This window comes from Impatiens glandulifera, chromosome 5 (assembly GCF_907164915.1).
Source record: "Impatiens glandulifera chromosome 5, dImpGla2.1, whole genome shotgun sequence".
In the NCBI taxonomy this organism is placed as follows: Eukaryota; Viridiplantae; Streptophyta; class Magnoliopsida; order Ericales; family Balsaminaceae; genus Impatiens; species Impatiens glandulifera.
Window position 1 is genome coordinate 35671001 of NC_061866.1, and position 61563 is coordinate 35732563.

At 30.9% G+C, this 61563-nt stretch overlaps 3 protein-coding genes across 7 annotated transcripts; 1 reads left to right on the top strand and 2 right to left on the bottom strand.

Annotated features, from left to right (window-relative positions):
• The first annotated feature begins 14811 nt into the window (after window positions 1–14811).
• Window positions 14812–22696, top strand: LOC124938053 (auxin response factor 1-like). Of its 4 annotated transcripts, none has more exons than XM_047478421.1 (17): window positions 14812–15014; window positions 15603–15719; window positions 16505–16620; window positions 17270–17365; window positions 17457–17513; window positions 17687–17839; window positions 17937–18021; window positions 18806–18896; window positions 18984–19148; window positions 19656–19775; window positions 19845–19920; window positions 20121–20289; window positions 20377–20777; window positions 20859–21052; window positions 21241–21398; window positions 21515–21578; window positions 22557–22696. In XM_047478421.1, exons 2-16 carry the CDS (start codon window positions 15674–15676, stop codon window positions 21529–21531), a joined length of 1944 nt encoding a protein of 647 aa, XP_047334377.1. In that variant the 5' UTR covers window positions 14812–15014; window positions 15603–15673; the 3' UTR covers window positions 21532–21578; window positions 22557–22696. The 4 variants fall into 4 exon arrangements, with proteins under 4 accessions (XP_047334377.1, XP_047334380.1, XP_047334376.1 ...); XM_047478424.1 differs by having other exon boundaries at window positions 21518–21578; XM_047478420.1 differs by lacking the exon at window positions 22557–22696 and having other exon boundaries at window positions 21515–21766.
• Window positions 22697–33904: 11208 nt separating this feature from the next.
• On the bottom strand, window positions 33905–43914 carry LOC124938284 (zinc finger CCCH domain-containing protein 5). Its single transcript, XM_047478702.1, has 10 exons — window positions 43519–43914; window positions 43243–43392; window positions 43017–43154; window positions 42734–42892; window positions 40926–41018; window positions 40388–40504; window positions 36888–36962; window positions 36578–36768; window positions 35148–35718; window positions 33905–34416 (listed from the first exon to the last, which is right to left on the bottom strand). The coding sequence occupies exons 1-10, from the start codon at window positions 43867–43869 to the stop codon at window positions 34279–34281; spliced, it is 1983 nt and encodes a 660-aa protein (XP_047334658.1). The 5' UTR covers window positions 43870–43914; the 3' UTR covers window positions 33905–34278.
• Window positions 43915–49302: 5388 nt separating this feature from the next.
• On the bottom strand, window positions 49303–56633 carry LOC124937454 (DNA (cytosine-5)-methyltransferase 1-like). Of its 2 annotated transcripts, none has more exons than XM_047477720.1 (12): window positions 56280–56633; window positions 53694–55161; window positions 52039–53542; window positions 51757–51921; window positions 51491–51689; window positions 51298–51409; window positions 51022–51169; window positions 50741–50938; window positions 50360–50638; window positions 50110–50271; window positions 49802–50020; window positions 49303–49661 (listed from the first exon to the last, which is right to left on the bottom strand). In XM_047477720.1, exons 1-12 carry the CDS (start codon window positions 56338–56340, stop codon window positions 49533–49535), a joined length of 4644 nt encoding a protein of 1547 aa, XP_047333676.1. In that variant the 5' UTR covers window positions 56341–56633; the 3' UTR covers window positions 49303–49532. The 2 variants fall into 2 exon arrangements, with proteins under 2 accessions (XP_047333676.1, XP_047333677.1); XM_047477721.1 differs by lacking the exon at window positions 56280–56633 and adding an exon at window positions 56057–56186.
• Between the last annotated feature and the right edge of the window lie 4930 nt (window positions 56634–61563).

Consider the following 61563-nt stretch of genomic DNA (forward strand, 5'->3'; position numbering starts at 1 on the left):
GACAGTTACAACAGGAAACTCTTCGTGGAGATCGATACTATCTAAATGTAAATTGCCGAAGTAACGAATTTTCTTAAGCAAACAGGAGATAATCAATCAGGAGCTGTTGATGTTCAAAAAGAGTAAAATAGTTGAGGGGGAAGAGTAGTGAAGGGGAAAACTGGAAGAGGAATGGGATATTAAAAAGGAGGAAGATAGTAAGAAATGTAGCAATGCAATGAAGCCAGCTGAAGACTCAAGCAAGCTACAATGGGAGAATACTTATATTTATCATTATTCCACTTAATTATATTTATATAAAGTTATCTTTAACTCCCTACTCTTATAACATAGTTTTAACATAATCAAAAAGGGAGAAATTGTTAGACGAAGTTAAAGAAAGAAAGAAAAAAGGGAAATTATTAAACCAAGATTAAAGGGGAAATCGTTAATTAAGTTGAAAAACTCTTTAATTAATTAAAATGAACTTAGAATAATTAAAATCAATATGACATAGTTTTGATGATTCTTTAATAAATGAATAAAACTAAGTTCAACAAATGTTTTAATGCACAGATAAATTCAAAGACTCGTTGACAGCAGTCTCACTCAATGTGCTGAAGAAGCGCTGACAGCAAAGTTGACATCAGTAGAGCTGAAGATGCGATATCAGCAAAGTTGCGCTAACAACTAAGTAGCCCAACAGTAGTGTTGCACCAATAGTTGTGTTGCCCAAATAGTAGTGTTGCGTCAATAGTTGTGTTGCGCTAACAGCTGAGTAGTCCAAAAGCAGTGTTATGCCAAAACAGTATTGCGCCAACAACTGTGTTACACCAACATCAGTGTTGCGCCAACAGCTGTGTTGTGCCAACAGTAGTGTTGTTCCAAGAACAGTATTGCGCCAACAACTGTGTTGCACCAATAGATGAGTTGTTAACAGCAATGTTGTGACAATAGATTTATTGCGCCAACAGCTGAGTACATTATCATCATGGTAGCTCATCAGAAGAGTTGATCATCTGCAAAGCTCGATATCATCCAAGTTCCACGTCAGCTAAAAATGACAAAAATATACTATATTCCATTCGCATGCGCACTACCCCGTACGCCATGCATACGACGTATGTATCGTTTCCATGTGTCAACAAATTAGATTCGACCATTGCCATGCAAAATAAATAAAAAGTCATAAAGGACAACGGGAAATTCTCTTGTTTTTCTTTGGTTCTTCTCTGGCTTTTTACTGGTTCTTTGTTGGCTTTACGCTAAGCCTTTTGAAGATTACTACATTAAACATACACGAGAAGATATATGTTGAGAGATAATTTGTTGTATTATTCGATAGCAATTTCATTGTTGTAAGTTGAACATAACGTTGTCTGTTCAATAAGAGTAGGGATGGAAATGGGGCGGTTCGAGGCGGGGAATTCATTTACCATCCCCGCCCCATTTTAATTTCGCGGGTTTTTTTAATACAATCCCCGCCCCGTTTAGTTTTTTTCGGTTTCGGGGAATCCTGTGGGACACTTTTAATAATTATTTTTTAAAAGAAATAAAAAATTATACAATAAAATTATATAAACGATTTTTTTAATATAATATATATTGTAGTATATTACAATTTTATATTATTATAAAGAAATAACCTTACTATTCTTATAAAATATAATGAATAAATAAATATATTGGTGATTTAATATATTTAATTATGTTTATGGTGATCGGCGCAGAATCGGGGTGAAATCGGGGTAGGGCAGGGCAGGGGACACAAATACCATTCCCACCCATCCCCGTTCGGTTTTAGGAGAAAACCGTCCCAAACGGGGCAATTCGGTTCGGTTTTCGTGGGGCGGTTTCAAATTGCCATCCTTAAATAAGAGAGTGTGATAGCTAGGAGTTCAGATAGGTATTTGTTAAGACTTGTGATCTGAGTAAGTTTGTGTAGAGGCTATACAAATCAAAGTCTTCTAGTAGAATCTTTCTGGAAATAGAAGAAGGGGTGACGTAGGAGTTTTATCTCTGAACATTCATAAAATCTTGTGTTGTCTCTTTACTGCTTCATTCAGTCTTATAACTGCCACTTTAAATCTCGCAAGTATTTTCCGCACTTGAAACCGTTCAAGAGCTTTCTATGATTTGTTAAAGAATAAAAATAGATTTTCAGTCCTTAACAGGATTAAAATCACATTTAAAGTGAAAAATAGAACAATAGTATTCAATCCCCCTTCTATTGTTGTATTCGATCCTAACAGATATGCACACCATGCACTTTCAAATTTCCCAAGGAACTCTTTACCCTCTATGGGAGTTAAGGGTTTGATTAGATTCCTTTGTTGGAGGATTGAAAGGCTTAACTTAGGGTAATACCTAAATCATCAAAAGTTTTGGGAGGCCTCGGGGCATTTGTTTTAGCCAACACAGGTTTGCTCGGACTTGGCTTAGGAGAGGCCAGAGCTTTCTAGGCATCTGTGACTTGATGAACTTTGGCTTTGTCCTTTCTCTAAGGTCGTGCAAGAGCAATGTATGTATTCATGGTTTTACCCTCATTTCTTTCCTTTTCAAAGGCTTCATCAAGGTTATTGTCCATCTTGAGGACTTTCTTCATGTTTTGGAAGGTCTTAACGACAAATCCGACAGAATATCGATCGTTAACATTATCCAAAATTATATCGATATGTCTTTGTTTGCTAGGTAAAGAATTGATTTCTTCAGCAACAGTCTTCCATCTTTCGATAAAAACCGCAAATTTCTCATTCTCCCCTTGTTTCACGTTCTTGAGTTTTTTCTTAGGTCGTTCTAAGCTAAAATACATGCGAAACGTTTTATAAAGGCTAATTCGAGTTCATTGATAGTTTGAAGATACGATATCTTCTTTTGGTGATACCAACGTAAAGTTGTACCATCTAAGTATTGTGAAAATAAATGGAGGTTTTTCGGTTCTCCTATATATAAAGGTTTCATAGCCATTATATATATCTAGAAAAAAGCGGTAGGGTCACTCTTGCCTACGTATTTTTGATAAAGATGGAAGTTTTATTCCAAAAGGGATGATTTCTCATTTGGTAGTTTTCTTAGCATTATTTCAATCATGATGCTCATCAATGTTACCTTTGGTTAACTAATTTAGCTGATCTTGGAATTTGGCTTGGTTGGCATTCAACTGAGCCATTTGGACCACGTATTTCGTAAGAGGAATAATCGTAGGGTTTACGCCTTCTTGGGCATTGGGGTCATTAGTGACTTCTAGTTTGGTTCTCGTTGACCTATTATCATTATCTTCAGCCTCCTCATAGAGAGAGGCTTCTTCCACGTTACGACAAGTTTGAAGGTTAATCCTGATCGATGTGGCGATAGGCGGAATAGTTTGATGTGGTTGTCGTGATGAGGATGGTTGATCCGGAACAGAAATAACAGGCTTAGACATTAAATTCGTTAATTTTTCTAATTGTTATGTTACTTATTGAAGAGTAGCCTTTACTTCAGCAAACTCAGTCGGAGATACCGTATCCTTATGAATTTTTGGAGTTCTTTCGGCCATTTCTTAGCACACAAAACATCCAGTTTTGTGGTCTCTTTTTCGTGGGTATGTATCGGCTTGATGTAGTGGACTACGATTGCGAAGAGAAAGAAGTGAAAGTTTATAGATGTAACGAAAGTACAAATGTAAATGCATATAAGATATGAATCCTAGTGATTTGATCAAAACAAATATAGAGTCGTATATAAACATACTCGCAAAGATTTTTATAGACAAAACTCTTTTGTTGATATTTTACATAGAGTTTAAAAGGGAAAAAGTGTTTGATGAAAATTAAAAACTTTAAGTCCAGATGTAGTTTGTTGCGATACTAACATCTTCTTCCACTTCAATTTCCTGAACTTTATCATACTAATTGAGAATGTTCTCCAAGTATTTCATTCATTTTGACATGATATTCAAATTATAGGAATCATGCCATTTTTCGAGATATCCTACATGGGCCCTACAATCGATGGGTTTATTGATAGCAAATGTAGCTTTGATAAAGCTGTAGCCAAAATGCTTGAACATGCTATGAGTCTAGTAGTAAGTAACTCATTCCAAACTCATCAGCATGATTAGCGACTTGTCATCCATCATGAAAGTCATTTTCTTGATGGGATGCCATGGGAGAATATCCTAGATTTTATCGTTGCTCTGTACCAGGAGTTTCGGCAAAGCTTGCTTCATTCTCCAATATTGGATGAAAGGGTACATGATATCATCTGGCATAACTAGCGGTAGGCGCTTAAGCTTGTCAAGCTGTCAAATATAGAGGATTAAAGGGAACCCCTTTTACTCATAGTAGAAGACTTACATGAGTTGTTCAGACCCATCAGTGTTTTGGTTAGGATAACACTATAGGGATCTTTATTGCCTATTTGTATTTTGTGTGCTACCTTAATGATTCTCAAGGAGGGCTTACCATTTGTTGGTGTTAGAAATAAGCCAGTAAGACTAACATCGTTATCATAGATGATCCCAGATTTAGAGGGATTTCTCCATCTATTATTTCCATCTCGGTCTAAGTCTAGAAATCGACGCATGTCTTTGCGATGATAGTATCAAATGTAGCTTTGGAGTATTCGTACACTTCTTGCAAGAGTTTTCTGATGTGCATTGAGTCTATAAATGGTCTTTAATGTAAAACTTTTTTGGTGTCCGTCATCAGAATAGCCCGAAATTCTTCTACACTTAGGCATATAGACCTTTCACCGAGAAAGTAAGCTCGTTTGACAGGATTCCACCTTTGTTGCATCTCCATCATGAAGTTTGAATTTACTTTGAAGTTTATGAACCTTATGATGGGGGTGAGGCCATAAGATTGATAATTCCATTTTTTAGCGTGAAAGTTATCGATTTAGGGGACCAGCTTGACATCCGTCAGTATGGACATTATTGATGACTACAATAGTATAAGAGGGGAGTATTGTAATTGTAAAAACAAGAGAAAATGCGTGTGCAAATAACAAGACTTAAAGTAAACATATCATAAGCGTTTTATGTACTTGCTTTATTGAACCCGATTTTATACATTTCAAAATTTCAGGGTTCATAGTTTGCTAGTTAATTATACTACCACTTTCTAACTTTTTTACGTTTATATAACAGTGGTAAAACTAGATCACCTCTTCAGGGGGGGCGAGTTCTACTACAGCATGTAGAGGTGACGAAATCTACACTCTCTTCTTCGTCTTGCTAACGTCGGTACTCATCCATGATCTAGTCGATATAATCCTTCTTGTCTTTAGGATTGCCCATCTTAACTACATCGTTCCACAACTCAAGGTAGTTTGTGAAATCATTGTGCTCAATAGGCCTGTCTATGGCAACTGCACAATCACGATAGGGAGGCATGTAGTCTCGCCTAAATTTCTTAAACAATTTGTTGGTGTAGTAAGAAGTGATCTATTAAAGACCCATAAGAATAATTATGGGTTGATTATCCATTAGATATATAATTTTCTTAATACCATACCATGGTAGAAGTTAGCATACAGAATCGTTATCATGGATGGGTATTTCTGGCTTGGCACTCCTAATGCGTCAACATTGGAGGGCGGCATTTATTTCATTACTAGGAAGTGGGGGAGGTATGCGCTCCATCTTTTCTAAGAGCCATATGTAGAGATAATAAGTGAAATATGATTTATTTAAACCTAGAAATGTTTCTACTAGGATGATTCTAATGAGATTCTTATTTCATCTCCTGAGGTGGTAAGCCACTTCCAGTATCTTGGAGGATGGCGAACGGTTGCCTGACGAGGCGAGGAGAAAGTGAGTCATCATGATTGTCATGGTGAGTTTTAGTGGAATTTCTCTAATCTGAGTGGCCAACTTTACCCAGCGTGGAAGGTCTAAATATGTCCTTGTTAGGATCTTGTCTACCGTGGTTTTAGTGTACCCAAATTCTTCATGGATTAAGCGCCTAAGAGACATGGATTCTGTGTAGGGCTTGAGCCTTATGATGTTTTTGTTATCGATCATCATGATGGCTTTGAATTCTTCGATAGTTGGACAAATTTGGCGATCACGTAAGATGAAAGCCCTATGAACCGGATCCCACTTTCGCTGCATTTCCATCATAAAATTATAATGGATTCAGAAGTGAGTATATTTGAGAGCAACACTTAGACCGTAGCCTTTATAGTATCAGGTCTTCATTTTCTAAGAGGAACATTTTGCGAACGTATAATCAATTTGACAAACATGTCGTTTAATTTTGATAAAGCAATATGTTTAGAGATGTTTTATTATTTCTATTACAGATGTATGCATGTATAATAAATAAGCACATACAGGTTGACTTGTTGAGGTTCTGTTGTTTGGGCACGTCAATCAATTGTTGGGTAGAGTAACCAGGTTTTGTGTGCTAAGGTTTAGTCGAGGTTTAGTTTGAAATTTCTCTCCATCGTCGTTAAGGTCACATCCTGATGGATTTATCAAAGCCGAAAAGGGGGATCCATTCCAGGTTTCTAGTTTTTCCTCACGCAATATCTCTCGGTCACAGACCGGTATAATCGGTCTTCACGTAATTCATAGAAGTACAGAACTCCGATTTAATACTTCTTCACATAGATTTGGGTGATATACCCGTTTGGGTTTCTAGCAATTATTAGGATAGAACCTAGGTACTTTTGGGGTAATAGATCCTATAATTGTGTATTATTGTGAAGGTTTGAAATGTTATAAAAATTTATATAGCGAGAATTTTATTGTTTTTATAAATTAAAATGTCCCCAGCAGAGTCGCCAAGAAAGTTAACCCTTGGGAAATACTTCTCGCAGCTTAGCACGTGTTTGGATGACACGTGACAATATGGGGAATCGTGGGGTGACTCGAGGCTCAATGCGTTTCAACATTGTTTTGCGTGCCGGACATCTTTTTTTAAATAAACATTATTTTAAAAGATTTTGAAGAATACTTGGGAGCTTTCGACATCAATCCTATACAAATAATTAATATTATTCAAATTTTAATAGATCAAATAACAATTTGATTAAAGTCTAGTTTAAATTAATTTAACATAAATAATTTAAAATATTATTTATTTGAAAACAGAGTCGCCAAATAATTTTAGAAAAATCAATAAATGTACGTGTATAAATGTACTTTATACTAGAGTTTCCATAAGGAGTTCGTTATTTGGTTACGCTTAGGAAAGGGTTTTTGCACTATGTCATATGCACCCGTAAAAGGACGATTTTATTTTTAAAATAAAATTTTGGCTATTAAAATTTTTATTTGTAACATTTATTTCCTTTAAATAGTAGTTTGGAGGTCCTAAACTAGGATATGTTTAGATTACGTAAATAGTTGTACAAAATTATTTAAAAGGACATACATGCGATTGTGTTGATATAAGATTGAGTAAAACCCTAAAAAATATCAAAAACGTATTATAATTTAAAAATAACTTTCAAACGGGGCCTTAGTCTAAATATTTGTTTGAGAAATATCTCGAAAATATTTAAAATTCATTTTTTGAGCTTTCGTGATTATTTGAAAATGGATTGGGGTCCTAGGGTTTGGGTATATTTTTACCGATCTGGGCTCGGACAAGCTCTGTCTAGACCGGGGTGGTCTAGATCAGGGCTCGGAACACTCGGTCAAGGGACCGAAAGGTTCGGTCTTGGGGTTCAGGAGGCTTGATCATGAACTCAGGTTGTTCGGTCCTATGTTTGAGAGTCTCGGTCCCAAGTCTAGCTTCCTTGGTCCCGGGACTTGGGAGTCTCAGTCCATGCTCAAGAACACCAGTCTTAGGTCTCGGTCCTAACTCAAGAACAATGGTCCTTGGTCTAGGTCCTAGGTCAATTTCTTGGTCCTTAGTCTCGGTATGGACTGAGGGCTCTCGGTCCTACTTCTTGGTCCTAGTCCTATAGGACCCGGTCGTCGGGGACTACTTCTTGGTCTTAGTCCTACTTCTTGGTCCTAGTTGTACTTCTTGGTAATTCGACTTTAATTTGGCCAATGAATTTCTTCTTTCCCATTTCTCTTTTGTCCTTAGCAGCCTAGGTTAGTATAGGATTTGACTTCTAGACCTAGGTTAGTATAGGATTTGACTTCGAGTATTATAAGAGATAACTCTTTCGGAAGGTCGCCGACGTTCGTCGCGACATCTGGAGTTCGCGAAGGAGACGAACAAAATGACGTCGTTTTTTTTGTTTAAACAAAATGTGTCGTTGCGTTTTGTTGGCGTTCTAAAGCGTTTAGACTAACGGGGTTAGCATCCCCGTTAGTTGTTTTGGTGTGGATTGGGCACATGCGTTCTTGGCTACAATCGGTTGGCATGGCGTCTTTCTAAGCGCTGGATTTTTCTCCAGCACTAATCCAATGGATAAGAATCTTGCTACAACTGATTTCTTTATTTTCGACTGTGTTAGATTATCAGTTTTTATTTTTATTAAAAGGGTTATTTGAAATTGAATTTTTAACCCTTTCTTGAATTTTTCTTCACCAATTTAATACACAAAAATAATGTTGATAACATAATCAAAATTATGATCATTTATTTTATTTTTGGATATTTTTGTGTATTTGGGGTATTTATTTTAAGAGTAATAATAGAGAGAGCGAAAGTGTAACGAATGATGTGTGACTAAGCTAATTCAAAATATTTATTTATCTTGTCCTTATTAATAATTTCTCTCATTTCTTTTTATTTTTTTATCTATTATTTTGTAATTATATATTTGAAATAATTAATTTATTTATATATTTTTAAGAATAATAATCGGAAAAATTAATAAATTAATAAATATATATCACATTCAATAAATAAATATATATATAAGAAAATAAGAAGTTAATTATAAAAAAAAATTAATTTAATTAATTATTTTATATTTTTAAAATAAGTAATAAGAAGAATGAATAAATCAAATAAATAAATATATATATATATATTTATATAAATATATATATATATATATATATATATATTAATGTTATTAATTTCTCTCTTTTATTTCTCTTTACAAGTCTCTTATTTTTTTTTTTTTTTAATACAAGTTGAATTAAAAATTCAATTCTAATATTTTTTATATTCTATTTATTTTAAATATTAGTATTTTATATTCTATTTATTTTGAATATTAGTAATTTATAATTTGAGTAGAATTTATCTTATAATGATTCAATTGTAAATAATTATAATAATTTTATAATAAAAAAAATTAAAGAGAGATTAATTATTAAATATTTTTTTTTGAATAATAAAAAGTTGAAGATTGAGAAATTATTAAATACTTTTAAAATTTAAAATTAAAGAGAAAAATTGATTTGTGTCCTTTTTTTACATGTGTAACATTGTTACTTTTTATTTAATTGTTTTAAGTCATAAATTATGTTTAAAATTATAATTAAATAATGTTAATCTTTTTTTGGGTTTAATTTGGGTAAAATAAGTATAATATAATAATCTCTAATTATTTTTGAGTTTTTAATTAATTTTCTATTTAAGGTTTAATTATCACAATAATTAATCCTAATTTAATTTTTAATATATTTTTTAAGTTATTTTGAAAATTTTAAAATATTACTTTAATATTTTTATAAATTAATAATATTATTCTAAAATTAGAAAATTAAGGTATGTCATATTTCATGCATGTATTAAGTTTTATTAATATAATTATAAATTTATTTGTATGCTTGTTTATGATTTATCAAAGTGATTCATCAATTATTCATCTCTCTAATGACAACTTTTGTAACAAATAATATAGTCAATACGAGAAAAATATCCACAACTGTGGTGTCTATTATAACTGAATGTATATAAAAAAAAATGTTGTATCATAATAGTTAGTACAAAAGTTTAACTACTTCTATATCGATGCTCTCGAATTATTGGTTACAAATATATTTTTTATATTAATTTTTTTTCTATAATTTATGCACACAAGTCCAATCTTCATACTTCGGTTAGTGAATAATCATTTAAATATTTACACATTTCATGAATTCAAGACGATTTACCCTAAAAAGTAATGGTAAACGATTTACCCTAAAAAGTAATGGTAAAGATGAATTATCCAAACTAGAAGTTGAATAATATAATATAATGATGTCAATTTAATTTGTTTATTAAATATTTCTTTATTATTTTAAAATTTATTTGACAAATACACTTATTTATTTTTAATATGTCAAATTATAATATCCTTTAGGTTAACAAATAAAGTTTTTTTTATTTAAAATTGATCTTAATAATTATTATTTCATAATTCTTTCTTAACTGTAATTATTATTTGTTTATTTTATTTATGAGAAAATTGTTGTAAATTTATTTTTTGATTTTTTGATTATTTATTAATGATTAATTTCAATTTAATTTATTTTAAATATTAGTAATTTATAATTTGAGTAGAATTTATCTTATAATGATTTAATTGTAAATATTTATAATAATTTTATAATAAAAAAAATTAAAGAGAGATTAATTATTAAATAATTTTTTTGAATAATAAAAAGTTGAAGATTGAGAAATTATTAAATGCTTTTAAAATTTAAAATTAAAGAGAGAAATTGATATGTGTCATCTTTCTTACATGTGCAACATTATTATTTTTTATTTAATTATTTTAAGTCATAAATTATGTTTAAAATTATAATTAAATAATTTTAATCCTTTTTTAGGTTTAATTTGGATAAAATAAGTATAATATAATAACCTCTAATTATTTTTGGGTTTTTAATTAATTTTCTATTTAAGGTTTAATTATCACAATAATTAACCCTAATTTAATTTTTAATATCTTTTTTAAGTTATTTTAAAAATTTTAAAATATTACTTTAATATTTTTATAAATTAATAATATTATTCTAAAATTAGAAAATTAGGTATGTCATATTTTTATGCATGTATTAAGCTTTATTAATATAATTATATGCTTGTTTATGATTTATCAAGGTGATTCATCAATTATTCACCTCTCTAATGACAACTTTTGTAACGATAATATAGTCAATACGAGAAAAATATCCACAACTGTGGTGTCTATTATAACTGTATGCATATAAAAAAAATGTTGTATCACAATAGTTAGTACAAAAGTTTAACTACTTCTATATCGATGCTCTCGAATTATTGGTTACAAATACATTTTTTATATTAATTTTTTTTCTATAATTTATGCACATATGTCTAATCTTCATACTTCGGATAGTGAAGAATCATTCAAATATTTACACATTTCATGAATTAAGATGATTTACCCTAAAAAGTAATGGTAAAGATGAATTATCCAAACTAGAAGTTGAATAATATAATATAATGATGTCAATTTAATTTGTTTATTAAATTTTTCTTTATTATTTTAAAATTTGTTTGATAAATACACTTATTTATTTTTAATACTTATTTATTTTTAATATGTCAAATTATAATATCCTTTAGGTTAACCAATAAAGTTTTTGTTATTTAAAATTGATCTTAATAATTATTATTTCATAATTCTTTCTTAATTGTAGTTATTATTTGTTTATTTTATTTATGAGAAAATTGTTTTAAATTTATTTTTTAATTTTTTGATTATTTATTAATGATTAATTTCAATTTAATTTTGTGTTGAACATTATTTTATTTGTTATTGTATACATATAATCTACACAAGTCTTCTACTAAAAGTTTAAAATTTTACTTTTATTTTATATAAGATTAATTTATCTTTTATATTCTTTTAAATTTGATATTTGGGTTAATTTATTGATACGAAAATATATTTCATTTCTTTCACACTCTTAATCGTGATTTTGTATGAATTCATACAATATTATCATTTTAACTTGTATATTAATTTATACTTATCTTTTATCTTAATTTATAATGTAACAAAAACATATTTACTCTTCAAAATATATATATATATAATAATGTTTAACTTTTAAAGTGTTCGGATTGTCGGGTCGAGAGTTGTGGTTAATTTAGATATATATATGTGAGAGTAAATGGATATTTGGGTCGAATTGTGGGTTGACCCGCCCATAAATTTAAAATAGCTAAAAATATAATTAAAAATGCTAATAGGTATGGTTCAAACTTTCAACTTAATAAAACAAGTAAAATAACCAACTAGGTTAATAACACTTTATATTTTAAATTCAACACCAAATTTGATGAACGCATGACATTTTAATAATATAAGTTCAACGTTTTAACTAATTAATCTATATATATAATGATGCTTAATTTTAAAGTGTCTGGATTGCCGGGTCGAGAGCTGTGGTTAATTTGAATATATATATATAAGAGTAAATGGATACTTGGGTCGGATTGTGGGTTGACCCGCCCATAAACTTAAAACGGTTAAAAATAAAATTAAAAATGTTAAGATATGGTTCGAACTTGCAACCTAACAAAAACAAGTAAAACTCTTTAACCAACTAGGCTGATAAAACTTTATATTTTAAATTAAACACCATATTTTATGAATGCGGGACATTTTAATAATATAAGTTCAATTTTTTAACTAACTAATCCATATATATATATATATATATATATATATATATATATATATATATATATATATATATATATATATATATATATATATATATATATATATATATATATATATATATATATATATATATATATAATGATGCTTAATTTTTAAAGTATCCGGATTGTCAGGTTGAGAGATGTGGTTAATTTGGATATATATGTGAGAATAAATGGATATTTGAGTCGGATTGTGGGTTGACCCGCCCATAAACTTAAAACGGTTAAAAATAAAATTAAAAATGCTATCACATTTTTACCTAATATTTTTTCACGGTTTTTATATTATTATTCGTGCAAATACACGGGATAAATGCTAGTTTTATTAATAATGTGTCTCATAGAACGAATGAACATAACTCTAGTCTATATATATAATAATATTTAATTTTTAAAGTGTCCGGATTGCCGGGTCGAGAGCTGTGGTTAATTTGAATATATGTGAGAGTAAATTGATACTTGGGTCGGATTGTGGGTTGACCCGCCCATAAACTTAAAACGGTCTATAGGTATGGTTTAAATTTGCAACCTAACAAAACAAGTACAACCTTTTAACCAACTAGGCTAATAACACTTTATATTTTAAATTCAACCCAAAATTTGATAAACGCGTGACATTTTAACAATATAAGTTAAACTTTTTAACTAACTAATCTATATATATATAATGATGCTTAATTTTTAAAGTGTCCGGATTGTCGGGGCGAGAGCTGTGGTTAATTTGGATATATGTGAGAGTAAAATGATACTTGGGTCGGATTGTGGGTTGACCCGCCCATAAACTTAAAACGGTTAAAAATAAAATTAAAAATGTTATAGGTAAGGTTTGAACTTGCAACATAACTAAACAAGTACAACCATTTAACCAACTGGGCTAATAATACTTTATATTTTAAATTCAACTCAAAATTTGATAAACGCGTGACATTTTAACAATATAAGTTCAACTTTTTAACTAACTAATATATATATAATGATGCTTAATTTTTAAAGTGTCCGGATTGCCGGGTCGAGAGCTGTGGTTAATTTGGATATATGTGAGAGTAAAATGATACTTGGGTCGGATTGTGGGTTGACTCGCCCATAAAATTTTTACCGTAATATTTTTTCACGGTTTTTTATATTATTACTCGTGCAAATGCATGGGATACATGTTAGTTTCATTAATAATGCACTCAAATTCGTGCTCTCGTGATTAGTTTGAAATATTTTTTTTAAATGAAAATTTTCTTTCAAGCGTCCTTCTTGAAGTCTTAAATCAAGTTTTAACTTTACACTACGTGCCTTTAAACTTTATTCCGCTTCCTTTATTCTTTTTTTTTAATTAGAGAGATTCTTCGTCACTCTCTTTTTGAGAGATTTCTTATTGTACTCGAGGTACTATCTAATAAAATCGGTGAACTTGTGTCATTTTTGAGCAATTTAAGACGTGAGTCTAAATGACATCAATGATGATTTTAATATTTCTATCAATTTTGAATATATATATATATATATATTATCTTTTTTGTGACAATCCAGTATATCTAATAAAATCGCCACATATATGTTTTTCTTTTAAATAATAAAAACGAGAGTCTAGATGAACAATAAGTGGTGATTTCAATATCTCAATCATAATGAACGCTCTCTTTTTTCTTAAATTTTTAATAGCATGAGTATATCTAACCGAATTGGTAAACTCAAGTTTTTACCTTTGGACAATAAAGATAAAAGTTTATGTGAACACAAAGTGGTAATTTCAATATCTCAACTTTGGTGACCAATTTAGCTAATTTTTTTTCTCAAGCCTCAAGTTTCGAGTAATCTCCCGATTTTATAACATTTTTAGGAAACACAGTTTTTGTATGCACATGGTTTAAAATAAAACTTTGATCTTTTCCACGAGTTTCCTTTATTTTATATTTGTAAATTAATCGTGAACACATGAAAATGTGCACTCATATATCATTTGTTTTTGACCATCGAAGAAATTATCAAGTTCTTTTTGAAAAAATTGTTAAAGGATCCCTCTTATCTCGACTTACCCTCGTTAATTAATATCAATTTTTTTTTTTTTTTTTTATAGAAGCTTAACGATTTCTCACTTTTCTCTTAATTTATTTTAATCTAATTTAATCATAAATTTTATATCGAATAAAAATAAAATAAATTTTATTTTTACTTTTTATTCATTTTTTAAAATAATTATAATTATGATATAATGACATAATACTAAATTTTAAATAATTTTCTTATGGTACCTAAAATATAGACAAGTAATCATTTACAGAAGTATATAGTCATAGCAGTGATGTCGGCTTTCACCAAGCAAAGACCAGCAGCACTCCATCTGTCTGTGTCTGTCTGTCTTCTTCCCTTCTGCCAACAACTTTACCCATTCTAAACCCAAACCCTAATTCTCCGATCCATCTCACTTTGCATTCTTTCCACCGATTCCGCAAGGTTTTCATCTCCATTTTAGCTGCTGATTCCTTTCTTCTTCCGATTTCCAACTGAATTCCAAAGGTTAATTCTCTCTGTTCTTCGTTTTCTCATTTATTATTTGGCTTCATCTATTCTTTCTGTCCATGATCTTATGCATTACATATATTTCACGCTTTTGTTAATCATTTTGGCTGGCATATGTTCAGTATTCTGCAGCTTATCTTAGACGTCTTTATGTATGTTTTCTGTGAATGAAAAAAGAAATCGAAGTATACTGATTATTACTTTGATATCATGCTTCTAGCCTTGGTTCAAGCTGTAGGACTTTGCTTTTCCTCTGGCATAGATTAAAGAACAGAGGGTAATTTGATATTGCTGGGAGGATTTTAAATTTGAAATCTTAAATGATGTTACATGTCTTTTGATGCTGGTGTTTTGCACGCTATCTCTGTATGTTTTTAGACACTGTCGGATGGGAGAATCTAAGACTCAACTTAGGATGTCCATTGCTGTTTTCATTTCTGGGGATTGGGATTATAAACTTCACCATTCTGTGTTCATCTCCCATATTCTTGTTCTTATGATTGTTACCTCTTAAGTTCCTAGTTACTACATGTCTTCCGGCTTAAGTTTGGTGTTTGGTATTCAATACTCTGTCTTTTTATACAGAAAGGACACACTATCCAAAGGAACTTTTCTTGATAGATTGAGCTGTCTGAGGATCTTGTTATACTAATCTTATGGATCAACCTGTTGGAAACAATATATCTGGAGGGCCTCTCTCAGGTTTGTGCTTGTTATGAAATAATTGGTGTGATTCAATAGCTTCAAGTACCTGCACTTACATGGGGAATTTATTTCCAAAAATGCTTAGTGCTGAATAATATTACTGCATTATTCTTTAAATGAATTACATAAATGAAGCTATGCCTTAAATAGACACACAAGGACTGACTAGACTAATTAAGGGTACATATTAAACAAATTTCTAAATATTCTACTTGATCATACCAATTATACTATCTTTTTAAGGAAGGGAATTAAGAAATAAGGTTGATATGACCCCATTTAGAAACAACTTTTTAATTTTTGTTTCTGAATTCAGATCTAGATACAAAAACAAAAATAGATTTTTTGAATGTCTTTGACTTAACATTTCTGTATATAGATCCATATACAAAATTAAAAAGTATTTCCAAATGGAGCCATGTTTTACCTATAATTAGAGATAGAATCACTTAGTTTGGTATTCTACACTTCCATCTATTTAGGAGGTACATGTTCTCCAAACGAAATAAATTCGTGAGTGGTTTGCTCTGGCTTAAATGAGGCCTGAAATGAAGGTCAGTAGGTTTCTAGAAATTATGAGTATACATTTTTGTCTAATAATCAAACATTACTTCATAATATAAATTGCCTTCTTCCTCCTTGAAAACTGGTAACAAAACACTTTGATTTACAAGAATGAATTTGGCCAAATTTTCCTATTTTCACTAGTTATTTTCATTTATTCTGTCTGTTTATGTTGATTTTCACAGTTTTCCATTCACTGGTCTCTTTATTGTTTACAGGGGCCTCAAACGATGCTATATACAAGGAACTATGGCATGCATGTGCTGGCCCTCTTGTTTCTCTTCCTCGTGAAGGAGAGCGAGTTTATTATTTTCCACAAGGTCATATGGAACAGGTAAGGCTATCATATGTGTGCTTGGGAAATGAAAGCCACTTCTATTTCTATTCTTTGCTCACTTTAATCATGCTTTAGATTGATTAGATGCATCTTTCCTGAGATTCAATCCTAGCACTTCTCACTCATTTATGTGTGTTTGAGCACTAGAAGCTATTCCTTTTTCTTTTGTTTTATCTTCAATTGTGCTTCAAAGGTGGTGAGAGATATCTTGGGATGCAATCTAACAGTTAGATTTCTTGAATTGTGATCATTGGTTCCTCTTGAACCCTGTTGGCATTCTTGTTTGGATGCTTGTTTTTGTGGTCTTGAGGCAGATCCTTGATTTGTCAATGAGTGTTAAAATGCATATGATTACTTCTCATTTTTTGTTGTGTGCGGGTGTTTGTTATTTTCCTTATTTATTTGCGAAAAGGGGAAAAAAACTTGTATTAGTATGGAAATGATTTACAGAGTTCTAATGAGATGGAATAATCCCTGGTCTCAAAAAGGAAAAGGAAAAAGAAATAAAAATAAAAGGATTTGTAGGAGACTGTGTATAGATATATGATTTGATTAATAAGTGCAAATCTCATTTACTGGTTAAGCTATCCTTTACATCAGTGCTCTAGTCATCTACTGGTTTTTTGAAGTTATGTTGTACTTGTAGCTTGAAGCATCCATGCAGCAAGGAATAGAACAACAATTACCTTCTTTTAACTTACCATGCAAGATCCTTTGCAAAGTTATGAATGTCTTCCTGCGGGTGAGCACTTATGAACTTCTTTCACTTAATTTTTTCTGTATGCAAAACCATCTTTTTTGTATCTGCTGATAACATCAGTTGGAGATTCTAGGCTGAGCAAGAAACAGACGAGGTCTATGCACAGATTACTCTTCTCCCAGAAACAGATGTAAGTCATTTTCTTAATAAAATCTTCTGGGAAATGTATTTAATCTGTCAAGTCCTTCACTATTGACTATTTATCTCCTTGTTTTTCATGTCTACCTTTTTTATGTCAATTTTGTCCTGCTACTGTTTGTGCATGCATCCTTTAGTGTTACTCAATTTCCTTTCTTGAAACAGCAATTGGAGGTGACCAGCCCTGATCCTCCTCTTCCAGAGCCTCCAAGTGTCAAGGTCCATTCGTTCTGCAAAACACTCACTGCTTCTGACACAAGCACTCATGGAGGGTTCTCTGTTCTACGGAGGCATGCAGACGACTGTTTGCCTCCCCTGGTAAGTATGCAACATAAAATAAAAATCCCGGTAGCATGAAATACTGTTCCAGTCTTATTTCTTAAAGTTAACTATTGATTCTGTCTTTCACATGCAGGATATGTCCCAACAACCACCATGGCAGGAATTAGTTGCAAGTGATCTACATGGCACTGAATGGCACTTTCGCCATATATTCCGAGGTAAGGGCATCACTCACTTGAAGAATTAGTGAAAATGTTTTTTTGTTTCCCTCAGGCTTTCATAGTTGCACCTATTTGCTGCACTAGATATGCAATTTCACCTTTCTGTTTTTACCATCTTCATTCCAATAGTTTCATTTTGTTTTGCCAGTAAAACCTTCTAGTGGTACTTTCTACTTGGGTATGTTAATAATTCTTTTTGGGTGGGTTGGCTTTGTTTACATGAAGTTGCTAAGGTCTTAACATCATATTCACAGTTCTAAGCTGTGTTAGATGACACAACTTATTCTAAATAATTAAGTGCTTATTTGAATTAAGTTTATTTTGATAATCTAAAAAATCTGGTTTAGTTCTGTAAGTTATGTATGTCTAAATTCAGTAATATAGTAAAATTGTCCATAAAACAACTGTTAACCCTCAAAATTAATCAGATTACATGACTTTAAGGTTTACTTACTAAAAATTTAGATATTTTCAAGACATTAGTTCCACATTAGATCAAATGTACTTAAAATTTAGATATTTTCATTGGGTTTATTCAACATTTATTGTTTAGATTCGGCACTTAAAATTCATTATTCAACATTCAACACTAAATTTTCAGTTTTATCAAACACATCGTAAGTTAATATTTTTTTACCATCCTCGTCTCTATACTGTCTAATTATGTTATGCAACTAAAACCATATATTGGCACTTTTCACATCTGTGCATTGTTCAAATATTTTGATAGGTGGATTAGCTTTTGTTTATATGAAGACTTATGTTGTAGCATCTTAATCAGGGCAACCTAGGCGCCATTTGCTCACCACTGGTTGGAGTGTATTTGTTAGTGCAAAGAAATTAGTGGCTGGTGATGCATTCATTTTTCTGAGGTAACAATTATAAGACTCGGTGTAGGTGATAAATTATTAGTTTTTGATATAGTATTATGATGATTCTGATTTCTTACGTTTCTCCAGAGGTGAGGATAGGGAACTGCGTGTTGGTGTGAGGAGACTTATGAGACAACAAAATAACATGCCATCATCTGTTATATCCAGTCATAGTATGCATCTTGGAGTTCTTGCTACTGCATCTCATGCAATAAATACTGGGACACGTTTCTCTGTTTTCTACAAACCAAGGTCTGCACCCTGCTATTAAAATAATTTACACAACTGTCTTGATTGAAGTTTTTGTTTGCATTCACGAATATAATCTTAAATGTATTATCGTTATTACTGATCCTGGGGAATAATACAGGTCATCAGTCAATTAAAATAATAAAGTACTTATTTGAATTAAGTTCATTTGATAACTATTTAGATTTCAGCTAAAAGTTATAGCTTAATGCCGTAAGTTATGAATGACTTAACTCGTTAATGTAGTAGGAGCATCCAAAAGATAAATTTAACTCTGATATTAATCAAATTACATTTTTATAAGGAAAAATAGTCTTTTGAGTACTTTCCCAGCATTAGTTCCACCTTTTATCAGACTAACTTACATACCGAGTACATCAAATTTAGATATTTTAATTTGGTTTATTCCGCGTTTATTTAACTCATTCGGCAACCTTCAGTACATAATTTTCAGTTTTATCAATGCAAGTAGTACAATTAAGTTTGACATCTCTTCTATATGTGTGTTAGAACAAGCCAGTCTGAGTTTATCGTTAGTCTCAACAAGTTCCTTGAAGCACAGAATTACAAGCTCTCTGTTGGAATGAGATTTAAAATGCGGTTTGAGGGTGAGGAGATCCCTGAAAGAAGGTAAGCTTCTATATAACCAATTTTGAGCTTTGAGTAGTCCTCAATTGCTTTTGCATACATATTTCCCAGGTTCAGTGGCACGATTGTTGGTCTAGAGGAAAGTACATCATCAAGATGGCCTAAGTCTGAATGGAGATCACTGAAGGTAAGCCTTATCCAACTTTTTTCTCTCTTTTGGAAAGAAGAGAGAGAAGCTAGTCTAGAACTATGTCAATCTTGGCTTGTTATATACCTCGAAATGTATGAAAATAATGCAAGTTATTCTCTCATTGCTGTTGGTGTTGTTATATACCTCGAAATAATAAAAATACATGATTTCATTAACCAATAAGACATATTTTTCAGGTGCAATGGGATGAATCTTCATCCATTTTCCGTCCAGAAAGAGTTTCACCATGGGAATTAGAACCACTATTATCTGCATCCCCTCCAAACCCTCAACAGCCTCTTCAGAGAAACAAACGAGCACGGCCAACTGTCCTACCCTCTCCAGCAACAGGTCTTCCTGCATTTGGTACGATCATAAGCAATTATCATGTCTGTTATCTGTTCCTTACAGTTGATATCTTATGCTTTTTTCTTCCTCCATTAACAACAATAGGCATGTGGATGAATCAAGTTGAATCTTCATCCGGCTTCTCTTTTGGTGGTGGAACAGAACAACACCATCCGCCCCCTAAATTTGCTTCACGTGTAAATAATAGCTCCTTGCACTGGCCTAATAACCGCCAAGTGGAATCGACAACTGAATGTGGCGGAAAGGTTCAGAGTGGTGACTGCAGGATTTTTGGGGTTGAGTTCCGCGATAATTCCCATGTTGAAGAAAATTCAGTTGTATCTGAAGCGATGGTTGGTGATCGGCCTGTGACTACTAATATGGATGTTGTCGAATCATCAGTCATGCAGTATTATGATCCTTGCAATCACTCTGATAATCCTTCTGTCAGCTGTGAGCCTGAAAAATCTTCTGTCAGATGCAGGCAGACTAGAAGCTGCACAAAAGTATTTAATTGTCTTAAATTTTTTTCAAAACCCGAAAAATAAAATTATATGTTATGATGGGAAATTGACTTTGATTTTAAGGTGCACATGCAAGGAATGGCAGTTGGGAGAGCAGTGGATTTGGCTCGATTTGAAAATTACTACGATCTGCTGAAGAAATTAGAGGCCATGTTTGAGATTGAGGGAGAGCTCAGTGGTGAATCAGCCATGAAATGGCAGGTGGTTTATACAGACGATGAGGATGACATGATGATGGTTGGTGATGATCCTTGGCAGTAAGTAGTATCAACTGAAAGTATTTATTTTTCCTTCTTCTAAAGCCTTGTTTGGTGTGGGTTATTTGAGATTATACCTGAATAACATCATTCGAATCATCAATTAAAATAACATTTTGATCATTCTACCCAAAGAACACAACTTATTTATTTTGATTTGGTTTGGTTTCTTTGTTTTTACTGTTTAGTGAGTTCTGCAAAATGGTAAGGAAGATATTTATATATACAAATGAGAAAGTGAAGAAGCTATCGCCCAAGACAAAACTACCTCCACTTACCATAGATGTCAAACCGTGCAAATCTGGTTCTGTTGCTGATCAGTCATCAGATGTAGGCCCAACCGATGGTATGAAAAATCAATCCATTGATTGTTGGAAAGCTTCATCCCTCATTTTTTTTCTTTTAGTCTATAGTTATTTCTCATAGCCCAGGCAGTTATGAGCTGTGTTCTCTCAATTGCAGCAGCATTAATGAATTAGGAGGGAAATTGGAATAGAAGATGAACATCAACTGCTTTTTATAACAAGTAAGTTGTGCCCATGCATCCTGCCGTTTAAGAATATTCTTATATACAAAGCTGTGCTTTTTTTTTATATCTTTTTGAGTTCTTTAGGAGGATACTTGATGGCTTAGGCAGCCTATACATGTTTACTTGTGTGTGTATATAGATATATATAATAAATCTTTCTTATGCATAGCGTTTTTCTGTTCTTCCTATCCTGGATGTGTAACAAATTATTATTAGGGCTTGCTTAGTGAACTCCTGGCCACATACCAAGTTTTGTCATGTTAGGTTTAGGCTAATATAATAAGCCAGCATATTTGGCAAGTTCAATTTTGACACAATTCTGATCCCATTGTAAAATCGTAATGGTGAAATGTTTTTCTCTATGTGGTATAAGAAGTTTGCTTAAACGTGAGTACAACTCATTTGCCAAGAACAATTGTGTCTGGATTATGATTCTAAGTTTTTATTTGGTAAAGTGTTTAGATAAAAAAAAACTTGGATCACTACCTAGTGTAAGTATTTTTTGTTTCTTGTTAAATTTTGAAATGAAAGATAAGTTTCTGGTTCAATTCAATATTTGATTTTGTGAGTAGGGAAAACTACGTATTTATTTGTATATTATAAATGAGTAATGATAGAGAGCGAGAATTTGATGTTATGAATGATGTCGGGAATGATGTGTCAACACATGATTGGACTTAAATCTAATAGGAGGGAGAAATTCGATTTACAAGTTCAATCACGTGTTGTCACATTATTCCCAACACCATTCATGACACCAAATTCTCGCTTTTTATTATTACTCATTATACATATAAGAAATAACCCTATGATTAAAGGGAAACTTTTTAGAAATTTAAATTATAAATCAAATTTCCTTTTAAGTTATTTTCTTGTCAATGGTTCCTGGTTCCTAGCCATTTTTGCAAGCTCAAAAGATGGAATTCAACTGTCTATGAAATTAAAATAATTACTCGTTACACCATTGAGTCTCAGGTTAGAAGGGCTGCCACATAATTACTCAACTTGCGGTTGTCACTCTCATTGTAAGGTTTGGATGGAAACTGAAATCTTTTATTTTCTTTTTAACTTTGTAAAGAACATAATGCATTTGCTTATGTAAAATAACGGATTATCCTGGCTAAGAAATTATGTAAAAGGAAGCTTTTTGACGAACCTTCCTTTTCCTTTAGAAGAGGAAAAAGGAAAAAAAATTGATAACATTAGGCATTAGCCAAATTAATCAAAATATCCCAATAGGTTCCCACCATTACAAAAATAAAGTGCTCTTCTTAAATGACATCTCTTATAAGACAAAAAACTGGCCGCCAACAATTAATGTTGGCATGTAAATTGATGTGTTCTCTAAGCTAAAGATGAACTATCAATGGATCAAACATGCTTATTTCTAAACATAATATTTACTATTGATATGTAATCATAAACTTAATTTTTAAGCGGAAGTTTAGACGAAGACTTTCAATTTATCGTTTATTGACCGTATATGAATTGGGACCATAAGATTATCTATTATTTAGCTCATTATAAATAATGAATAAATATTCGATTTTTATACCTAATTAACTGTACCATATTATGATTGCAAATGAGCTGAGATCTTATTTGTCATGGGTCAAATTTGAGCTCGTAAGTTTACACGATTCGATTATTTACCTATAAGTTCAATTCAAAAAAACTTTAAACTAAAATTAAATTTATAAATTCAAACTCCTAAAATCAAAATTTTATTTTCAAAATAAAAATATCAAACTTTTATATTTATTCAACATTTTTTAAATGTAAATATAAAATTAGTAACTATTCAAAAATTAAAACATGTACAATTATCTATAAAGTGTTTAAACTTAACAATAATTACATCATAAATAAATGTTAAAATAAATAATTAAAATTTAATCGACTGAATTTTAATCGACTGAATATGATTCAGCTTTTAAGGAGAAATTTTATTTTCTTAATAATTTATATTAATTTTAAACAAATATATTTTATGTTTAAAATAAAATTTAATAAAAAATATATGAAAATGATTGTTCAAACTAACTTATTATTTATGAGAAATGAACAACGAAAACAAGTTTAGGGTCGTAAAATAATTTTACGACCTGGAATGTCATATGTATAGAAGAAAGAAAAAAAGATTTATTTATATTTTTTAAAAATTTTTTTCCTTACTCGCTCTTCGTCTTCTCTTTTCAAAAAGAGATATTTCAAAATATTTTCTTTTGTTCATTTCTAATTTTGTCGATTGGCGACTTCCTTCTTTGATGTGGTGATTTCCTCCCTCATTCGAAATGGTAAGTAGACGTAGAACATTATAAATCTTATTTTTTTATTTAGACTTGAAACTAGGGTTGCAAATGAGTTAAGATGCTCGTGAACCGCTCGCTAGCCGCTTGATCGTCAAAGCTCGGCTTGAGTTTGACTTTAACCAAATTTTAGTTGAGCTCGAGCCAACTCGTTTAATATTCGAGTCGAGTTCGAGTTCATATAATATTTGTGCGATGACTTATCAAACTTTTTCGGGTCTGATAATAGATAAAGAAATTATTGGGAAAGTGAATGACTAGCGTAGTCTGATTAACTGAAAAATAAAATGATTTATCTCTCTTCTCTTTTTCCTCATATTTTTTTTCAAGCAATGAAGTGATGGCACATCATTTTCTCTCACAATCCTTCTTCTAAATACTCGAGAAATGATCTGATGTACCACAACATGGACCCTCCACTGTATCACAAGGCAAAAAAAATTCTCTCTCAAGCTTAACACTTTCAAGATTTTTACCCTGTGGTGCAGGAGAATGTCTATGTTATGGTACAACAGACCCCTCTCCAAATCCCTTCCCCTTAGACTATTTCTCTTCCCGGCGATTTGTAACAATGGTGGATAAGGGTGTTCATCGGTTCAGTTTTCGGGTTATTCGAGTTTATCAGTTCAGTTTATTCAATCCTTCTTCTAAATACTCGAGAAATGATCTGATGTACCACAACATGAACCCTCCACTGTATCACAAGGCAAAAAAAATTCTCTCTCAAGCTTAACACTTTCAAGATTTTTACCCTGTGGTGCAGGAGAATGTCTATGTTATGGTACAACAGACCCCTCTCCAAATCCCTTCCCCTTAGACTATTTCTCTTCCTAAGGGTGTTCATCGGTTCAGTTTTCGGGTTATTCGAGTTTATCAGTTTAGTTTATTCAAATTTTTATTTTCAAATAATTCATCTCCAAATCCCTTCCCCTTAGACTTTTTCTCTTCCTGGCGATTTGTGACAATGGTGGATAAGGGTGTTCATCGGTTCAGTTTTCGAGTTATTCGAGTTTATCGGTTCAGTTTATCAGTTTTCGAGTTATTCGAGTTTATCGGTTCAGTTTATTCGAATTTTTATTTTCAAATAATTCAAATTCAAACTGAATTCATTTTTTTGGGGGAATTAGCATAAATCAAAATAAATTGCACCAGCCAAGAATTGAATCCGAGTCTATACCCTAGCAAGGTACTATCCTACCACTAGACCATTAGTGCTTTTGTTTATTTTTTTTATTATTAAATCTTGAATTCAAAATATTCTAATTTGTTTATTTTGAACTTTTTCTTAAGCTTAGTTTGGAAGAATAAATAATAAAAAATAAATTCGGTTTTTGGTTTGGTTTTCGAGTTGAAACTCAAACTCGAAAACCGTATTTGAATTCGAATTGATTTGAAATTCGATTCGAAAACCAAAAATGAAATTAAATTCGATCGGATATTCGGTTCAGACCAAATATTGAACACCCCTAATGGTGAATCAACAAGATGAGAGAATGTTGAGCTAGGGTTTGTAGATAGAAAAAATGAGAAGCGGCGTTTTTGGATTATCAACTCCCCTTACCTTTTAATTAAAATGTAATCATTATAAAAGCAATCTTTAAATGATTGTTTTTGTTTACATTTAGGTATATGAACAACACAATATATTAAAATATAACATAACTTAATAAATAAAACAAACTTAACAAATATCCCCTTCTCAAGATGGACATCTTGAAGACTAAGTTTGTTCCTTAATTTCGAAAATGTATGGCAGTCTAATTCTTTTGTAAAAATATCAGCAAACTGAGACTTGGACGGAATATGCTGCAACGAAATAATTTTAGCTTTAAATTTGTCTCGTACAACATGACAATCGATTTCGATGTGCTTCGTTCTTTCATGAAAAAATAGATTTTCGGAGATGTGTATCGTCGCTTGATTGCCACACTAAAGTCTGACTGGAAATGTTGTTTTGACTCTCAAATCATTTAGAAGATAACATATCCATTGGATCTCACTCTCACATACCGTAGTCATAAGACTACGATATTCGGCATCTATAGATGATTGTGAGACTGTTGTTTGTTTCTTGGTTTTCTAAGAAATTGTTGCTTTACCCAATCTAATATAATATCCTATGACTGTCATCTTGAATCTGGACAAGAAATCCAATCTGAATCTGAATCTGAAAAACTCTCAAGAATCAAATCATTATTAGTAGAGTAGTATGTCCTAAGAGAAGGACAATCCTTTAGATAGTTTATAATTTGCAAGACTGTCTTCCAATGTGTCATGGAAGGCTTTCGCATAAATTGACTTAATTGTTGAACCGAAAAAATAATATCAGGACGAGTCAAATTTAGATAGATTAATCTACCAATAAGTCGTCTATACTTTTCCGGTTCAGCCAATGAGTGATCACCATCATGCATTTCAAGTTTATTGCCTTTGGACATAGGATTTTTTTTCTTCAGGTTTTGCTCCCATTAGTCTAGCATCATCAATAATTTCCAAAACATGTGTTCGTTGATTGACATACAATCCATTTTTGTTCTTATGAATCTCAAGTCCCAAAAAGAATTTAGCATCACCTAAATCTTTAATTGAGAACTTAGAATTAAGTTGTTTTTTAACATTAGAAATTCCATTCAGGTTGCTACCTGAAATCAATATATCGTTAACATATAAAAGTGCAATAGTAACATCACATTCTGCCCTTTTAGGCAATGGTCATGAGATAATTACAAGAAACCCATCTCTAAAAAGGTTTGATTAATTTTAATATTCCATTGTCTCGAATCTTGTTTAAAACCCTAGAGACTTTTGTTCAATTTGTAAACTTGATTAGGTTTATCATTTATATAACCAGGAGGTAATGACATATAAATCTCATCATCAAGTTTTCCATTTAAGAAAGCATTATCAATGTCGATTTGATGTAAGTGTCACTATTTGGCAGTAGTTATAGTAAATAAAATTTTGATAGTTACATATTTTACAACCGATGCAAAGCTGTCAAAGTAATCAATACCATTAATTTGACAATAGTCTTGTCAACTAATCGAGCTTTATATTTGTCAATTAAATCATCATATTTATGTTTAACTTTGTATATTCACCTATAATTAACTGTCTTTTTTTTTTCTTTTTGGACAAATTACTAATATCTCAATATATATAATTAAAAATTATAATAATTAATTAAATAATTAAAATAAAATATATTTAAATATTATAAATTAAAATAACACAAATATTTTATATTCATTTAATTTTATAAGTATAATATATATAATTAAAATTAAACATACAAAATTATATCATTTAAATATACATTACATTAAGTTTAAAATAAAATTTTATAGTTGAATTAAAAAATAAAATATATATTTTTATTTTAATATTTATGTAATGAATATTTTATTTTAATTTATAATATTAATTTAAATTATTTAATTTAGAATACATCTAAATTCTTAATTGACTAATTGAAAATTATAAGTTTAATTTTAATTATATATATTATATTCGTAAAATGAAGTAAAAATAAATGAATATAAATTATATAAACATTAAAATAAAATGTATAAAAATGAATTAAATTGTATGAAAAAAATTGAATTGTTGTCATATAATACAATTGAATATGTTATTCTTTAAATTAAATAAAAATAAATAATTTAATATATTTTATTTTAATTTTATGTAATATATGTTATTTGAATTTATAATATTTATTTAAATTATTTAAATTAGTGAATTTAATTTTAGTTATATATATTATATTTATAAAATTAAATAAAAATAAAATAAGTTAATATTTTTGTAGTATATTTAATTTTAATAAAATATTATTATTAAGAATATATAAAAAGAAGATACTGAGTTTAATTATATATATATTTTATGTTTAAAAATTAAAATCTATTATATATATTTTAACTCTACTTTCAAAATGTTTGAACTATATAACACTTTCTTCACCGTCCTAATTTTTTTAATAATTTATTTATCTTAATTATTTTTTCTCTTATAAATAAAAAAAAATTAAAAAAAAATGATGAGTGTAAATCTATCATTAATTTTATGTAATTAACTAAAAAATAAATAATGAGGGTAAAAAATAATCTATATCATTATTAATTTTATATAAATATTTTCTTATCTTATTAAATTTATATATAAATAAAAGCTTAATATCATAATATTATATATATATATATATTAAAAATAAAATAATAATATATATATATATAACACAAAAAAAATTGTTAAGTATTTTTTTTTAAGTAGTTAGAAAAAATATGATATATGTATTTATATAGAAAATGAAATAAAAAAATATTTAACATTATATAATTATTATATATTAAAAATTAAATTAGAATAGAAATATTTTTAATTAAAATAATATATATATATATGAGAAATAAATAAAAATTAAAATATATATATATTGAAAAAAATTAGGATAATAAATTTAATGATTTTTATTATATGTAATATATTATATATATATATATATATATATATATATATATATATATATATATATATTATTTGAATTGTTTTTTTAATATTAGTATAAGAAATATTTTTTTTTATTATATTTTTTTATGAGTATGAAAAACTATATATATGAGAAAAATAATAAAATAAAAATTATTTTTATTATTAAATTTATATAATATATTGAGAAAAATTAGAATAAAAAATTTAATTATTTTTTATTATATATATATTGTTATATATATACATCATTATTAATTTAATTTTTTTATTTAATATTAATATAAGAGATATAATTATTTTTATTATATTTTTTTGTTTGAGGTATGAAAATTATATATAATATATATATTTATTCAAAAATCTAATTTACAAAATATATTTATATATAAAAAACATGTAAAATTATTTTAACAATAATAAGTGGTCTAGCGGTTAAAGTGTTCATATTAATAGAGTTCGATTCTCTCTAAAAACTAATTATTATACGTGGTTCGTGAACATTGATAGATGAAGCGCAGAAAAAAAATGTTTGTTTCAGTAATGTAAACATTAGTGAAAAACCTAAAGGTTCGTACATGGAAGGAATGTCGGCTTAAGTAATGCAAACTCCATTGAGGGAATGTCGGCTTAAGTAAAACAGACATTGGTGGTAAAACATAAGGGTGCGTCCACGGAGGGAATATCGGCTTGAGTAAACAAACCCTAAAAATTAGTCAATGGAGGAAATGTTGGCTTAATTAAAACAAACATTTGTGAGAAAACCTAAGGATTAATTCACTTAGGGAGCCTAATAGTCGAATGCTCGAGCACACATTGTGAAAATTTAGAATGGTTAGGGTTAATAATGTCATTGAAATATGATTTAGATAATATATTTGTACATGAAATTTTAATAATGTATTTTTTTTTCTTTTTAGTATTAAAATTATAAATTATTATTATTATATATATATATATATAAATTTATAAAATATAAAAACAATATTTGTTATTTTAATTTATAATGTTTCCATGTATTTTATAAAACATATGAATTAGAAAGAAAAAAATATTTAACTAAATGTTTAAGTTTAAAAGTAATTAAGAATTTATTTTTGATTTATTTATTATTATTAAAAAAAACAAAATAAGAAATTATATACTTGAAATAATATTGAATTGAAAACAAAATTTAAAAATAAAATATTAATTACCACAACTCTTTTAATATTTAATTATATATATAATTATTTGTTATTTTAATTTATAATATTTATATATATATATATATATATTTAAATATATATAAATATATATATATAACTAAATAGATTAAGTTTTAAAGTTATCAACAAATTCTTTTTGATTTATTTATTATTATAAAAAAACAAAATAAGACATTATATATTTGAAATAATATTTTATAATTATAAAGAATTAAAAAATATATTAATTATTAAAAAAATTATATTTGATTATATATATATATATATTTATTAAAATATTTAAGATAAAATTAATAATATTTAAGCTCTAAAAAATAATATTAGTAGTTAAAATATATAAATGATTAGTTAGTTTGTCCATAATAAAGTTTAAGTAAAAATTATTTTTAAAAAATGAAGATTAATATTTAAGGTGCTAATATTAATATTTTTTTAATGTTTTAAATAATTTTTAATGTACATATATATTAAATAAATTATTTTAAATAGAAATATATATATAAATATATTTAACTAAATATGTTAAGTTTTAAAATAATTGATAAATTTTTTAAATTTATTTATTATAATAAAATCAAAATGAAATATTATGTACTTGAAATAATATTAAATTTAATAATGTTAAAGATGTTAAAAAAATGCTAGAAGAGAGGTAGAAAATAAATAATATGAGATGTATATTTTTGAAAAAATGATATTAGTGATTAGAATATGTAATGCAATAAGTTGATTACTAATATATTTTAAATTAATTATTTAATAAACATTTAAATAAAAAAATTAATATATTTAACATAATTTTTTTTAAATTTTATTATTTTAAAATTATTAATTATTTATATATATACATACAAAAATCTATAAAATCCATAAAAATAGATAATATATAGAAAATAAAAAAAAATATTTAAATTAGAAAATATGTTTAATTAATTATGATATGTTTTAAAATGATTTAGAAAGCTATTTGAAACTTATTTATTATTATAAAAATATAATTTAAGACATTAAATATAATTATATATATATTATTAATTAAAAAAGACTGAAATAAAAAAAATAAAAAAATGTTTATTTAAAAATAAAATAAAAAGGTAAAATATATTAATAAAAATATTTAAATAAAAAAAAAAATATATATATATATATATATATATTTAAATTAAAATTTTAAATGTACTTGAGATTTATTTATTATTATAAGAAAATAAATTAAGACACCATAATAGAATTATTTTTTTATTAATACATTTTTTTTAATTATTTATATATATATATATTAATTTTAAATAATTTTTAATATTTGTCCAATTATATATTATAATAATTTATTATTATAAAAAATATTAAAACATTATAAGAACAATATTAAATAAATTTTTTTATTTAATTATTATATTTATTTTATTTATTTTTAATATTTGTCTAATTATTTACTATAATAATTTTTTATTATAAAATAAAATTAAAACAAGTATACAATCATTTTATCATCATATAATTTTTTTTAATTATATATATATATATATATATATATTAATTTTAAATATTTTAAATATTTGTTTAACTATTTATTATATTAATTTATTTATTTATTTTAGATAAATATCAATTCTTGCTAAATTTGATTATTAAATAATTAAAATTATTATAAATATAAAAAACATAAACTAATTGATTATATATAAAAAAAAATTAAATAAGTATAATAATAAAAATCTCATTAGAATTTTATTTAATTTCATTTGATGATTTTTTTTTTCTAAATAACTTTTTCCACTTAATAGATTTTTCAATCAATTTATATGATTGGTATGCTTCCCTTTAGATCCATCAATTTGGGTTAGGCCCGTTGGGTTGGTCCGTCTCACCAAACAATTTAGGCGAGTTGGGTTAAAATATTAGCAATTGGTTTGGAAATTGGTCTACACGGCCAGCCTGCTCGGGTCGCGGGCCTAGGCGGGTCGGACTTGGGCTGCGAGTTGGCAAACAAAATTTAATCTAATTTATAGCCTTATAGGTATATGTTGCATAACCCTATTTTTTTCTCAAATGTAGCAGTCAATACTCAATACTTCACCCATCGACTACTTATTTCTTACGTCTTTCTTCTCTTCGTTCTCGCCTTCAAGGGTTCGCGGATTCAAACTTGGTTCAAGTCAAGTTTTATACTGAAAGTCTGAAACTTAATATTCTGTTAAATAACATATTATTTTTGAAATGGACTCCTCAAAATCAAGGTATCAATTTGGATGTTGATGAATTTAAAAGTGTTAAGCATATTGATGAAGGGTCATCTAAAAAGTATAGGGAATATTCTAATATTTGAATGTATTTTAAGAAAATGAAAGGTATTAATAATATAGAAAAAGTTGAATGTAAGGGATGCAACACGCGGATTAGCCCGCCTAACCCGCAACCCACCTTGGATTGGGTTAGAGATTTTAAATTCATCGGGATAGTGGATCGGCCCGTTGTCGACCCGTCAAACGATGTTTTGGTGGATAGGCGTGCCCCATCATACCGTTCTACTTACATTATATTTTTCTTTTAAATATTTTTCAAACAACTTAATTTTACAAATTAAAATCAATTTAATGAGTTAAATGGAAATGAATAGAATAGATGTGTAATTAATGAGTTGAATGGAAGTTAGTAGACACCCTACACCCTACACCCTACACCCTACACCCTACACCCTACACCCTACACCCTACACCCTACACCCTACACCCTACACGGGATGGGTCAGATCTATTATATCACACCATATTTCATTTTCTAGTAATAAATATTCTCTTTTCTTAGATCTGCCCCTATTTAATATTCTCTTTTGTTAGATCTGCCCCTATTTAATAATAATCTCCTACAAAATAATTAAATAAATAATATATATATATAGGCCCAATTACCATTTGAGGCTCGAACTTGAATCGTTTTGACCATATGAGGCTCGAACTTTGATTTAAGCCATTTGAGGCTTTTTACTAAACGTCCGTCTACTCCGTTTATTTTATTTGACATGACATTTTTTTCAATTTTTTTTTTTTTGATAGTTGCCATTTTTTTTAAATGATACAGGTGTAAAAAAATAAATTTACACGCACTCCTCTTTTCATCTCCTCTTCTTGCCCACCCTCTTCTCGCCGACTAACCATGTTGAGTCATTTCTTTTATGAATTTGAAGAATGATTATAAGATAGAAATGTAAGAAATGAGGTAAAAACTTTGTCATCAAGCAGAATGTTGCAGCAGCGACTCCGAACAAGCAAATTGCTCCGATTCCATTTAAGCTCCGTTTCCATATGTTCAATCCTCCAAATCCAATATCGCTATCATCGTCTTTTGTCTTGTCGTGATAATCGTCGATGACTTCTACATCGTTGTGCTTATCAATTTTCATCTCAAACTAGAAGGAATCCATATCAATTTGTGGTTACGGAGACCAACTTCTATATAGTCTATTTTCATTTCAAAAAATTCATTTCCCTCGTTATTTCTTGAAGGAAATTTGAGAAATTATATATCATGTTTGGATTCGAACTTTGGAGCTTTCACCTTCTGATCAAAGACGATTTCTCTCGCTGAATAAGAAGACGACTCGATTTGAACTAGGAGATGAATTACTTATTTTGGCGGTCCGGTAACCTCCCTCGCATCGGAAAACTTGTGCGATGATTTCGAAGACGGACAGGATTAAGCAAGTCACTACACAAATTATTAACGGAGAAGATGAAAAGGTTAAATTGACCGAGAATAGGTTTGGGCGAGAATATTGAGAAGATAAAGAGAGAGAGGGTGCTTCTAAATTTTTTTCTTTTTTACACATATTTCTTTAAAAATAATAACTGTAACCTAAATTAAAAAAGAAAATGAAATGTTAAATAAAATTAACGGAATAGACAGACAGTAGTAAAAAAGCCCCAAATAACCATAAATTTGATAGTTGGAGCCTCATATGGCTCAAATCAAAGTTAGAGCTCCATATGATAAAAATGCTCAAAGTTTGAACCCCAAATAATAATTGGACATATATATATATATATATATATACTTAATAATACATTTATGCTACACAATTTGAAATTCTTCTTACTAGTTGTACTCAGTTTCGGGTACCTCACACTTAATAATACATTTATACTACACAATTTGAAATTCTTCTTACTAGTTGTACTCAGTTTCGGTACCTCACGAGTTCGGGAATGAGATGAGCTAACATATCCCCATCGGGTTCAGGGATTGGGTCGGTTAGTTAAGATCAGACTCGGGGACCCGTTCCCGTCGGGTATCACCCTGTTGACACACCCTATTCTTAACCTAACACAAGTGTAACCTTCCAAAATATAAATGAGTATCAAAACTAAATATACACAATATATTCAAACAAAACAAGAGGCTTTTTATACTGCTAATCAGTCTTAGCATATTCATTTGTCTTCTTTAATAATTTATGATATGCCAACATACCAATAGTAATCCTTACACATGAAAACTAAAAGAAAACAAAATTGGAAGAGCTTACATGGAAACAACATCCAGCTTCCTGCTGAGATGTAAAGGCCAAAACTTTCAACAGGGTGAGTCTCCTCCTCCTTCATATACTCCAAATTGCCATAATCATAAAATTCAGAGTATGTTCATCAAAATGGTTGGTTACCTCCAGTCTTGTTCTTGTCGAAAACTCTTTTAAGGATCCCACCGACCACGCTTATGGATATCATCATCATCATGCCACTTATTTCTACCATCATCTTTCCCGCCATGACCATTGATGATCTCAAAACTATTATGATGCCCTTGTCTTGATATCTTGTCTTTGGTTACCTGAAATTGATATTTTGGACTTATTAGCTAATAAAAAAAGTCCACTTTTGTAAACAACTGTAGTACATCTTTTAGGTGTAATTAAAGTGCTAAGAAAATATCCCATTACAAGAATTGTGACAGTCTGTGAATGGTCATGTTTATTTTTAATTGGGTGCATCTATATACATTTATCTATCATGATCAAATTTGAAAATAAGTGTTTTCATTTTTGTTTCTCCAATTCAAATTAAGCCACTCATATACTACAAGTGGCTTAATCTATCAGTTGGACTATATCTTATTATCAATCATTTTCAAATAGACTCAATTCATAACTGATATCAACTATAGAAGTGTATTAATAGGTCCGTCACTATTTTTATATAAAAAATAAGCCCAAATTAATTCATTAAAATTGATAACATAATTTAGTGCCATGTATGCCCCATTCGGAAACACTTGTTTTTGTTTCCAAATCCAGATACAATGAAAATATTTTTGAACCTATCTTATTAAGTTTGGTTTTCAAACGTTTTTGCATCTAGATACCCAGAAACAAAAAATAGAAAGTGCATTTTTGGGATTTTAATGAAATGGTTTTAACCGTTTCCCCCTACCCCACCCCCAACCCAAAAAATTAGAAAGTGTTCTTAAATGTGGCCAATATTTTGTCTTGTGTAGTTAATTGAAAAAAAAATAGTTATTTTATTATCGCATGCATGATGATGTTAAGTTAATTGTGTACTTACCTTTTCACGTCTGCTGGAAGTGCTTTTCTTATAATACCTCTCAGATTTCTTGCTGCCTTCTCGTTCATCGATAACAGCTAAATCCCCTTTGCTGGATCGGTGTTGTTTATTTACCCCCTTCAACTCAATAACATTTTCAGATGATGAATGTCTCGACTGTTTACTGACATGCCGCCTTCTTTCAGGTGGTGTATCTTCATCCTCCTCCCGGCTTGAGCTTCTCCTCCTCCTCCTTCGGCTGCAATCACCTACAACTCCTGTAGTGCCTCCATCTGACCTATCACCATCAGAATCACTTTCGGGGGTCGTATCCAACATTCTTCTCCTCTTCCTTGAATATCTGTTTCCTTCACTTTCACCAAGGTCATCCTCATTGTCCCATCCTTTCTTATTTTGACTACTACTTTTTATGGTTTCTCGGTGTCTTCTGCTACTACTACTACTACTACGGATATCTTCATGTTCAAAGTATTGTCTTCTACTACTACAGCTACCCTCATGTTCTAAGTATTGTCTTTGGCTAGAATTGCCACCCAAGTGACCTCTATCCCAAGATTGATGAAAACGATACCTGCAGTAGGTTGATACTTTGAGAAATTAGTGATGAACATTCCAGATAAGCAGTGACTATTAAGAGAAATGAGCTACGAGAAAAAAAAAAAGTGGTTGTCTGATGAGTTACTATGGAAAAAATGGTTTATAGATGATGCTTCAACTCAAACGTTTAAGTTAAAAATCAAATAGGAGATAACTTATAAATTGATTTAATCTACAGTAAGTCTTTTTTTATTCCTTTGTCATAATATCATCAGAACATAAAGGAACAGTAGAGATATGGGGAAATTATAGCTGAGAATGACTACAAAAATTAAAGTGTGTTGATAAAGAAATGACAAGAAAGATGATTGGGAACAAAGGGTCGTCTAGCTCAGTGGTAGAGTGCAGAACCTTATATATGCACCGTTATTGGTTTGAGCTTTCATGACCAGTTAAACAAAGATGTTTGGGATGGACAAAAAGAGTGGGAGTCCATTTTTATGGTATAAAACACATGATGACTATTTGAAAATTAGTTGTCTTTCATTGTCTCATTTGAAAATTTGTCAAAATTAAAATGGAAAGTCATGTTCCAGGTTATAGTGTCATTTGGTATCAAGATTATCTTTTAGATCATAATCCAGATTAGAGTCTGATTTTTCACTTCACTTGGTAATATAGAGATAGAGATTATCATTTTTTACCCTTTTTTTGGCATAATGATCCAAATTATTTTCTGGATCATTGTAATTTTTTACAAACATAACAAATGTAGATTTTCTTGAATCAATCCAGATGAAAAAAAATGCATTCCAAAATAGCACCCATGTGTTAACAAAAAAAATGAGATGGACAAATCACATAAAATGAAAATAGAGAGTATTAGAAAATACCTTTCTGCATTGGCTTTAGTCTCATTGTGAGTGTTACTAAAATCTTGCTCATATGCAGATTCACCAAATAAAGCAGCCATCTTCTTCACCCAGTATCTTGGTGGCGGTCTGTCCCAATCAGCCCATTCATAATCTCCACCAGGGTTCCGGAAACAATGGATGAAATTGCAAGCTGACCCATGAGAACATGACTGAAAATTTATAATGGCGCCCATTAATTTTTTACAAGATTCAACCAAATCTAAGAGAATGAACGGAAGCCATTTTTCAATTTACAAATATGCATATCTCCTGTTTGAAACTATCTTACTCTAAGACGTGATTTCATATACTCTCCACATATAGCAACTTTCCATTTGCTCACAGCAACAAATTCACATTTTACCTGAAAAGGAGGAAGAATATCAAATTACAAGTGATGCAAAGAAGATGGAAGTGACATCCATCAATTGACAACTTTTATTCATTTTTTTTTAAATGTTGAAGTTTATATTAACATAGTTGCCGCAAATAGAAGTTGTCTAGAGCTTACCACGCAAGGAGGATGGTACATACCCTAAAATGGGTTTTTAGATTTTGAGAGAAATAGGAGAGCTCGGAGACCGGGACATTGATAAACTTCTTCGTATTAATCAATGATAATGTCACCAAGCACAACTATGAGCCCCTATTTATAAAACTAAAATATAGTCCTAATTAAATCCTAAGAAGATAACATAATTATACTAACCACCAATAACAATTATATACTACTTCTAATTATACTAAACACTAATAACCCTGATCTCTATTTCATATCAAACAGTTTCATACACATCTCTCAAATATACACAAATTCCAATTACCATACCACTCCTCCATGTGGAATAATAGGATTTAATATGACATCATCTTGGGAATAGAATAGCTGTCTACTTTGGGTAACTTAAACCGGAACTTTAAGGAGTTGATTATGACATTCCAACAGTTTGTTTTAGTCTTCTTGGATGATATCTTAATATACAGTAGGAATTTGAAACCTCACATAAGGAAGTTTGTTTTAGTCTTCTTGGATGATATCTTAATATACAGTAGGAATTTGAATGAACATGTGACACGTTGAAGGCTGGTTTTTAAACTATTAAGACAGCAACAGTTAGTTCTGAATTATTCGAAATGTGCATTTGCTTGTCGGGAGATTGATTACCTAGGTCATGTGATTTCACAAAAAGGAGTGGCTATGGACATGTCCAAAATCACAAAAATTGAATCATGGCCACAACCGAGTAACTTGAAACAATTGAGTGATTTTTTAGGACTCACGGGGTATTATAGAAGGTTCATAAAAAATTGTGGATCCATTGTGGTACTACTGACAGCCTTATTGTCTTACTGAAAAAGGGTAAGTTTGAATGGAATGAGGCAGTGACAAATGCATTAATGAACTGAAAGGAGTAGTGATGAGGCCACTGATACTCAAGCTGCCAAATTTCAAGTAAGAATTTGTCATTGAGACAGATGCAAGTAAAAACGGGGATGGGAGCAGTTTTAACACAGCAAGGATATCCTCTTGCATTCATCAGCAAGGGGTTGGGGCCAAGAATTCAAGCCTTATCAACATATGAACGAGATATGTTGGTTGTGTTACATGCGATTAAGAAATGGAGTTACTTGCAGTTTAAGCCATTCGTGATTAAAACAGATCATGAATCTCTTAAATATCGATTGGAACAGAAAATTAAAGACCCAAACCAAGAGAAGTGGTTATACAAATTGGTGGGATTCGAGTTCTCAGTACAATATAAGGGTAAGGAGAATATGGCAGCAGATGCACTATCAAGAATTTCAGGATCTTGCTCAACCATATCAGAATTTTCATCAGTTTTAATGAAAAAAATTGAGAAATCGTGGGATCAAGATTTGAATTTGAAGATCATTTTGACTTTTGAGACAGATCCGTCAGGGGTTAAAGAGTTTTCCTTCACCAATGGGCAGCTGCGTAAAGAATGACGTCCGGTGGCGGGTTGTGATACAGATTTGAGAACTTACATCATTTCAACAATACATAATTCAAGCAGTAGGGGGCATTCAGGAGTGATGGTCACATATCAGAAACTGCGTCAAGCTTATTTTTGGAGAGGAATGGAAAGGGATGTTAGAGAATTTGTGTGGTTTATCAGCAACAGAAATGAGAGAATCAGGGGTATAAGGAGTTGTTGCAACCTTTGGCTATACCGACATCAATCTGGAGTGATATCTCCATGGACTTCATTGAAAGTTTGCCTAAAACCGGTGGATATTCTGTCATTTTTGTAATGGTGGACAGACTCTCAAAGATGGCTTATTTTGTGGGGTTGAAACACCATTTTTCTGCTAGTGACATTCCTCAAGTGTTCATGGATAATATATTTCTTTTACATGGAATGCCGCTGACCATTGTAAGTGATAGGGACAAAAAATTTGTGAGTAATTTTTGGAAAGAATTGTGTAAATTGCTGGGTATTGAACAAGCAATGTCTTCGGCGTATCATCCACAAACGGATGGACAGACAAAAGTGGTAGCCTAGAGACTTATTTGCTATGTATGGCAGGTCAAAATCTTAAGTCTTGGTTGAAGTGGCTTCCTTTAGCTGAATGGTGGTATAATACCAACTTCCACTCGGCAGCTTTATCTTCACCATATGAAATTGTTTATGTTCAACCTCCACCAATTCATCATCCATATTTAGCAGGGGATTCAAGGATCAAGTCACAGTTGACCGCACTTTGACGGCAAGGTAAGAGGCACCGAAACTTTTGAAGTTTCATTTACAACGTGCACAACACCGGATAAAGCAACAATCAAACAAGAAAATGGTAGACTGTGTTTATTAAGTAATTGGGTGTTTGTCATATTACAACCGTACAGGCAATCTTCGATAAGAGAAAAATGCATAAACTCAGTCCTAAGTTTTATGGACCCTTTGGGGTAGTGTAAGGAATAGGGAAGGTGGCTTATAAGATTGATATTCCGTCTACAGCAAAGATGCACAATGTCATTCATGTGTCTCAGCTTAAAAATAAGGTAGGGAATGCGATAGCCAATCCCCATATTCCTATCCTTCAACAGGACAGCATTGTAAAATCAGTGGCAATTCTAGATGAGAGAGTTGTCTATAAGGATGGAATGAGTATTGAACAATTTTTGATCAGGTGGTCTAACGCCGCAGATGATGTTGCTAGTTGGGAAGAGGAATCGTGGTTGATGACAAAGTACTCTGAATTTGTGTTAACAGTGGGAGACGCAGCTTCTTTCAATTAACTTGTTTGTGGGCGAACAAGTGTTGATGGGGAGGCTAATGATATGAGAGCATTTTAGGGTTAGGTTTTCTAATCCTCAATAAGTCGACGGATTGTTAACGAAGTCGGCATGTTCCGTAATTTCTTTTAACAGCAAGTTTCTATTTGAATAAGCTGGGTAACAGCAGGTTACAGTTACGGTTACTGGTAGCAGTGGTTGTAACAGAAATGGCAGACAACAGAGGGAACTGATTCTGGCAGTTAAGACATGAGTCATTTAAATACCAACTGAAAGGGAATGGAAGCTACTACTGATCAATTTGTTAAACTCTTCAGGTTAATTCCTATTTTCTCTCTACTCTTACTCTAATCTCTCCTATTCAATTCTAACCTCTTCTATCGAATTGCAAGTCCTGTAATCGATTTCTTCTGTAATCCCTCTACTCATCTAAACTCTCAACATATCTGCAGTTACTAAGGTACTGCCCTAATCTTGAACTACATATTCTATAAATATAATTCTCAGTTTATCATAATGATGTAAAAAAGTACCTGTTTCCCAGCAAAATAACGTCCATTTAGTGACTGAAATGCAAGTAGAGCAGAATCCTGTGATTTGTAATGCACATACACATTCCCCTTTAAGTGAGATGAACCGTTCCTGCAGGCCTGAAAATGACAGTATTTCTTTAGGCAAGCTGTATCTAGATTTCAGGTGGACTACAATCTTCCTCCAATACAATGACATTATTCTCTGAACAGTAATCTTAGCTTTGTGGTCCCAGCCAGAAAATTCAAAAGAAGGAGAAACCATAGCTTTTGTTGATATTCAAATAAATAAATTGTTAAGAGAAATAGGAAAAGAAAAGGCATTATGGATGTGGCCAGCTAACAAAAAGAAGTTACATTAATTACTTACAAAAGCTTAATATTTGTTTTTGAGAAAGAAAAAAAAGTAAACATGGCGTCGCTAGAAATGTTAAAATATTTAAAAATTCATGAGTGGAAAAGGAAATTAGATCAGTTGAAGTGTATATTAAAGTTGACAACAAATGTGAGATGATTTTGAAGAATCAACAGCAGGCACCACCTTAAAGTTAATTATTTCCCCACACTTCAAGAATTCTGTATGGACATCCTCATAGAACTCTTCATAAGAATGTTCAATCTCTTCATCTGTGCACTGGAAAAGGTCAAATGGATATCATTATATAGGTGATGATAGTTTATAGAATTAAATATCAAATACCAAGACATGAACAAAACTAAACAAATAAGAATGAACAAAAATAAAATTACTTTCCATTTTTATACATGATTTTCTTTCTTTAGACCAGGGTATTTTTTTCATGAGAGGTTAGCACAACATCTCACTGCCATGACCCCCAAACTTCAATCAAGGTGCTTGCAGTAGGAATCGAACTGAGACCTCAACCTCCAAAGTTCAACACTCTTACCACTTGAGCACCTGAGCTACCCTAGGCGGGTCCATTTGTATATATGTTGTCCTGTAACTATGAAACAACATATATTTAAAGAGAACCCTAACTGCAGTATGAATCCCCATTACCTCTGGAAGCTACATGTATATTCAACTCATGTGAAGCAGCAAAGTGGGTAGAAAATTGCCAACTATCGGGAAATATACTACAGGTTGTTAAGGAGCTAATACTCAATATTTAAGAACAGGACAAAGCAGATCAGCATCAGATATTGAAACAAGCATCCAAGGTTCACTAATTTAAAGTAGCTGCATTTTCATATCAATATCTATAGTAAACTAATATATATTTTTCTCTCACCAACTAAATCACTAGAAAGGTTCTATAGTAAACTAATATATATTTTTCTCTCACCAACTAAATCACTAGAAAGGTTCTCGTCTAAATGCAGTCACATGTCTGAAACTGCACCATCAACTCATAAATATCACAGTTACACAGTGAAAATATCCAAATAAAAGAAACTCTAACATGATCACCCTTAAAAGCCAAAGTAGGATACAATAATCATTTCTTCATTGGATCAAGGCACAGTACATCTCCATTGAATTGAATCTCGAGATGAATGTCTGGTTAATAACGTCAAAGAACACCAATAGCAATTATAATGCAGTGAATGCAGTTAAATTGCTCTTTGAGTGCATCAAATGAAACTAGTTATTACAGATTCTTGCCAATGAAATAAATAAAACTTTTATACATGAAATCAATAAGAAGGCAATTACACATAAATGATTCATAAGGAAATAATATAAACTATAGATAGGCATGTATTGCTCACTGGCAAGCAAAAAAAAGGTTTATTGGTGCATTCTGGTGTAACAAAAGTTAAAGTAACAGCAAGCAATATATGTTCCAATAGACATGCTAAAACTCTTTTTCAAAAAATTAGGCATGCTAAAACTAATTGCTATATTTGAAGCAGCATTGAAGTAGCTTTGTGTTACAATTGTAAACAGTAGGGGGTAGGGTAAACGAGACATTTACTATAATACAGGCATACCCTATCCCTACCCTACTATTTACAACAATAACACTTTGATTCCAAATAAGCTAAATATTGTGGGTATAGATAGATATTCACATTAGGCACTAGACACCAAAATCTATATTATGTTCACATATGTAAACATAAATATCTATATGATAATCAAAAATAGCAAACATGCTAACACTTCACCCACCAGCAAAGACAACAATTAAAAAGTGATAAGGGAGGGAGGAAAACAAAATAAGTCAATTTGTTATGCCCTATTATCATTGAAGCCATATTAACTCAATCTAACACGAATGCATAATATCCTACATAATGGGAGTATAACTATTTATTGTTGCAATATATTTGTCGAAGTTATCATCAGGATACTAGAACACTTTGAAGGTGCCTTTAACAGACCTCAAGCCCTTCATCTTGCTCCCAGGCAAGGCCAGGTCCATTGTACATGTTCTTAATAAGCAATGTGCACGATTTATCAGGATAAAAATGGACTCTGCTACAACGGATACCAAATCGACAAGCCCCAGTTTTGAGATGGAACGGACAATGAGCTTTATCCTGTCATAGACCTCAAATCAATCAGTAATAGGCATTTCTTTGAACCGGAAAATGTCATACAAGGTGAAACATTAAGGACAATAATTTAGCAGGCCAAAGAATTCTGAAGGATATAGAACAATGCCTGTTCTGTCCCAAAATTCGGTATTTGTTGAGCAGCATCCTCCAACAACTGTTCTGCAGATGGCAAAGGTGCATCTTTGTACTCAGCAAATGCTTCAGATTGAGGAGGAAGAGGATTAGATGTGGGTCTTTCATCGTCCTGCACGTTGATATTGTATGTAAGTATTTCAAGTTCTAAACAATTCAAAATAATAATGCATTTCGAGAGTATCTGTTACCAAAAGTACCTTTATCTCAACAGGTTGATTGATATCCTTTCTTCTCACTTTAACCTTTTTCTTCTTGACAATGATCTCATTACCTTGCCAAATAATCTCAGGAGGCCCATCTTCTACAAACTCCCAGTCATCATCTTCATTATCATCCTCATTTTGGACCTGTTTCAGAAAAGATGCTATCAATGAGTAAAATGTGACATTATCCAAATACAATCAATCAATAACCTAATAAGCGTTTTGTTATCATTCATGTTCATAAACATATAACACAGCAGTGAGATTAACCTGGCTGTGAATAGCTTCCTTTAACTCTTCCTCCTCGGCCTTCTTTTTTGCCTCCAAAGCTTCCAAAAAGATCCGCTCCGCCTCTTCGAACTCCTTTCTATCCCTCTCCATTCTCTCCTTTTCACTCTCCTCTTCCAACTGAATCCTTCGCTGCTCATTAGGATCATTCGTCTGCGCCTCTTCTTCCTCCCTTTCCTTCTCAGCCAACTCCTTCCTCATCTGCTTCCTCTTTTCCTTCTTATTCATCTTCCTCCTCTCCTTCCGACTCATGGAAGCCGCCTCTTGAACTGACTGCCGAGATTCTTGGTCGTTCGATAGGGCAACTACGCTAGATTGTATAGGATCAGCCATTGACAGAGCTTCAACTGATAAACACTAATGAAATCCACTTTTCTTTCCCTTCCTCATGTTATATTTTGGGATGAATATCAAATATACCCTTGAACTTGTAAAGAAGAATTAGAACTAGAAAGAAGACCAAGAACTATTGATCAAGGTGTTTCTATATTAATATAGAGAAAATTTTGGTTTTAATGTTCAAAGTCTTAAAAAATTTATGAATATCTATATAGTTGCTTATTATTACAAGAGACTATATACGTTGTCGTTTAAAGGCGGTTTTATTTAAGGAAGAATTGTTGTTGCTTTAATTGGTAATGAACCGTCTTCGAACCGGTTCTCACCGGTTCTCATAGTACTATAAGATGTTGCGAATTGTAAACTAGGGTTGCCGCATTCCCCAATCTCGTAAAAATCCCTTTGTAGAATAAGACTTGCTTGCAGGAAATCTTTCACAAATTTTCGGAAATATGAGATCTGAAGGACGTTCAATCCTCCCACATCGATATCTCTACAAGAGTGTGTCAAGTGAACTAGCGCTTGAGCAAACATTGTGAGCTCTTTGTCTAATTATCCTCATTTCTAATATATTTTTTTGTTGTAGTTTATGATCTCCATCGATTTAAACTATGGTGGTGTTGTTTGTACAGCTTCAAGTGGTCTCAATTTAGCTCGAAAAAGAGACACATGGAACACCGGATGAATCCTGCAATGTTCAGATAATTTTAATTTGTAAGTTACTTGCCCTAGTTTTTCCAAAACAAGAAAATGTCCAAAAGACATAGCAGATAGCTTGATATTTCTTTGTATAGTTGTTATCGTTTGTTGTATAAGGATGTTTGAGTTGAAAGAATGAATATACTTCGTAAACCGATCCACCACTAGCAATGTTATAAAGTTGTCGGATATTGGAAGTCCTTCTATTAAATCTATGGATATGTGCAACCATGGTGTATTTGAAATCGATAATGGTTGTAATAGCCCTATTTTCTTATAATTTTCCGTTTCGAAATGTTGACAAATATCGTAGTTTTTAATTAGTTATTGAACTTCTTGTTTAAGTCCTGATCAGAAAAAATTATTTTTACTTTTTGATATGTAGTTTGTATGTCTGAGTGACCTCCTAAACTTGTGTTATACAGAACATTCAAATTTTATTCTCTCAATGTTTCTTTACTGCCCACACATATCTTGTTTTATACTTTATGATATTGCCCTCTTTTATTATTAACGAACACTAATCAGGTTGTGAATCCAACAATATTATGATTTTCTGTATTTCTTTGTCCTCTTTTATGATTCCTTCACCTCGTGCTGTCAGGTGGACGTAATAGTGGATAACAGAGACAGTGAAGTTGATTCTCATCTCAATAGGACATCTACAGCGAGGTTGGTCTTTCTTTTTTATACATTATTGTGTAATTAAGTCCCAGTAGCTTGAATAACCATTTTTGCTGCAAAATTGTAGTAATTTTTTGTTCCATAAAAAACTTATGGACTTTGATTATCTGTTCTAATAATAAAGTGTCGCATGTATAAATGTCTCCATTTTGTAAATGACATCAGTATTACTATGAGTTCATTTTCATAAGTAGAAAAACCCAAATGGGCCATAGACAATGATTTTCTTAAATATGCAATAGGTTGTCCTTTTTGCATTAAAACTTCCCCCAATTTCATAGTAACATATATTTGTTACAACTTTTAAATCAATGTTGAAATTGGGCAGTGCTAACATAAGAATAGCGACGATGGAATTTTTCAAATATGTAAATGTCTTTTCTGCCTCTTCTGACTATTTAAACATCCCTCAGTGCACCTTCTCTTGCTATCAAACTGCGGGCAAGTGTCTTGATCCTTAAATCTCCTGCTAAGTATGGATAATGAACTGGTGGAGGTGTCCATAAACAATTTCATATGGTGAAGATATAGTTGTCGAGTGAAAATTGATATTATACCACCATTCAACTAAAGGAATCCACTTCATCCATTACTTGGGTTTTTGACTTGTCATACATTTCAAATAAGTTTCCAGACTTCGATTAATCACTTCTGTCTGACCATCCGTTTGTGGATTACACGTCGAAGACATCGTTTGTTCAATACCCTGCAATTTACACAATTTTTTCCAAAAATTACTCACAAAGATCTTGTCCCTATCACTTACCATGGTCAATGACATCCCATTTAAACGAAATATATTATCCATTAACACTTAAGTAATGTCCTTGGCAAAAAAAATGGTGTCTCGATTTGAGATCCAGAACTCCTAACCCCAGTTACAAATTTAAGTTGTAACAACTTGGTATCAGAGTCAGGTGATTCTTAGATTATAGAAACTCTCCAACAAGTAGAGATGAACGCTCTTAAGGCTCTAATTGAAGGTATGACCCAACAATCGGCTTTTATGCATGCTGCAGATAATGACAGAGTTAAGCAATAATATGGATTGAAGGTTCAATGCCTCTAAAAAAGATTGACATCCATTGAAGGTGGTGGGTCTAGTATTAGCCAAGATCCATGCAGCAAGCCCTATGATGATACTACTTACCATGACCCTCCCCAGAATATGTCATTCCACCCTGGCCAACACTATGTTCCCCCAACCCGGCTCACCAAGGTTGATTTCCCTCAATTAGATGGAATCGATGTGGAGGGCTGGCTGATATCTATTAAGCAGTTCTTTAGGATGGACAAACTAATGATGTCACTAAACTGGACATTGCTCACATTCATTTTACTAATGAAGTAAGAATGTGGTATGGGTCGTATCTGTAGAACCGCAATCATAGAGAAGCCATGACGTGGGACGTGTTCAAGATAGATCTCTTGTTGCAGTTCGGGTCTTCCATACATGACACCCCCATTAGACAATTGATGAACCTGAATAGGTCAATATCGTTCAAGAATATAATCTTCAAAACATGTCAATTTCCCAAAAACTGTATAGTATGCCAAAGGAGTGTGTTATAGACTGCTACATGTCTTGGCTGAGGGAGGAGATTGAAAATTGTATCAGGCTGTAGTTTCTTGGGTCTCTAAATGAAGCCATGTCAATGGCCAAGGTCTAAGAAACAACGTACAGGTCCCTGATGAGCAGTGGACACTTGTACAGCGCTGAATAGTCGTTGTTGTCCAAATCATCCAATGTTAACACGGTCTAACCAAGCACCAACCGGACTACCGACCTCAAACATTCTTCCATGCGTCTTCTTTTAGAATAAATTAGGGATGCATGAAGCAATTAGATTCGGCTGTAATGGATGAAAAGAGGAGGAAAGGCTTATGTTACACTTGTAATGAAAAGTGAGAGCGTGTAAATCAAAGTTATTCATGGTCTCAACTTATCAACAAAAAGTCTTACCATATTTTCAAAAGCCACTTCAGAGTTGATTTTTGATGATCCTTTTTTGCAGCTCAAACAGGGGATGAACATGTCATTTTTTTGCATTTATTGACCGGTTCTAATAATTTCCAAACACTCTGGATCCTCGGTAAGATCGGGAATCTATCGGTGGTGATCCTAATTGATCCAGGCAGCACCCATAACTTCATAAATAGCAGGATTATTAAGAAAATAAGCCACAATAGTATGCTTACTCAGGTGCAGTCAGTTCGAGTGACAGATGGCTCCAACATATTATGCTCCAGGATTTGACAAGATTTGAAATGGTAAATGGAGGGAAATGATTATCAAACAGACATGAAGGTGATTACCATGGACGGGTACGATATTGTGCTAAGCATCGGGTGGTTGATTACTTTAGGGCCTTCATCTTGGATTTCGAAAAATTAAACAATTTTTATGAGAAGCAAGGGAGAACTACAGACTTGCAGGTTATTCTTCGTGCATAGATCAACCTGATACAAGGCAACAGATAAAGAAGTCATTAAAAATGTAGTGTTGTTGTCATGGTACAAATAAGGAGTAAGTATGAATGCCAAATTGTTTCACTTACTACAATGACATTAGAAGAGATTCTCGGGTATTGTCAGCAACTACCCAAAGACTTCAACACTCTATTCCAGCAACCCGAAGACCTACCACCATTCAGGGGAGTAATTAAAAGTCATTGTTATTTTGTTGCCCATGTGGTTCTGATCCAAAAGGACTTGTCCTGAATTTTTGATAACACCCTAGTGTATAGTCGGAGCTGAAATGTGTATTACTCATTAATTGATGCTCGTTCGCAATTGTATCGATAGTGTAGGAAATTTAACAAACTCACTCCCACAAATTGCCCTAGGATTCTGTTAGGGTCTGCTCACCAAATCCTCGGTCCTAAAATATTTGCCGCACCCGTTTCTCGGCCCTAGTGTGCATATGGGCCGGTTTATGTTTTTTTTGTTGAATAATTCAGTTTTGTTTCTTTTCTCTCTTATTTCTCTTAAATCGAATTCTGTTATTTTGAAAATTGTTGTAACAAGTGGTAACCGAATACTCTTGGGTAACTCAGTCTCTATAAATGCTAATGCCCACCCCACTTTTTGGAGATATGAATTGAACTTGTGAAAGTTGTGGCTCTAAGTTATTCTCTCGGCCTTGAACCTCTTTCTTGGACTACTAGGTGTATTCTAGTAGCATTCTCTTCTTATCCCGATTTCTTCTCTCTTTAACCTCGAATTCTCTTCTCACTCTATGTCCGCTGCGTTTGAGTATTGAATTCCACCCTTGGTCCCAACTATCAAGAACTCGTTTCTTGAATTAAAGAACTTGAAATGCTTGGTTATAGTTTAAATCTTAACAGATTCACAAAATTATGTGTTACCTAAATTCACCAACACATATATAATGTTCTTACTCACACTACATTTGATCTTCATTGTTTCAAATGATATTGTCGATTCGCTCGCCCAATTTTTGGAAATTTTCTTCTGTTGATTGCAATCTCATCATTATTTTCAGCGAAAATGTTGTCAATGATAGATAGCTCTGAATTCTAATACTAATTGTCATGACCTGTTCAATCACAATCTTAAACAAAACATTTTTCTAATAAGTAATTGTAACTTATACCCATAATTATTTAGATGAATAGGTTAAGATAATAAGGTAGAGAATATAGACTGTCTTGGTAAGGATGACTGTCTTGGTAAGGATGAATGAGAACTAGAAGTAGAAAAAAAGACCGAAAACTGTTGTTCAAAGTGTTAGTATAGAGAAAATAATATTTTTAACATTCAAAGTCCTAAAAAACATTCATACTATTGTATCCTCTATTTATACTAATTTATGAGAACTATATACTTGAATTAAAATTTTAAAATAAAAGGTTATTTTAGTACTGAAATAACATCAAAAATACTAAGCCCTTAGTCAAAAGATATTCAATTTGAGCATATAGCATACTCTCAAAATCATTTTCAAAAGGATTTAGGATATCTAAGCCAAATTAGAAGTGTATAAAATGGAGTTTGTGCCCTTAGAGCAACAACATAAGAAGATAAAGATAAAGAAATCACAGTTTCTCACTAACTTGAAAAAAAACCCCATAAAAAGAGGCCACCACTTGTTCATACAAAACCAAAACAAAATGAGCCGAAATATCAGAGATGAGAACATAAGTCATTTAAAGAAGATGAGATTCTTGAGTTGCTTGCTTCTACATCTAAATTTCATCTCTACTATTACTCTTATGCATATTGAATTATTGATAAAATCCAAATATGCTGTCCTAATTGCCTTCAATAGCTTCCTTGAGTTTCCTTCCAAGAGCAAATGCCAAAGGTGGAGGGACAGCATTCCCTATCTGCCTATGCTTGTGCTGAATATTCCCATCAAACAGATAACTATCTGGAAAACCCTGCAAAATATTACCCAAAACACACAATTATTCCCACCTGATCAAAATCTTTATATAACTGCTTTTGTTTGGTTCACACATTCAAACAAAACAAGTGTCCCATGTAATTTTTTGTTTTTTTAAAGAAGCAAATAACTTACTTGAGATCTCGCACACTCACGAACAGTCACAATCCTATCTTGCTCAGGATGGAAGCACAACCCCACTTTACCCATAGGTTGTGGGTCGGTGATGGAGGTTGGGAAATTTCCTTCCCAATCCAATCTTCCAAACAACCCTTTCCACTGGTTATGCCTTATTGCAGTGTTTGGTAGGCACCAGGGTATCAAATCCACTATCTGTCCATTACTCAAACGGACCTGTAAGGAAAGATGATGTAAATTTGGATGTTCTCGATTGGAATGTGTTTAAATAATCACAAAAAAATGTAAGAAGCCTTGACTGGTACCTTTTCATCTGGAAGCTCACGCCAATCAGCACCTGGTCGTCTGGATATTCTTTTGCATCTGATGAGGTTAAGCTCGTTCATTTCCTTGGCTATGTGATCAGTCAAATCCGACGTCTTTCCTCTTATCATCTTTTGAAACCACGATATAGGTTCAACTACATACTAAATTAACATGAAACAAGCTGTTAGGTGAGATGTTTTATTCAAAAAGCATAATGATCTATAAAAAAATCAAAGATAAGACACAAACCTCCATTGAAGTTTCTGAAGCACCATTGCTAACAACTGGGAGATCGCCAATGGCATCTCGAACAGTAATGGCACGAAATGGAGCACCATTTGCAGTACTTCGAACAGCAGCATATTGAGTCTTGTTGTTTAAGGAGACCTTAAGCTCTGGTACAGAAAACACATGCATTGGTTCGGGCCAATCAGGGAGCTTCTCATTAGGTGCAGCTGCCCATATAAATGCACGCTTCCTAGATTGTGAAACTCCGAAAGTTCCAGCTTCAAGAATACCAAATCTCACCTGCCATAATCAAAACAAATATTCTTTAGTAAAAAATACACACATTACAGTGAGAATTGAAGTTTAACAAATCTCAAACTGACTAGCACAAAGACGAGTTACCTGATACCCCATCTCAAGAAGTGATCTTAAGGTAAGGTGAAATGTCTGTCCTTTGTTGAAAGATACAAAGTTCCTTACATTTTCTAATAGAAAATACTTAGGACGGAAGTAATCAGCAAAAGATAGGAATGCCAAGATCATTTCACATTGAATCTTGCTCCATGTGCTCGTGTTAAACCTATTCATCCCAGAAAATCCCTGTAAATAGAATAAGAGACATTTGATTATACATTTATTGAAAGAAAAATATAATACCTTAAAACTTGTACTTTAAAGCATACCTGACATGGAGGTCCTCCATTGATGAAATCAACTTGTCCAGGACGAGGCAATTTATCAATCTCTTCCTTTTCAAGTTTGTTGGCCAATTCATCAGCCTCGGGAGTTGAAATGCATTCATCTGAATCCCCACAGGCGTCCATTATCGCCCTGATCATCAGCAATATAAAGAAAACATCATAAGTTATTGGCTAGAAAGAGGAAATAAAAAAGAAAAACATATAAAGCTAGCAAAATAATAGCACTATTTATTTCATAATGTAAGCAGGCTTATTTACCTTAGAATAACATTACAATTGTTGACAATAACAGTAGCGTCTGGATGATTTAGCCGAAAAGCTTCCCCGGCAGGTGCTTCATACTCGATTGCCCATTTAGTTTGAGAGGCACCTGAAAATGTTCACAAAGTGTAAGCAATAATTGCAAACCATTTACATTACCAAAACAAACAAACAAAAATTAAAAACATGCCTGAAAGTTGTAGCCCAGTAGATAAACCACCACAACCAGCAAAAATGTCCAGTGTTGCTAGAGGATTCTTGACTTGCTCCATCTTTTGAACTTCAGCATCATCAAAATCATTTACTCCTTCTTTAGACTTACCCTTCTTCTTTCTGTTTGCTGCTTGATCAGTAGTCTTTGAGTAACTCAATTTGATATTTGGGGACAACTGTATCAAAACAGCAATATTAGAACTGACAACTGTAGAAAGCTATCTTAAGAATATAACTTATTACCTTCTTGATAGCTCCACTATTATGGTCATAAAAATAATAGCAGTAGAAGATATGTTCAAAGCATCCCAAGGAATGCATGGCCGGAGCATCTTGCATTTTTCTTACTTCACAAATACCCTCTATGGCAGTTATAGGCAGGGTGACTGTTTCTTCGCTATAGTAGACCTACATAATTGATCAAAGAAGATTCTTGATGTCAAAAAAGTTTCTTGATCAAAGAAGATACTTGAAAGAACCTAGATATAACAAACTATATGGCAGAAAAGTTTAAATAAAAATTACCTCTCGTATATCAGAACGATAAGCCTTCTCTGATGAAATGTCTTCCGGTCTATAAAACCTTCTGAGTTTCACTGTTCGGGACCCAGGATCCACTTTCTTAGTAGTCTTGTGTGGTTCAATTTCTAGTAATTGGCCAACTACGTAGGCTTTTGACCCCACATTTCTTCCACCCTTGAATTTCACAGGGCCATTCTTGTCAACCTCAAAATGAAAAGGACTCAAGTAGACAAAATCGTTCAGGTAATATTCAACTCCCATGTAAGTGAAACCAGTTGAAGAAGAATTTATCCTAAATACTTCTTTCTCTGCTAAAATTCTGTTAGTTTCACAAGACTGACAAATCCCAGTACCAAGTCCAAAAGTATCTCTCTGGAGAGAGAAGAAAGCACCCTTATCCGGGGAATACAAGCTTTTGCAGAAATACTGCATCGGCAATCCTTTGTTTTTCCTTTCTTCAGCTTTATCTCTATCCATCTGATCCAAAATGGCATTTTCCTTCCTGTATTGGAAACCCCAAGGCCTCAAGCGAATTTCAACATCTATAATTTGTAATATATCACTAAGATCGAATTCCAAGCAATTACTTGTCATGAAAACTTCCCTTTCGTTGGCAGTATCCCCAAGAACAGTCTGGGACCCTTTAAGCATGACTCTTCCATGAGCCATTTTTCTTTCAGATGAATTTGCAAATAAGTATTCTATAAGGCAAATAGAAGGTTCCGACTTGGTTGTCTTAACCAACACAAAACCACCTACTGAAACCACAGTTCCACCAACTTTGGCTTGCCTATAAAGAACCTTATCATCATATGTTGCAGATGCCTCTCCATCCCAATTAATCACTCCATTAGAAGAGTGTAAATTTTCTTGTAATGACAACTGAGGCTTTTCATCACTCTCAATTGGCAGCATAATCTCATTTTCTTCTGAATCTTGATTGTCATCATCTTCATCTGCCTGTGCCTCATCAGCATCATCTTCCTTGACATCTAAGAGACCCTTAGTTTCAGGATCTTCCTCATCTCCGTTCAAATAGAATGCTCCCCATGTCTCATGAACCAGCCTTGTTGTTGTAGCTGGCATGGCCACCCTTTTAGACACTACAGGTGCTATTTGTGCCCTGGGATTCAGATTCCCTTCCCTATTTAGTACTGTTTTTGCCTTCACTAACCATTTCGTATGGTGCTTTTGCTCCATTTTTTCATTCAGACCAATCACAAAAGCAGATTTTCTGATTGCATCATCAGGGTATTCAGAAAACAGCTGTAGTATAATTTGTCCATGGACAACCACATACCTCTCTATTGTATCCTGATTTGACGAGATATAAGAAGGATGGTCCTTTTCAAATTCGGATAACTTCTTAATTACGTCTGAGAAACAAAGACGTGATACCCTGGCTTGTTCCTTCAGCAAGGTGATGATGCTAATAGCCAGCCTTGCTGTTTTAAGAACAGCCTCATGCCAAGGAAGATACTGCTTAGATGGTCTTCCAAGCCTATACCTGATAAGAAAAATAGCAATGGTTGAGAAAATAAAAATAAAAAATGCAAATACCCTTTGCTCAATTCTACTATCAGCAGCCCCATAATCAAATCAAAGACTACATTTATTTAATTAATAAAAAATGATGGGAAATAGAAGCTATTACTTACCATGCCATATCTGTTCGGACTGTAATGAAGATCATCGAAGACCCAAACTCAATCATCCATTCCTTAATGGCACTGAGGTATAGCGGGATCCCCTCATCATTTATGCCACCGCAGCTAGAAGCCTGATTGGTTTCTTCATCAAGACAAAATCCAGTTCCATCATCCTCTGACATCGTCCCTGACCCAAAAATCGCGACATCAATGTCAGCACAAGGTTTCATTGGCAGTAGCTCCAAGCTAATGAGCCTGGAATCTGAATTGTAAAAAGCCCAATTGTGAAGCGTGCTACGAGGAAGTTCATCAGAATAGTTTGCTCCATAAGTATCATCAAATATGATATATTCATCAGTTTCCTGATTAGAAGACTTATAATATTCAGGATCAGGGTAATCGTTTGCAATTTCGTCCTCGTTTATCTTGATGTAATATTTCTTAGATAGAGCAGTTGTGCGTGGCTTCTTCTTTTGAGCCATAGACTCCCAGGCTTCTTGTTCCTGCAACAAACGGGCAAGTTTGATGTCTTCACCTTCACATCCACCATCACCAATCAACCCACTAGAACTCCCTTTGCCCCCTTCTTCAATCTTTATTCCAGTTTGACGAGGAACTGTGATGCCCGGAACTAGACATACACTTTTCTTACCTTCATCCCTTAAGAGTGTAAGAGATGGAAGTCCACTGAAGATCAGATCATTTTCCTTGCATGTTTCATCCAAGCCAATTAGTTGATTATATATAAATTCACCGTGTGAGACAATGAACTCTCTCACTGAGAAACCTTGAGGGAAGTTCTTACTTCCCCTCATCGATTGAACAACTGCCATGAGTAAATCATCAAAACTTAAACTTGGGTCACCTCCATGTGATCTTGAAAGTTTCTTGTATATCACAATACAAGCATTGGCCTTTTCATAGAAAAGACCATAGATTTTCTTGTAGTTCTTCGCAGGTTTACCACAATCATAATCAGCCATTTCAGTAGATACCCATATGACTGGTGAACCCTCCTCGTAACCTGAAATCGACCATGATTCCACACGCCCAAATCCAGAGCATCTAATTCCCTTCTCCTTCTCCTTATCAGTAGATTCTTCTAATGGTAGAATCAGACCAGAAATGAAGATATCCGAAGCTTCCAGCATTTCTACAGGCTGTGGAATTCCATTTTCATCGTGTAAGACAAAATCGGTTAATCTTTTGTTAGTCCTTGGATGACTTGGCCCACCCGTTAAGGCTATAGCTTCTAGTTCTTCCTCTACTTCATGGTCTTTTCTGGCTTGAATTTTATCTGACTTAGAGGAGCGGACAGATTTGTCCTTATAATTTCTGCATGCAGCAGCTCTTTTAGGCAATACACGAGTAACAATATGATTCTTGTTGTCTTCAGGTATTTTCTTTGAGGTGGCATCTGAACTAGATTCAGCAGGTGTAGAACTCGATTGAGCTGCCTTTCTCTTTCTACCCATCCCTATCATAAAGCAAAAACAAAGTTGTTGATCAATTATATTTTGAAAACATTACTACTTTGTCAAAGATAAATAAGTTTTCAAAGACAAGAGAAACATAGGTATAAAAGACTTGTATTAGTTGCAAATAAAGATAGCCCAAGATAAACAACAGAGTAGCACACCAATAACAGAAGTCACTATATTTCCATTGTATCTAAATGCAGGAAATGAAACACAATACACATTTCCTCTTAATATACTTTACTATTTCAAATCAGTTCAATTATAGAAATAAAGCAAAAAAATATATAGTATCACCATTAGAAAGCCTTCCTCAAAAACACTAAAGGGTTATATGGATTTCTCAGAAAGATTAAAGAGATCAATTAACTCTAAATAAGTAGTACAAAGACTCAGTCTTGAAGAGTTCTACAACAAGTAAACATTTGAGAGTGACATGTTTTGGATCTATATCAGTGACAGTCGCATCTCTATATCAAAAATCTAGATCTGTATAAAAAAATATATTTAGGAATCTAGACAAGGCTTAAGGTTTTCAGAATAATTTCTGCATGCAAATACAGATCAAACTTTTTAATATAAAAATCTAACATAACCCACGCAAATCATGACTTACACTTCAATCTACATAAAATAAACAAGGGTTTTTGTATCTGTATAAGAAAATATAAACTAGGGTTTTTGAGATCCAGATGATACAAGCTCGTTTCTAAATGAGTTGATGCATGGGTGTACAGCAAATCTATCTAGATTACCTATCGCATTGACTATAGCAATCAAAGACTATATCTATCAATCTAACCCCATAAATAAACTAGCAAGCATATAGATAAGCAAGATCAGAGGGAAAAAAATGACAAAAATGAAAGATCACCGAAAGAAAAGAACTTCGACCTTATTGAAGTAGCAAAATCCAAGTGGTTTTCCCAAGTAATATATGACGAGCAAACAAACAAACCCAGAGAGATTTTCTACAAGATGTTGTTTTTCTTATACCTCTCTCTAAAATTGTATAACAATTACTCTTGATCTGATCTTAAATAAAAAAGAAAAAAAAAACCACCCAATACTAGATTCCCACAAACAAGCGAAGAAAATAAAACAGCTATAATCTTACCTGGATTCACCTTGCCATCGACAGCCACCGGCTTTGATACTGCCACGTCTATCGAGCTCATCTTGAAAGGGAAAATTAATAAATACGGATTTATCTCGAGATTATTTGTTACCCAGACCGATATGGAAAATGGGTTAATAGCATAAACAAGAGATTTTGGTCGAAATACAAACAAGGAAGAAAATGTAAGTGGGTTATTTATACTCCAAATAGGGTTCTTGGAGGGAATTGAATATTTTAATAATTCGGAAATTGGTTTCGAAAGTATTATAGGGCGGGAAAACCGAAGACAATTTTGGAAAACCAGCGCGCCTCCATTAACAGCCAATCGATTAATTTACCAAAAACCCTAATACATCTTTTGAGAGAAAGAGTGGTTTTACTGTCTGGACATTTTTGGCTTGTTTCTTTGATGGGTTACAATCACTGTGTTCTAAAGTAATTTACTCTTTTACCCTCCACCAATGAAGCAAATTCACAACTCTCGATATGATCAATTTTTCTCGATTAATGTATTTTTCTTAATTTAATTTTAAAATTAAAAAAAAAAAATTACATTTATTATACTGCTACAACAACTAATAAGAGTAGACCATTTATTATATTTGACTAAAGAAAATTTCATTTAATATACTAATTAAATAAAAGTATTTTAAAGAATTTGTTTATTTATTTAGATTTTTATGCTAATATTATTTTATTTTTCCATAAAGATATTATTGACTATTGGGTTGTTTTGGTTTATTTTTAACGTTATTATAATTTTAAAAAATTACCTTTATGATGTAAGTGACAATCTAAAATAAATTATTGTAATCTAAAATAAGATTATTATAATCAAAATAAAATTATTGATTTAAAATTTGTGTTTTTTATGTTTGAAAAAACTTATAATTATGTACATCACAAAAATAATAGTATTTTTTTAAATTATTTATGTTAAACATGTTAAAAAAAATACATTATTAATTTCAAAGTAAAAAAGTTTTGATTGGAGATTAAAAAATTTACATACATTATAATTTCATTTGAGATTTCAAATCATTATATGAAATGTATAAATAAACTGAATTGGACAATTCTAAGACATAATCAAACATGACCTTAAGATTTCAAATCAAATAAACTGAATTGGACAGTTTCAAGACATAATCAAGCGTGGCCTTAAAATAGAGACTCACAATTGGACAATTTCATTGACCTTCTTTTGAAAGTAAAAAAGGTATTGGGCGGAGATAACAAAGCTCTGCATTTTTATCATCTCTATTAGGGTTTTGGTCATTCTTTTAAATAAAGTTTGGCTCCATACATAAGCATATAAGTGAATTATGAAGAAGTAATTTAATATATGCTAAATTTGGAGAGGGGATAGATATGGTGTGAATATTATTACTATTATATAAGGTTGTAAGCAAGTTTAGTCTTCAAGATCCGAAGTTGTCTCGCTTAGAATATATTTGGACTCGAACTCGATTCGAACTTTTATAATGTATCTAGTTGGCTTATGATCGACTTGAACATGGCTTGTTTAGAGTTTGCTTATAGAGCTCATTTACAACTTAAAAAAAAAACAAATTAGGTGAAAGAGTTCAAACTTTTTGGGTTTAAACATTATAATTTATTAATAAATATTAAACAATGTTTTAAACGAGCTTCTAAAAGCAAACATGTCCGTGAACCCCATAATTTAGCCTCAAAACAAACATGCTCGCAAACGACTAACCAAATATTTAAAAGTTATAACTTGATTTGTTTAAATAAACAAATTTTTAAACGAGATATAACTCATGAACAAGTTAAGACATCCACTTAATTGCCTTTTAAAATTTTGAGTTAGTTTTTATAATTTTATAATGATGCATGAGGCTATCAACTTAAATTAGAATTAATTTTACAAAATTAAATTTAAGGTCTTCAAATTTTAAGCATTTATAAACTATTTATAAATGTACAAGCTTATGAAAATAACTGAATCGATCAATGTAATATAGTGTAATAACAAAAGGTAATCTCCATGGGACATACAAATATCAATTTGATATGGCATGCAAATTCATTTCTATTATTTTTTCCAAATTATCTAATCTCTTCAAAATTACAAATTATTTAATTTTATAAATATATAATTAAAATTAAATCATAAAATAAAATAATATAAATATTATATATTAAAATAAAATATATTACATGAACATTAAAATAAAATAAATTTCATAAATATATATATAATATATTTTATATTAATTTTTATTTAATATATTTTATTATAATGTTTATGGTATAATATTTAAGTTAATTTTGTATTTTATCTATTTAAGTTAGTATATTTAATTTAAATTAAATATATTTTATATTTATAAAATTAAATAATTAAAAATAAATAAATAAAGAGAATTTTGGATAATTTGGAAATTAAATAAAAATATGGGTATAATGGGAAAGTAAGTTGAAATTTGCGTATAATTGAATGAATTTTTATGAGTTACAGTGACAAATAAAATAAAGTATATTTAAGAATAAGTCCAAGACTTCATATTTAGATTATAGAATTCATGTCTTATACGAAGTTAGAATTATGTCTTTTATACGTAGAAGTTAGGAGAAAGTAAAAAAAAGTTAGAGAATAAGTCAGAGATTCAGAGTCATATTTTTTAATTGGGATTCTCCCATTAGTGTTTCATAAAATTTAAAAACATATCATAATTAAAAAAAGATTTCCAATAAATGTTGCTTGAATTATTAAGTTACATTTTAAACGACACCCGACAAATACTGACAATATTTTTTTCACCAGTCTGACAATATTTTTCTTCAATTATGTGATCTTAAAATTTAGTAATTCCTCTCTCTTCAATTTTGTATTATTTAATATTTTAATTAAATAATATAAACTTATTATTCTTAATTAATTTTAGTTATTAAAATATTTTATATTTTAATAATATATATATATATATATTAAGGTACTATTTTCCTAAAAGAATGAGAGAAATGATAATTGAAATATTTTATTACAATGTTATGTAATGTATCATATTTAAGTTAATTTTTATTTTATTTTATTTTAATTGTTTCATTTAGTATATTTAATTTAAATTTAAATTATATACATTTTATATTTACAAAACTAAATAATTAATAAAAATAAAGATAAATTTTGTATAATTTAGGAATAGAATAAAAATATAGGTATAATAAAAAAGTAAGTGAAATATTAAGTATAACTAGAATGATTTTTATGAATTAAGGTTAGAGAAATTACAAACAAGTTAACAAATAAAAATGAATTTACATTGGAATTAGTTGAGTTACCATGATAAACTATAAATTATGACAATTCTTTTATTTTATTATGTGATCCTAAAATTTAGTAATTATTTTTTTTTTCTATCATTTTTTATTATTTTATTATTTAATATTTTAATTAAATAATATAAAATTATTATTCAAAATTAATTTTAATTATTAAAATATCTTCGTCTTTTAATTATATATATTGTGGGTCCTTATTAGTATTTTAACAATTTTCTTAAAAAAATGAGAAAACTTATGATTAAAATATTTTATTATAATGTTATGTAATATAAACTATTTAAGTTAAAATTTTATTTTATTTTAATTATTTTATTTGAAATATATATATTTTATATTTATAAAATTAAATAATTGAAAATAAATAAATAAAGAGAAATTTGGATAATTTGAAATTAAATGAAAATATGGGTATAATGGGAAAGTAAGTTGAAATATTGTGTATAATTTGTATGAATCTTTATGAGTTACATTGATGAGACAAACCAATTATATTTAAGAATAAGTTCAAGATAATTCAAATTTTATACTAGAAGTTAGGAAAAAAAAGCAAATAAGTCAGAATGAACAGAGACTCAAAGTCATATTTTTTAATTGGGATTCTCCGATTAGTATTTCATAAAATTTAAGAACATATCAGAATTAAAATTTTTTTTTTACAATAAATGTTACTTGAGTTATTAAGTTACATTTTATATGAGCAGACAAATACTGACAATATTTTTCTTCACTAGACTGATAGAATCTATTTGTCCTGAAACACATGTTGAAAACGCGCGCATGTCCAATAATTTGTTTTGTGCGGACGCATGTCCAATAATTTGTTTTGTGGTCCAGTGACAATATTTTTTTTTTAATTATGATCCTAAAATTTAGTAATTCCTCTCTCTTTAATTTTGTATTATTTAATATTTTAATTAAATAATATAAACTTATTATTCTTAATTAATTTTAGTTATTAAAATATTTTATATTTTAATAATATATATATTAAGGTACTATTTTTCTAAAAGAATTAGAAAAATGATAATTGAAATATTTTATTACAATGTTATGTATTATTTTATTTTAATTGTTTCATTTAGTATATTTAATTTAAATTATATACATTTTATATTTATAAAACTAAATAATTAATAAAAATAAAGATAAATTTTGTACAATTTTGGAATAGAATAAAAATATAGGTATAATAAAAAAGTAAGTGAAATATTGAATATAACTATAATGATTTTTATGAATTAAGGTTAGAGAAATTACAAACAAGTTGAAAAATAAAAATTAATTTACACTGGAATTAGTTAAGTTATCATGATAAACTATAAATTCTAACAATTCTTTTATTTTATTTTATTTTATTATGTGATCCTAAAATTTAGTAATTATCTTTTTTTTAATTTTTTCTACAATTTTTTATTATTTTATTATTTAATATTTTAATTAAATAATATAAAATTATTATTCAAAATTAATTTTAATTATTAAAATATCTTCATCTTTTAATTATATATATTGTGAGTCCTTATTAGTATTTTAACAATTTTCTTAAAAAATGAGAAAAATCATGATTAAAATATTTTATTATAATGTTATGTAATATAAACTATTTAAGTTAAAATTTTATTTTATTTTAATTATTTAATTTAAAATATATATTTTTTATATTTATATAACTAAATAATTGAAAATAAATAAATAAAGAGAATTTTGGATAATTTAAAATTAAATGAAAATATGGGTATAATGGGAAAGTAAGTTGAAATCTTGTGTATAATTGGAATGAATCTTTATGAGTTACATGGATGAGACAAACAAGTATATTTAAGAATAAGTCCAAGACAATTCAAGTAAGTTAGGAAAAAAAGTGTAAGAGGTAGTACTCAGAGTTATATTCTTAGTTGGGATTCTCCAATTAGTGTTTCATAAAATTTAAGAACAAATCAGAATTAAATTTTTTTTTTACAATAAATGT

Excerpts from the sequence above, each read along its gene's own strand:
- LOC124938053 (XM_047478421.1), top strand. The coding sequence starts at position 15,674 with ATGGATCAACCTGTTGGAAACAATATATCTGGAGGGCCTCTCTCAG. Across the intron at positions 17,366-17,456 it reads TTATGAATGTCTTCCTGCGG|GCTGAGCAAGAAACAGACGA; the intron begins GTGAGCACTTAT and ends TGGAGATTCTAG. Across the intron at positions 21,053-21,240 it reads GTTGGTGATGATCCTTGGCA|TGAGTTCTGCAAAATGGTAA; the intron begins GTAAGTAGTATC and ends TTTACTGTTTAG.
- LOC124938284 (XM_047478702.1), bottom strand. The coding sequence starts at position 43,869 with ATGGCTGATCCTATACAATCTAGCGTAGTTGCCCTATCGAACGACCAA. Across the intron at positions 36,769-36,887 it reads ATATGAAATCACGTCTTAGA|TCATGTTCTCATGGGTCAGC; the intron begins GTAAGATAGTTT and ends ATAAATTTTCAG. Across the intron at positions 34,417-35,147 it reads CTTCCAGCAGACGTGAAAAG|GTAACCAAAGACAAGATATC; the intron begins GTAAGTACACAA and ends TATCAATTTCAG.
- LOC124937454 (XM_047477720.1), bottom strand. The coding sequence starts at position 56,340 with ATGAGCTCGATAGACGTGGCAGTATCAAAGCCGGTGGCTGTCGATGGC. Across the intron at positions 51,690-51,756 it reads ATAGTGGAGCTATCAAGAAG|TTGTCCCCAAATATCAAATT; the intron begins GTAATAAGTTAT and ends GTTTTGATACAG. Across the intron at positions 49,662-49,801 it reads GTGAGTGTGCGAGATCTCAA|GGTTTTCCAGATAGTTATCT; the intron begins GTAAGTTATTTG and ends AATATTTTGCAG.